General features: G+C 43.3%; 1 protein-coding gene and 1 long non-coding RNA gene across 3 annotated transcripts; both read left to right on the top strand.

The window, feature by feature from the left end:
• The first annotated feature begins 13,480 nt into the window (after window positions 1–13,480).
• LOC121539923 lies at window positions 13,481–15,383 on the top strand. Its single transcript, XR_005995424.2, has 3 exons — window positions 13,481–13,676; window positions 14,625–14,708; window positions 15,024–15,383. It is a non-coding gene; the product is annotated as an uncharacterized LOC121539923 (long non-coding RNA).
• Window positions 15,384–24,960: 9,577 nt separating this feature from the next.
• LOC121540400 (Hermansky-Pudlak syndrome 3 protein) lies at window positions 24,961–44,854 on the top strand. 2 transcript variants are annotated; one of them, XM_041849246.2, is made up of 19 exons: window positions 24,961–25,731; window positions 26,830–27,185; window positions 27,373–27,547; window positions 30,767–30,944; window positions 31,077–31,159; window positions 32,959–33,148; window positions 33,299–33,380; window positions 34,242–34,396; window positions 38,144–38,245; window positions 40,183–40,291; window positions 40,456–40,733; window positions 40,996–41,173; window positions 41,303–41,536; window positions 42,055–42,240; window positions 42,401–42,595; window positions 42,903–43,010; window positions 43,167–43,373; window positions 43,558–43,648; window positions 44,112–44,854. In XM_041849246.2, exons 1-19 carry the CDS (start codon window positions 25,515–25,517, stop codon window positions 44,237–44,239), a joined length of 3,252 nt encoding a protein of 1,083 aa, XP_041705180.2. In that variant the 5' UTR covers window positions 24,961–25,514; the 3' UTR covers window positions 44,240–44,854. The 2 variants fall into 2 exon arrangements, with proteins under 2 accessions (XP_041705180.2, XP_041705181.2); XM_041849247.2 differs by lacking the exon at window positions 38,144–38,245 and having other exon boundaries at window positions 24,963–25,731.
• Window positions 44,855–72,089: the final 27,235 nt, after the last annotated feature.

The following is a 72,089-nucleotide window of genomic DNA, read 5'->3' as shown; positions in this document are numbered from 1 at the left end:
CGGGGATCATCCATTCACCCACACCGCGTCTCACAAAGACACGGCGGTTGGAACCAAAAATCTCAAATTTGGACTCCAGACCAAAGGACACATTTCCACTGGTCTAATGTCCATTGCTCGTGTTTCTTGGCCCAAGCAGGTCTCTTCTTCTTATTGGTGTCCTTTAGTAGTGGTTTATTTGCAGCAATTTGATCATGAAGGCCTGATTCACACAGTCCCCTCTGAACAGTTGATGGTGAGATGTGTCTGTTACTTTTATTTATTTGGGCTGAGTCTGGTAACTCTAATGAACTTATCCTCTGCAGCAGAGGTAACTCTGGGTCTTCCATTCCTGTGGCGGTCCTCATGAGAGCCAGTTTCATCATAGCGCTTGATGGTTTTTGCGACTGCACTTGAAGAAACATTCAATGTTCTGGAAATTTCCGGATTGACTGACCTTCATGTCTTAAAGTAATGATGGACTGTCGTTTCTCTTTGCTTATTTGAGCTGTTCTTGTCATAATATGGACTTGGTCTTTTACCAAATATGGCTATGTTCTGTATACCTTGTCACAACATAACTGATTGGCTCAAACGCATTAAGAAGGAAATAAATTCCACAAATTAACTTTTAAGAAGGCACACTTGTTATTTGAAATGCATTCCAGGTGGCTACCTCATGAAGCTGGTTGAGAGAATACCAAGAGTGTGCAAAGCTGTCATCAAGGCAAAGGGTGGCTATTTGAAGAATCTCAAATCTCAAATATATTGTGATTTATTTTAACACTTTTTTGGTTACTACATGATTCCATATGTGTTATTTCATAGTTTTGATGTCTTCACTATTATTCTAAAATGTATAACATAGTAAAAATAAAGAAAAACCCTTGAATGAGTAGGTGTGTCCAAACTTTTGACTGGCAGTGTATGTTCAAGATCTGTTCCATGTGGATATTAATCACAACCATAACCCCAGTGATATTTGTAACAATATCCAGCTGACGCTGAGCAAACTTCAGATATTAAGGGTTTTAATATGGGAGTTCTAGGTCTCCTGCGAGAAACACATGGTTAATGCTAGAATTACAGCAATGTTCTGAGAATTTCAATGTACCCTTATTAAGGTTAAAATTATAATTGTCCCAGGGTCTGTGTGTAATTTTCCAGGTGGAGGGGAAAGAGTTGGATGATCTCTCCAAATAAAAGTGGAGAGGAAGTGATGAAGAGAAAGTAAACAGCGCTGACTCCTGGCATGCCTTCTCCCAAAGGGAAGCAGAAAGGCTTTTAACCCGATGTGGGTCACGAGACATATGGGTTCAGAGAGATTTGCACAAAATATTTAATCACTTGTTGAACTTATTGGGTTACAGAAATGAGGGTGCATTAAAAATGGTGATCTCAGAGAGAGGGAGAGAGGAGAGAGAGAGAGAGAGAGAGAGAGAGAGAGAGAGACCATATCTATTGGGTGAAATACCACAGTGTGCCATCACAGCAGCAAGATTTGTGACCTGTTGCCACAAGAAAAGGGCAACCAGTGAAGAACAAACACCATACAAACCATGTTTATTTATTTCCCCTTTTGTACTTGAACTATTTGCACATAATTATTATTTTGGAACTTTGGTGAGTGTCATGTTTACTGTCAATTTGTATTGTTTATTTCACTTTTGTTTACTATCTACTTCACTTGCTATGGCAATGTTAACATATGTTTCCCATGCCAATAAAGCCCTTAAATTGAATTGAAATTTAATTGAAATAGCACACAGGCCTGACTTATTTGAGTCGTAGCCTTGCTTTGGCAATGTTAACATATGTTTCCCATGCCAATAAAGCCCTTAAATTGAATTGAAATTGAATTTAAATAGCACACAGGCCTGAATTATTTGAGTCGTAGCCAGCTGAAAACATACCAGCACTTCCGAATTTATTCAAATCCTGTCAAAGGGCAAGGTTATATAAATAAGGCAGCTTTTATAGAATATCTCAAGGATAAGGAGAGAGAACAAGAGGGGGTTCTTGCTCAATAAGTCATTTGCAGGAAATGCCCAAGGCATTCTCTTTGCATTCTCAAAGCTCTTTGTTTTACTTATACAGTACCTAGTGAAAGTCTACACACATTCTTCACATGTTGCTGCCTAAATCTAAAAAGGGATTCAATTTGATTTTTTCCCTACCAATCTACACAACCTACTCTGCATTTTCAAAGTGAAAGAAAATTATAGAAAATGTTCCAAATTAATTCAAAATGTAATACTGAAGATTTCTTAATTGCGTATGTCTTCATACTCCAGAGTTAATACTTGGTGAAAGCACCTTTTTTTGAATAAGATTCTACCAAATTTGCACAACTCTCTTTAGTACTATGTTCTATGAGTGATGGTAAAGGCAAGGGCTTTTGAGGTGATGCAAGACCCACAGGCACACACATTTAGTTGGCCATCACAGTGACCACCAGACAGAATAGTTTCATGTTTTCAAGAAACACCCTGCTCAAATTTCAGAATAAACCATTAGTAAAACAAAAAGTTCACCATCACAAGCACACACAGACAACCATATCAGAAACACCTACTGTCTGTCCTGTACTCTGATTAAAACCAAATGTTCCTGATCTGGCAGCATCTGAGGACAGTGGAAGCTAGTTGAGTTAGAGTTGGAACTTACCCTGACATTTCTGGCAGAGCCAAAATTGACAAGTTAAAAGCCATATTTTTAAGCTCTTTACCTCAGTTGAAGGAACAATCTTTAGAATTGTATTTGCAATTGGAATTTTTTGTCAGTATATCATAGCTAGGCATTTCTGACAGGAAGATGTGAACGCCAAGGCTAAACTAGGATGGCCAGCTTCAGATGTGGTCCCTTTCTATTCCTGCTATTCATACATTTATCCCAGTAGCTTGAACAATTCACATCTAATTTGCTGGGGATACAGTGCATTCGGAAAGTATTCAGACCCCTTCCCCTTTTCCACATTTTGTTACTTTACAGCCTTATTCTCAAATGTATTAAATAAATCAAAATCTCATCAATCTACACACAATACCCCAAGTTGATAGGCTCCACTTTTGCTCCTTTATGTGGGTCATTTTGAGGAACGTTTTGTTAACAGTGAAAATGAAAATACATTTTTGAATAAAATCCTGAAGTGGTATCGATATATTGACAAAATTTTTTGCATATGGGGAGGAACGGGAGAAGAGCTGTCAGACTTTATGGCATTACTCAATTACATTGACCCCAATCTCAAATTCACTATTGAATGTGACACTAAACGTTTTCATTACCTCTATGTGGATTGAGAAATCAAATGGGGGACACTATTACAGGGGGACAGCTTCCACCCTGAGCCACTAAAAAGAGGACTTCCAAGAAGCCCGTTTTTCAGACTGCGCCGTATATGCCAGAGGACTATCCAGAAAAAGCAGCGGAGATCCGCAATAGGTTTCTAAGAAGAGGCTACTCTCCACAATGTGTGGCTGAAGCTCTTAATTTGGCGTTAGAGAAAACACGAGATGAACTGCTACAGAAAAGACCCACTAGAGCTAAAGAACACTGTAATGTTCACCACCACATGTACTTTGAACTCGCGCAAAGTGGAAGATGCTGTCAAGAAACACTGGCATGTTTTATCATCGGACCCAGCTTTGCCAGCTGAATTTAAGAACCCACCACTTATAGGAAAGGTCGCGCAATTTAAGCGACAAATTGGTCCATGCCAACTGCCAGCCAGAAAATAAAATGAGCCAGGCTCTTTTAAGCCCTCTTCCGAATGGTAGTTATAAATGCAGAGGTTGCGCACAGTGCAACAACATGATGAAGAGTGAATATTTCTGCCACCCACATACAGGAAAACGGTTCCACATAAATGACATTATTAAGTGCTCCACCACTCATGTTATCTACATGATTAAATGTCCATGTGGGCTGTGCTATGTAGGTAAAACCTCTCATTCTCTCAAACAGAGAATTAGTGAACATAAAAGTTCAATCAGGAGAAACGACAGGGATTATCCAGTCGCAGTACATTTTAATGACCAAAAACATGACTTTTCTACCTTTAGATTTTGTGGCATAGAGAAAGTGAAGATATCAGACAGGGGAGGTGATAAAATTAATACTCTGAGCAAAAGAGAAGGTTTTTGGATTTTCACCCTCCAGACTTTATTCCCAAAAGGTCTTAATGATGAAATGCCCGTGCATGTTATGTTGTAAATGTGAACATAAATTAATGCCGCCAATTCAGACTACTCTGACGTATTTTTCTTGCACCGTACCCAATGATTCATAAAAACGTACTTGATAGGTCGATGTCCTCATTGTGGGTTTACAGTATTGTTTGATACGTTTTATGTACACACTTTATTCGAATACTTATGAAATGCACATTGTTATATTTGGTAACACTTGCTTATTTTCCCTCGATTCCAACCCCATTCGATGCATTGAACGGATCTGGGTGGAGCTATGTCTACATAGGGCTGCAGGTTGTGAACACTCACAAAAGCTCTGACGAAGGCCTTGAGGCCGATACGTAAAGCTTAATAAAGAGCAGTGATACTAGCAAGAGCAGTGTGTGGGGTTCTTCTTGTTTCTCATCGTATTCAACTGTTACCAGGCACCTGCAACAAAGATAGCTCAGATGTGCGAGTGCCTTTTGAATCACAGTTTTTCACTCTGCACTCTGAAATCTTGCAAGTAAACACGAAAAGTAGACAATCGATCACTACGAGAGATCAACTCACTTACCATGCACTATGCGAGTACCATCTCATTCACACAAGAAGACGCCAATAAGATCTTCTTCCCTAGCTCCAACATGGACAACCTAGCTCCACACTCTACTGGTTAACTTAAAATCTAACTCCAGAGACTCAGAGAAAAATAAACTTGATTGTTCTTGCATGGCACTACTCTTAGTGAGTATTGGCGCAACAAGCGCATTACAAGAGGACTGAGAATACAGAAAGAGCCTACAATAGGGAAAAACAACAAAAATGTTCTTTAGATGTAATGCTACTAATCGTTGAACATGTGTCGAAGGAAGTAAAATAAGTTGAAGTTAAGATCAGTGAACATGAGGTTATAATGAAGGAGATTCTAGGCCCAGACTTCACAGCCATAGACGACTCAATCAACCAGTCCATTGGGAAATACAGAGACTTCCTACAAGCAACAAAGATCAGGAAATATCAGCGAGACACAGAGGACTACCAGCTCAACCAGGTCTACGCATGGGAAGGCCCAAGGACGTGAGCACCGAGAGGCCGATGTACGGACGACCACTGACCGGGGGACGGAGATACGCAGCAGCTGGGGGACACGGAAACGCAGACACGGAGGCATGTAGCAGCAGCATAAAAAAAGGGAGGGGGGGGTCAATGCAATTAGTCCGGGTAGCCATTTGATTCGCTGTTCAGCAGTATTATGGCTTGAGGGTAGAAGCCTTTTGGACCTAGACTTGGCGCTCCGGTACTGCTTGCCATGTGGTAGCAGAGAGAACAGTCTATGACTAGGGAGGCTGGAGTCTTTGGCAATTATTAGGGCCTTCCTCTGACACCGCCTGGTATAAAGGTCCTGGATGGCAGGAAGCTTGGCCCAGTGATGCACTGGGCCGTACGCATTACCCTCTGTAGCGCCTTGCTGTCGGAGGCCGAGCAGTTGCCATACCAGGCGGTGATGCAACCAGTCAGGATGCTCTCGATGGTGCAGTTGTATAACTTTTTGAGGATCTGATGACCCATGCCAAATCTTTTCTCCGCTACAGCCACGTCGATGAGAATGGGGGAGTGCTCGGCCCTCCTTTTCCTGTAGTCCACGATCATCTCCTTTGTCTTGATCACGTTGAGGGAGAGGTTGTTGTCCTGGCACCACACTTCCAGGTCTCTGACCTCCTCCCTATAGGCTGTCTCATCGTTGTCGGTGATCAGGCCTACCACCGTTGTGTCGTCGGCAAACTTAATGATGGTGTTGGAGTCGTGCTTGGCCACGCAGCTAAAGGAAATACATATTTATATGTCCGTATTTACATATTTACATATTTTGTATTCTGTTATAAAAAGGCATGTTCCCCCTTCAAATTCCAATCTTGTTTCATTCAAGCGCTCCATGGCACTCCAGGAAATAGTTGGGACACACTTTTCTCTTTTTTAGCCTGGTGGGCGTGGGTTTTAGCCCGGTGGGCGTGGGTTTTAAATGCAAGGACTGTGCGATGCGTGTCCACTTTCAGAACCCACTGAGAACCCAACGCCTGGGACCTCATTCATAAATTAAGCTATGGTGGGTTTATACTTTATAGTTTACAATTGAACTTACGATAGCTAGCTACCAAGTGGCTGGACCAGTTTTCCCAAAAGTGAACGACGTGTCAATGTTTGCTTCCTAGCAAACCAACAACGTCAATGCCGCTATCAAGCAAACCTGACTCATCACATACGCTGCTGCTACTGTTTATTATCTGTCACTTATTCCTAATTATATGTACATATCTACTTCAATTACCTCGTACCCATGCACATCGATTCGGTACTGGTACCCTGTGTATATAGCCAAGTTATAGTTACTCATTGTGTATTTATTATTGCTTTTATTTTTACGTGTTTTACTTTTTCTATTATTTTCTCTCTGCATTGTTGGGAAGGGCCCGTAAGTAAGCATTTCACTGCTAGTCTACACCTGTTGTTTGATTTGATTTGATCTAATAAGTTTACCTGAATGAAATATATGAAACTAGATGTCTAGATTTAATCTAATTTCACTGCGATTGGATAGTCAACATTCAATAATACCTGTATACTGTCAATCACTGAGATTCATTATTTGCGTTGGCGTTGCTGGCTTCATTAAAAACTGTTAATCTGATGGATTTTGGATGTCCTTGGTCTTATTTATTTTATTTGAGGGCTTATACATGAAGCCAACTTTACCATATTATCCTGAAGCAATACTTACACAACCAGTCTCATTACTTTATGTGAATGGTACTGTATTTCTTAACTTTAAACAATGCACATGTTGAATAAAAAATCATTTGTTTAGATTCATTTGATTCTGTGGCTGCATGAAATAGCAAACAATTCTGATATTACAGTGGGGGAAAAAAGTATTTAGTCAGCCACCAATTGTGCAAGTTCTCCCACTTAAAAAGATGAGAGAGGCCTGTAATTTTCATCATAGGTACACGTCAACTATGACAGACAAAATTAGAAAAAAAAATCCAGAAAATCACATTGTAGGATTTTTAATGAATTTATTTGCAAATTATGGTGGAAAATAAGTATTTGGTCAATAACAAAAGTTTCTCAATACTTTGTTATATACCCTTTGTTGGCAATGACACAGGTCAAACGTTTTCTGTAAGTCTTCACAAGGTTTTCACACACTGTTGCTGGTATTTTGGCCCATTCCTCCATGCAGATCTCCTATAGAGCAGTGATGTTTTGGGGCTGTCGCTGGGCAACACGGACTTTCAACTCCCTCCAAAGATTTTCTATGGGGTTGAGATCTGGAGACTGGCTAGGCCACTCCAGGACCTTGAAATGCTTCTTACGAAGCCACTCCTTCGTTGCCCAGGCGGTGTGTTTGGGATCATTGTCATGCTGAAAGACCCAGCCACGTTTCATCTTCAATGCCCTTGCTGATGGAAGGAGGTTTTCACTCAAAATCTCACGATACATGGCCCCATTCATTCTTTCCTTTACACTGATCAGTCGTCCTGGTCCCTTTGCAGAAAAACAGCCCCAAAGCATGATGTTTCCACCCCCATGCTTCACAGTAGGTATGGTGTTCTTTGGATGCAACTCAGCATTCTTTGTCCTCCAAACACGACGAGTTGAGTTTTTACCAAAAAGTTCTATTTTGGTTTCATCTGACCATATGACATTCTCCCAATCCTCTTCTGGATCATCCAAATGCACTCAAGCCAACTTCAGACGGGCCTGGACATGTACTGGCTTAAGCAGGGGGACACGTCTGGCACTGCAGTATTTGAGTCCCTGGCGGCGTAGTGTGTTAATGATGGTAGGCTTTGTTACTTTGGTCCCAGCTCTCTGCAGGTCATTCACTAGTTCCCCCCGTGTGATTCTGGGATTTTTGCTCACCGTTCTTGTGATCATTTTGACCCCACGGGGTGAGATCTTGCGTGGAGCACCAGATCGAGGGAGATTATCAGTGGTCTTGTATGTCTTCCATTTCCTAATAATTGCTCCCACAGTTGATTTCTTCAAACCAAGCTGCTTACCTATTGCAGATTCAGTCTTCCCAGCCTGGTGCAGGTCTACAATTTTGTTTCTGGTGTCCTTTGACAGCTCTTTGGTCTTGGCCATAGTGGAGTTTGGAGTGTGACTGTTTGAGGTTGTGGACAGTTGTCTTTTATACTGATAACAAGTTCAAACAGGTGCCATTAATACAGGTAACGAGTGGAGGACAGAGGAGCCTCTTAAAGAAGAAGTTACAGGTCTGTGAGAGCCAGAAATCTTGCTTGTTTGTAGTTGACCAAATACTTATTTTCCACCATAATTTGCAAATAAATTCATTAAAAATCCTACAATGTGATTTTCTGGATTTTTTTTTCTCAATTTGTCTGTCATAGTTGACGTGTACCTATGATGAAAATTACAGGCCTCTCTCATCTTTTTAAGTGGGAGAACTTGCACAATTGGTGGCTGACTAAATACTTTTTTTCCCCACTGTATGTGACAAGATGCAGGCCTGTTGTAACGCTCAAGTCAGATCAGATTCTCATGTATCAGATCTTGGGATCGTGTTCACCATCCCGCTACCCCGCCAACATGTAGAAGGCAGACAGTACAGGTGCATCAAAGCTGGGACCAAGAGACTGTTAAACAGCTTCTATCTCCAGGCCATCAGACTACTAAACAGTGATCACTAGACGGCCCCCACCCAGTATTCTGCCCTGAACCTTAGACAATGCCCTATGTACATATTCATTGAACACTGGTCACTTTAATAATGTTTACCTACAGTTTTACCCAATTGATATGTATATACTGTATTTTAGCAACTCAATATTATTTGGGGCGGCAGGTAGCTTAGTGGTTAAGAGCGTTGTGCCAGTAACCGAAAGGTCGCTGGTTCTAATCCCCGAGCCGACTAGGTGAAAAATCTGTCGATGTGCCCTTGAGCAAGGCACTTAACCCTAATTGCTCCTGTAAGTCGCTCTGGATAAGAGCGTCTGCTAAATGACTAAAATGTAAATGTAAATATTAGGAAGGTGTTCCTAATGTTTGGTATACTCAGTGTATATACAGTATATGATACTGGTCATACTGAACCAAAGTATAAAAGCAGCATGTAAAGTGTTGATCACATGTTTCTTGAGCTGAAATAAAAGATCCCAGAAATGTTCCATACGCACAAAAAGCTTATTTCTCTCAAATGTTGTTCTCAAATTTGTTTACATCCCTGTTAGTGAGCATTTCTCCTTTGCCAAGATAATCCATCCACCTGACAGGTGTGGCATATCAAGAAGCTGATTAAACAGCAAGATCATTATGGAATTTTTTTTAGATCTTTTATTTCAGCTCATGAAACATGGGACCATGTCACAAGTGTGGAGAGGAGTAGGCAGTTGCAGGTTTAGAACTAATGCATTTATTAAAGCACCGTAGCTTAAAGCGGGACGAAACCCAGAGTGCAAAATATAAAGTAGTCAGGAAATAGTAGGAGAGATTCCTCTCAGGAAAAGATCAACATATACAATGACCGACAAAGACAACTGACAGAGGGAGTATATATACAGTGATAGAGTGGGGCTTGGAACCAGGTGTGTGTAATGATGACGAGACAAGTCCGGGATTGATGAGTGAAGGGCGTTTGCCAGCAACCGGTTCGGCAGCAGCTAAAAGGCCGGCGACGCCAAACCCCTGAGCTGGACAGGAGGGGGAGCCAAAGCGAAGGCTGTTGTGACAGACCAACACTTTACATGTTGCGTTTATATTTTTGTTCAGTGTAATTATGACTAAAAACACAATATATAATGTATACCATATGTTTTTGGGTACTGTCTATCCAGATGTGATGTATGTCAAGTAACTATATTCTTGCTATGTAACTACTGTGAAGTGTGTATAATCAAATCAAATCAAATCAAATCAAATTTTATTGGTCACATGCGCCGAATACAACAGGTGCAGACATTACAGTGAAATGCTTACTTACAGCCCTTAACCAACAGTGCATTTATTTTAAACAAAAAAGTAAGAATAAAACAACAACAAAAAAGTGTTGAGAAAAAAAGAGCAGAAGTAAAAATAAAGTGACAGTAGGGAGGCTATATATACAATAGAATAAAGTGACAGTAGGGAGGCTATATATACAGGGGGGTACCGTTGCATAGTCAATGTGCGGGGGCACCGGCTAGTTGAGGTAGTTGAGGTAATATGTACATGTGGGTAGAGTTAAAGTGACTATGCATAAATACTTAACAGAGTAGCAGCAGCGTAAAAAGTATGGGGTGGGGGGCAGTGCAAATAGTCCGGGTAGCCATGATTAGCTGTTCAGGAGTCTTATGGCTTGGGGGTAGAAGCTGTTGAGAAGTCTTTTGGACCTAGACTTGGCACTCCGGTACCGCTTGCCGTGCGGTAGCAGAGAGAACAGTCTATGACTAGGGTGACTGGAGTCTTTGACAATTTTGAGGGCCTTCCTCTGACACCGCCTGGTATAGAGGTCCTGGATGGCAGGGAGCTTTGCCCCTGTGATGTACTGGGCCGTACGCACTACCCTCTGTAGTGCCTTGCGGTCAGAGGCCAAGCAGTTGCCATACCAGGCGGTGATGCAACCAGTCAGGATGCTCTCGATGGTGCAGCTGTAGAATTTTTTGAGGATCTGAGGACCCATGCCAAATCTTTTTAGTCTCCTGAGGGGGAATAGGCTTTGTCGTGCCCTCTTCACGACTGTCTTGGTGTGTTTGGACCATGATAGTTCGTTGGTGATGTGGACACCAAGGAACTTGAAGCTCCTCAACCTGTTCCACTACAGCCCGTCGATGAGAATGGGGGCGTGCTCAGTCCTCTTTTTTTTCCTGTAGTCCACAATCATCTCCTTTGTCTTGGTCACGTTGAGGGAGAGGTTGTTGTCCTGGCACCACACGGCCAGATCTCTGACCTCCTCCCCTATAGGCTGTCTCATCGTTGTCGGTGATCAGGCCTACCACTGTTGTGTCGTCGGCAAACTTAATGATGGTGTTGGAGTCGTGCCTGGCCATGCAGTCATGGGTGAACAGAGAGTACAGGAGGGGACTGAGCACGCACCCTGAGGGGCCCCCCGTGTTGAGGATCAGTGTGGCAGATGTGTTGTTACCTACCCTTACCACCTGGGGCGGCCCGTCAGGAAGTCCAGGATCCAGTTGCAGAGGGAGGTGTTTAGTCCCAGGATCCTTAGCTTAGTGATGAGCTTTGAGGGCACTATGGTGTTGAATGCTGAGCTGTAGTCAATGAATAGCATTCTCACGTAGGTGTTCCTCTTGTCCAGGTGGGAAAGGGCAGTGTGGAGTGCGATAGAGATTGCATCATCTGTGGATCTGTTGGGGCGGTATGCAAATTGGAGTGGGTCTAGGGTTTCTGGGATTATGCTGTTGATGTGAGCCATGACCAGTCTTTCAAAGCACTTCATGGCTACAGACGTCAGTGCCACGGGTCGGTAGTCATTTAGGCAGGTTATCTTAGAGTTCTTGGGCACGGGGACTATGGTGGTCTGCTTGAAACATGTTGGTATTACAGACTCAGTCAGGGACATGTTGAAAATGTCAGTGAAGACACTTGCCAGTTGGTCAGCACATGCTCGGAGTACACGTCCTGGTAATCCGTCTGGCCCTGCGGCCTTGTGAATGTTGACCTGCTTAAAAAGTCTTACTCACATCGGCTACGGAGAGCGTGATCACATAGTCGTCCGGAACAGCTGGTGCTCTCATGCATGCTTCAGTGTTGCTTGCCTCGAGCGAGCATAGAAGTGGTTTAGCTCGTCTGGTAGGCTTGTGTCACTGGGCAGCTCGCGGCTGTGCTTCCCTTTGTAGTCTGTAATAGTTTTCAAGCCCTGCCACATCCGACGAGCGTCAGAGCCAGTGTAGTATGATTCAATCTTAGACCTGTATTGACTCTTTGCCTGTTTGATGGTTCGTCGGAGGTCATAGCGGGATTTCTTATAAGCGTCCGGGTTAGAGTCCCGTTCCTTGAAAGCGGCAGCTCTACCCTTTAGCTCAGTGCGGATGTTTCCTGTAATCCATGGCTTCTGGTTGGGGTATGTACGTACGGTCACTGTGGGGACGACATCATCGATGCACTTATTGATGAAGCCAGTGACTGATGTGGTGTACTCCTCAATGCTGTCTGAAGAATCCCGGAACATGTTCCAGTCTGTGCTAGCAAAACAGTCCTGTAGCTTAGCATCTGCGTCATCTGACCACTTTTTTATTAGCCGAATCACTGGTGCTTCCTGCTTCAGTTTTTGCTTATAAGCAGGAATCAGGAGGATAGAGTTATGGTCAGATTTGCCAAATGGAGGGCGAGGGAGAGCTTTGTATGCGTCTCTGTGTGTGGAGTAAAGGTGGTCTAGAGTTTTTTCCCCTCTGGTTGCACATTTAACATGCTGGTAGAAATTAGGTAGAACGGATTTAAGTTTCCCTGCATTAAAGTCCCCTGCTACTAGGAGCGCTGCATCTGGATGAGCGTTTTCCTGTTGATTAATGGCCTTGTACAACTCATTCAGTGCAATCTTAATGCCAGCATTGGTTTGTGGTGGTAAATAGACAGCTATGAAAAATATAGATGAAAACTCTCTTGGTAAATAGTGTGGTCTACAGCTTATCATAAGATACTCTACCTCAGGCGAGCAAAACCTTGAGACTTCCTTAGTATTTGATTTTGTGCACCAGCTGTTGTTTACAAATATACAGAGACCGCCACCCCTCGTCTTACCCGAGTCTGCCGTTCTGTCCTGCCGATGTAGCGTATAGCCTGCTAGCTGAATGATATCATTGTCGCTCGTTCAGCCACGACTCCGTGAAACATAAGATATTACAGTTTTTAATGTCCCGTTGGTAGGATAACCGTAATCTTAAATCGTCCATTTTATTCTCCAAAGCTTGAACGTTGGCTAATAGGATTGATGGGAGAGGCAGTTTACTCGGTCGCCGTCGTATCCTTACAAGGCACCCGGATCTGCGCCCACGATATCTCCGTCTCTTCCTCACGCGAATGACGGGGATCTGGGCCTTGTCGGGAGTCTGTAGAATATCCTTCGCGAACGCCTCGTTGAAGAAAAAGTGTTCGTCCAACGCGAGGTGAGTAATCGCTGTCCTGATATCCAGAAGCTCTCTTTGGTTATAAGAGACGATGGCAGAAACATTATGTACAAAATAAATTACAAATAACGCGGAAAAACACACATAATAGTACAATTGGTTAGAGGGCTGTAAAACGGCAGCCATCTTCTTCCGGCGCTGATACAGGCATGTACATACAAGTATATTTTTGTCCTCCGAAGATTGGGGTGGTGGATGGGCCAATAAAAGATAAATAAAAAAGAAACACACAGCAATATTTACAAACACCAAAGGATTAAAAACAATAAGGGGAAAAAAGAAGAAGAAAAACCTCCATTCTGAATTAAGGCAAATCTAACGTTAGTCGTTTAATATTTTCAGCCCGGCCAAGAGAGGAAAAACACTGGCTCATGTTGTTGTGAGTGATGTTTTCCTCCATCTTAAAGGTCCAATGCAGCTGTTTTGATTTGAATATACAATTATTTCCCACATGCGATGGTAGGTTTACTTTAGCTGGTCTATTGATAATATCTAAACGGCGCTCTGCCATAGCTACACATAGTCGGCTGGCGTAAGGTTCTGCTGTTTTGGGGGATTGGTATAGCTTGCCGCGCTCACTGCCTGTAGGCTATTTTATATTGATGCTTTGCTTGGTCAGTGAGCTACCCTGAAGGAGCAGAGCCTATATCGCCAAGACTTGCATTATTCATTGCTTAATAAATGGGTAAACATATTTCTACGTGGCGTTTTCTTGCTGAACTTATTTCATCTGTAGCCTAATAAACGGCATGGTTTCCCGAGTCGTAGTGGAAGGACCACACACCATGCCATCGCGACTCCAAGTTTACTTCAATATGATAGTTGTTATATCAATATTTGGCATAAAGGCGTTTCCACCGCCATTTCTCGCATATACATTTTACCGACACAAAAAGATCCCACCATGTCGAATGAAAACATGATCTGTCGGTATTTATAAAATTGTACCAAAACGTACTGTTTCCATCACAGCTGTCATAAAAAAAATTATACGGTAATGCTTCTGGAGCTCACTGTATGTATGAAAATACCCTCAAATAAAAGGTGACATTCTGTGCTGTCGCCTCAAATAAAACATTTGATCTCAAATCCAAAATGCTGGAGTACAGAGCCAAATTAAACATTTTACCTTCGCTGTCCAAATAAATAAGTAGGGGAGTATATGTGCCAGAAGCCATGGCAACATCTTATATCACAGTGCCTGGCCAAAAATAGAAGGTATGGAATAGTATGTACCACTACAAAACATTCTGTTGTATTCCTTCAGTCTATAAAAGCTAAACCCAGTTGCCCCCCACACACTGAGTTACAACCTTTTCCATTGCAGCCAGCTGGGTTCTGTAAGGGGGCAGTGCACGGAGATATTGGCCAGCCAGACGTGGATGTGTCTTGTGAAATATTCCACCCAAAGGTATTGTCAATACGCCTACCATATTGTGACATAAATGTGACAGAGTACCAGGTATAGGTACAAGAGCTGTAAACAACAGCAGACAACTCAATAAGACAAGAACCAAATGGTGTCCAAGCCTAGATTGCAATACATCTTAGCTCAATTTGAGTTTGACTGGACCCACAAATCCTATATTATATGTTCCTATGTGCTTTTGTATGCTTTCTACAATTCCCCCTGATGGGAGTAATGTTGTTTTGTGTTTCACCAAGTTTCATTGTACTGTGTTGTATTGTTTTATTGTGTTGTATTGTATTTTACCTTCTTCTCTAGGGCATTGATGTTGTCTAGGACATGCCCCCCCTCGACCCATAAAGAGCCCTGAAGTCCACATCTCTGTTCCAGAAGTTCCCATCATCATCATCCCCTACTGCCCCACAGCACCCCTCCTGTTCTGGAGGAAACCCAACCACAACCGTTTGACCCCAGTGTCCTGGTCGACCCTATCCCCACCCAACCCCATCTCCGTTACATTTTCATCCTCCAGCATGTCTCAGGAGACTCCAGTCTTTAAAGTCTCTCCAGACTCTCCAGGAGTTCCAGACTCGTCCTCAGAGGAGCTTGGCGACGCTGTAGCTCGGCCGCCCATCAACTTCCTCAGTGGCCACATGGGTGGAATGTTATTAATATTTTTCATAATTAATGAACATATACAGTGGGGAGAACAAGTATTTGATACACTGCTGATTTTGCAGGTTTTCATACTTACAAAGCATGTAGAGGTCTGTCATTTTTATCATAGGTACACTTCAACTGTGAGAGAAGGAATCTAAAACAACAATCCAGAAAATCACATTGTATGATTTTAAAGTAATTAATTTGCATTTTATTGCATGACATAAGTATTTGATCACCTACCAACCAGTAAGAATTCCGGCTCTCACAGACCTGTTAGTTTTTCTTTAAGAAGCCCTCCTGTTCTCCACTCATTAACTGTATTAGCTGCACCTGTTTGAACTCGTTACCTGTATAAAAGACACCTGTCCACACACTCAATCAAACAGACTCCAACCTCTCCACAATGGCCAAGACCAGAGAGCTGTGTAAGGACATCAGGGATAAAATTATAGACCTGCACAAGGCTGGGATGAGCTACAGGACAATAGGCAAGCAGCTTGGTGAGAAGGCAACAACTGTTGGCGCAATTATTAGAAAATGGAAGTTTAAGATGACGGTCAATCACCCTTGGTCTGGGGTCCATGCAAGATCTCACCTCGTGGGGCATGAATGATCATGAGGAAGGTGAGGGATCAGCCCAGAACTACACGGCAGGACCTGGTCAATGACCTGAAGAGAGCTGGGACCACAGTCTCAAAGAAAACCATTAGTAACACACTACGCCATCATGGATTAAAACCTGCAGCGCACGCAAGGTCCCCCTGCTCAAGCCAGCACATGTCCAGGCCCGTCTGAAGTTTGCCATTGACCATCTGGATGATCCAGAGGAGGAATGGGAGAAGGTCATGTGGTCTGATGAGACAAAAATAGAGCTTTTTGGTCTAAACTCCACTCGCCGTGTTTGGAGGAAGAAGAAGGATGAGTACAACCCCAAGAACACCATCACAACCGTGAAGCATGGAGGTGGAAACATCATTCTTTGGGGATGCTTTTCTGCAAAGGGGACAGGACGACTGCACCGTATTGAGGGGAGGATGGATGGGGCCGTGTATCACGAGATCTTGGCCAACAACCTCCTTCCCTCAGTAAGAGCATTGAAGATGGGTCGTGGCTGGGTCTTCCAGCATGACAACGACCCGAAACACACAGCCAGGGCAACTAAGGAGTGGCTCCGTAAGAAGCATCTCAAGGTCCTGGAGTGGCCTAGCCAGTCTCTAGACCTGAACCCAATAGAAAATCTTTGGAGGGAGCTGAAAGTCCGTATTGCCCAGCGACAGCCCCGAAACCTGAAGGATCTGGAGAAGGTCTGTATGGAGGAGTGGGCCAAAATCCCTGCTGCAGTGTGTGCAAACCTGGTCAAGACCTACAGGAAACATATGATCTCTGTAATTGCAAACAAAGATTTCTGTACCAAATATTAAGTTCTGCTTTTCTGATGTATCAAATACTTATGTCATGCAATAAAATGCAAATTAATTACTTAAAAATCATACAATGTGATCCGTCTCTCACAGTTGAAGTGTACCTATGATAAAAATTACAGACCTCTACATGCTTTGTAAGTAGGAAAACCTGCAAAATCGGCAGTGTATCAAATACTTGTTCTCCCCACTGTATGCACGCACCACTTTTCTGTTATTTATTTGTTCGAATATTTTTAAACAGACTATTTTGTGAATGTTCATTACATGAAATCCAAATAAAAATAAATTTAAATTACAGGTTGTAATGCAACAAAATAGGAAAATCGCCAAGAGGGATGAATACTTTTGCAAGGCACTGTACCTTCCCACAACATTCTGGTAATGGTGCAGGATAGTTGCTTGTATTCTCTTGGTATGTTATTACTTTAACAGAAAGTTTCCTAAAAGTTAAACATTGTTACATTTCATTTCAATTTTGGTAATGTTCTAGGAACGTTCTCCAACTGGTTTTAAATTGGGAATGCTCTCAAATAGTTCATAGAACATTAAGAAACAACATTCTTCTGTGAGAATTACAGTACTTCAGCATAACGGTTCCTACAGGTTTCCTCATGGTTCTATTTAAAGTCCTGTTCTCAAACTGTTCCGAGAACGTTAAGAAAACTTTAGTAACATTCAGAAAACAGTCTCAGAATGGTCTTTAAAAATATATACAGTGCCTTCAGATAGTATTCACAACCTTTGACTTTTCCACATTTAGTATTTTCCACATTTGTTATTGATGAAATGTGGATGTTTTGGTCACTGGCCTACACAATACCCCCATAATGTCAAAGTGGAATTATGTTTTTCAATTATTTTACAAATGTATTAAAAATGAAAAGCTGAAATGTTTTGAGTCAATAAGTATTCCACCTCTCTGTTATGCCTAAATAAGTTGAGGAGTAAAAAATGTGCTTAACAAATCTCATAATAAGTTGCATGGATTCACTCTGTGTGCAATAATAGTGTTAAACATGAATGACTACCTCATCTTTGTACCCCACACATACAATTATCTGTAAGGTCCCTCAGTCAACCAGTGAATTTCAACCACAGATTCAACCACAAAGACCAGGGAGGTTTTCCAAGGCCTCGCAAAGAAGGGCACCTATTGGTAGATGGGTAAAAAAAAAAAAAGTTGACATTGAATATCCCTTTGAGCATGGTGAAGTTATGAATTACACTTTTAATGGTGTATCAATACTCCCAGTCACTACAAAGATACAGGCGTCCTTCCTAATTCAGTTGCCGGAAAGGAAGGAAACCGTTCAGGGATTTCACCATGAGGCCAATGGTGACTTTAAAACAGTTACAGAGTTTAATGGCTGTGATAGGAGAAAACTGATGATGGATCAACAACATTGTAGTTACTCCACAATACTAACCTAATTGACCGAGGGAAAAGAAGGAAGCCTGTACAGAATATAACTATTCCAAAGCATGCATCATTTTTGCAACAAGGCACTAAAGTAATACTGCAAAAAATTTGGCAAGCAATTAACTTTTTGTCCTGAATACAAACTGTTATTTTTGGGGACAATAAAATACAATACATTACTGAGTTCCACTCTCCATATTTTCAAGCATAGTGGTGGCTGCATCATGTTATGGGGTATGCTTGTAATCGTTAAGGATTAGGGAGTTTTTCAGGATAGAAAATAAACGGAATGGAGCTAAGCACAGGCAAAACCTGGTTCAGTCTGCTTTCCACCAGACACTGGGAGATGAAATAACCTTTCAGCAGGACAATAACCTAAAACACAAGGCCACATCTACACTGGAGTTGCTTGCCAAGAAGACAGTGAATGTTCCTGAGTTGCCGAGATACAGTTTTGACTAAAATCTACTTGAAAATCTATGGCAATTCCTGAAAATGGTTGTCTAGCAATGATCAACAACCAATTTGACAGAGCTTTAAGAATTTTGAAAAGATTAATGGCCAAATGCTGCACAATCCAGGTGTGGAAAGCTCTTCAAGACTTACCCAGAAAGACTCACAGCTCTAATCGCTGCCAAAGATGCTTCTACAAAGTCATGACTCAGGGCAAAGATTTCACTTTGTCATTAGGGGGTACTATTGTGTGTAGATGGGTGAGAAACAAATCTATTTAATCCATTTTGAATTCAGGCTGTAACACAACAAAATGTGGAATAAGTCAAGGGGTATGAATACTTTCTGAAGGCACTGTAGGATAGTACTGCTTTTATTGCCTAGAATAAGGCAAAACATTACCAAGGCTACAGTATCTAGAATTGGGTTGGGGTGGTGCAAGCGAGTGCAGGTTGATTATTATTTTAAAAAATGGTATGACCTCAAATCAAATCAAATCAAATTTTATTTGCCACATGCGCCGAATACAACAGGTGTAGACATTACCGTGAAATGCTTACTTACCCTTAACCAACAATGCATTTATTTTTTAATAAAAAAGTAAAATAAAACAACAACAAAAAAAGTGTTGAGAAAAAAAGAGCAGAAGTAAAATAAAATAACAGTAGGGAGGCTATATACAGGGAGGTACCGGTGCAGAGTATCAAGATACACATTTCTCACAATGCTGGGAAAACGCTGCATCAGCTACTGCATGTGTATCTCTATAGACGCTATACTATAGTCCAATTGTCTTCACCATGGCACCACAGATACTAGGAGGATTGGAGATTAGAGACAGATCTAGAGTCATCACCACAACACCTACCCTGATTACATCACAGCTGTATAGATGTACACAAAAGGAGAGACGTCTGTGTGTGAGAGCAGACGATGGTGAACGGTAAACAACACACTCAATAGCATCATTGTTGGAGACATAAAGGCCCATTCAGGGTTTGAGAGAGTGTTGTTGAGGTGAGTTTGAGTGGTTTTGTAAGAGGGAAAGAATGGGAGTGATGAAGAGAGTATATATGATGGATGTGCCCAATGCCAATCCACTTCACAAACCTTTGCTATGGATGGGATGCAACCTTGTTATTCAGAAAACTTTGATGGAACTGCACAGAGCAGAGCAATTATAGTATACAAACCACTAACCTTGGGTGTCCTTGGCCACTAGGCCTTTTCTGCATTTAACTGCCAGTATACTCAAGCGAAATCACTGCATGGCATTGTTTGGCAATACAATGACATGTTCACTATTTAAACAAAAAAAGACTGGCACCCAGACTACATGTTTTCACCTTCATTACTTGCAACCACATTTTTACATTTTACATTCCATGCTGGAAAACAAACAAGTACAGTACCTGATAAGCAATGTACACAAACAGTTACAGCACATCCTGTGATCCTGATCCATACAATACTTGATTTATTGGTCCATTTGCATGGATATTCTTTATTTTTTGCTATCACTGTAACCAACCTGCAACACACACATCACAGGCTGGGGTAGCACAGGGACTGCTGCCAATCAGCACCCCTGGAGCACTTATGGGTAAAGTTCCTTTGCTTGCGGTCATAACATAAGTATCCCTGCAATTTTTCTCTCAGGCAGCTCAGGGATTCAAACCAGCAACCCTGTGGTTACCTCTCTAGCCTCGAAGATACCGCCACCCCCATTGAGTGAGGGCAAATATTTTTCTCTATTTCCACAGGGCCCATTGAATCACTATCACCACAGAGACCCCCCTCACTCAATGTTTAAATGTCCAAAATGTCACTTGTCAACAGCAGATAAAGCTTTATTTAGATGTCCTCTGGGGGAAGAGGGGAAAGTTCACTAGCTGCCTCCCAGGAGGGGCCTTTGACTACCTCTCTTCCTACCCCTCTGTCTGCATACAGTACGCCCCCAGCCCAGGGCTCTTTAGCCTTCTTTCTTTATTAGCATTAGTGACCAGGCTAACACAGGGTTCTGTGTACAGTAAGGATGTGGGTCTGTGTGTGGCTGGTGGCCCTGTTTGTGAGTGTGTGTGTTGGCAGAGGGGCAGCCCCTAGCCGGATGCCCTTGTGGTGGGGTGCCAGGGCCCGGAGCTCCTGAGGGTGGCAGACAAAGGACCAGAGCAACGCTGACCTCACTGAAGGATTCATCCTCAGTCTCAACAGAGTCTATGTCGTCAGCCAGCAGACAGGGGTGAGGCTAATCAACTACTGTACATCTCTTCCTGTTTTAAGGTTGCAGTTTTTTTCTAGTTATTTGGGTTCTTCGCTCTCATGCATGCTTCAGTGTTGCTTGCCTCGAAGTGCGCATAGAAGTAATTTAGCTCGTCTGGTAGGCTCGTGTCACTGGGCAGCTCACGGCTGGGCTTCCGTTTGTAGTCCGTAATAGTTTGCAAGCCCTGCCACATCCGACGAGCGTCGGAGCCGGTGTAGTAGGATTCAATCTTAGTCCTGTATTTACGCTTTGCCTGTTTGATGGTTAGTCTGAGGGCATAGCAGGATTCCTTATAAGCATCCAGGTTATTGTCCCGCTCCTTGAAAGTGGCAGCTCTACCCTTTAGCTCAGTGTGGATGTTGCCTGTAATCCATAGCTTCTGGTTGGGGTATGTACGTAGGGTCACTGTGGGGATGACGTCATCGATGCACTTATTGATGAAGCCGGTGCCTGATATGGTATACTTCTCAATGCCATCGGATGAATCCCGAAACATATTCCAGTCTGTTCTAGCAAAACAGTCCTGTAGCTTAGCATCTGGTCATCTGATCACATCTGTACTGAGCGAGTCACTGGTTTTGCTTGTAAGCAGGAATCAGCAGGATAGAATTATGGTCAGATTTTCCAAATGGAGGGCGAAGGAGAGCTTTGTACGCATCTCTGTGTGTGGAGTAAAGGTGGTCTAGAGTTTTTTTCCCTCTGGTTGCACATGTAACATCCTGGTAGAAATTAGGTAAAATGGCTTTACGTTTTCCTGCATTAAAGTCCCCGGCCACTAGGCGCGCCGCCTCTGGATGAGCATTTTCTTGTTTGCTTATGGCCTTATACAGGTCTTAGTGCCAGCATCGGTTTGTGGTGGTAAATAGTCAGCTACGTAAAATATAGATGAAAACTCTCTTGGTAAACAGTGTGGTCTACAGCTTGTCATGAGATACTCTACCTCAGGCGAGCCAAACCTTGAGACTTCCTTAAAATTAGATTTTGCGCACCAGCTGTTATTGACAAATAGACCCAGACCGCCACCCCTTGTCTTAACGGATGCAGCTCTTCTGTCTTACCGATGCACGGAAAAACCAGCCAACTGTATATTATCCATGTCGTCATTCAGCCACAACTCGGTGAAACATAAGATATTATAGTTTTTAATGTCCCGCTGGTAGGATAGTCTTGAATGGAGCTCATCCAGTTTATTCTCCATTGATTGAACGTTGGCCAATAGGACGGATGGTAGAGGCGGGTTACCCACTCACCAACGACTTCTCACAAGGCACCCAGACCTGCGTCCCCTGTATCGGCGTCTCTTCTTCATGCGAATGATGTGGATTTGGGCCTGGTCTGGTGTCAGCAGTAAATCCTTCGCGTCCGACTCGTTAAAAAAAAATCTTTGTCCAGTTCGAGGTGAGTAATCGCTGTTCTGATATTCAGAAGTTATTTTTGGTCATAAGAGACGGTGGCAGAAACATTATGTACCAAATAAGTTACAATGCGAAAAAACACACAAAATAGCACAATTGGTTAGGAGCCTGTAAAATGCCAGCCATCTCCTCCGGCGCATATGTTATCTTTGGTATGATTAGATAAGAGAGGTTACTTAAGGTAAAAAAAACAAAAGGAGGGTGGTTGGTTGGGCAGGCGAACCTCTAGCAACCCATAGGTTGCGTGTTGGAATCTCATCATGGACAACTTTAGCATTTTAGCTAATTAGCAACGTTGCAACAACTTACTACTTAGCATGTTAGCTAACCCTTCCCCTAACCCTTTAACCTAACTCCTAACCCTAACCCTATCCTTGACCCTAACCTTAAGCCTAACCCCCGCTAACTTTAGCCACCTAGCTAACGTTAGCGACCTATCTAATGTTAGCCACAGCAAATGTAATTCGTAACATATCATTCAAATTGTAATTCGTAACATATCATACAAAATGGTTGACGGACATCCACAAGGTAATAAATACCATACCAAATGTAACATATTTGAGTGTCCCGGATTTTCGTTTACTATGGTACGTCTACCCCTGAGTCCAGGTTGGCTTACAGGGTGTGGGGAGTATTATTTTTGAATGAAACTCTCTTACCACTAAACAGGTGTATGGGCAGTGTCTGGCATCTATCTACGTTGGAATAAGTGTGGAACTCCGCAGCTATAAATGTACCATCCAACAAGGTAGAGTCTGGTTAGTAGGGTTTTGAGTTTTTCCTGGTCAGGTCAATAGGTCAGGGAAAATATACAGTATGTACTGTAACCACAAAACCCCTTCAGTTGAATGACCTACTGTGTATTGTTGCTTTAGTTTGACTAACCTGTAGTAATGACCTATAGTAGTGAGCCCTTACCTTGTGTCCAGTGCCTGCCATGGTCATCGTCAACACGTGTCCAGACTGTCCAACAGTAGAGCACCTGGATGACCCCATCATAGCGGAGACGGCCAATCTGTCCCTCCAGACATAGAACAGAAAGAGTCGCCTCCCCAACTACTTCACCCTCATCAACCTAACAGGAGCTAGCATGCAGTTCATTCTATGTTGTATGGCAGATATGCCAATTTTGCTATTGAAATAAAATGTAACTTTGCTGTTGTCTTGGAGAGGAGTAGAAGGCACTCAACCAACATGAGATGAGGTGCAACCAAAAATCATAAAAGCATTTGAAGGGAATAGATGTGACTCTCGCTCACAATTAAAAACTTGATGTTGTAACAACTATTTCAAGTTAAAATCACTTTGCTGTCATCTTCACAGTGGGTTGACCATTCAAGAGAAGGTCTCTGCTAAGGACAATCCTGACGTTGATCTGACCCAATGTAAAATGATGGACTGTGAATTTTTAATGGAGTACAACACTACAGCAACACACTGTCTATCACATTCTGAAATAGGTAAAAAGGGAAAACCAACTGGTCAAAATTATGATTTGTATGTGGCAAGCTGGCAGCTATTCAGTGGAGGAAAGTAGCCTACTGTAGACCCACATCAGCCTCACACCATTCTCAGTGATTTCACTATGTCATCATATCCAGTTTCTCTGTTTGACCAATCATATTCCGTGTTCTGTCCCCTAGCACAAGGGCTCTGCACAGGCTTTCACACCACTCTGGATGATGGCACATTTGAGACCAAACTTCCCATCGAGGTCAAGTGTGAAATCTTTGAACCAGAGGTAGGAACCTTCCACAACAGTGCCATCACTGCCATGCCATGATGAAACCTCAGTAACATAGAGACAGCACAGTAGTAACCTCAGAAATAGGGCAGATAAGACCCCCCACAATGCAGGCTTTTGTTCCATTCCTGATCTGACTAAATTGTGATGTAAATTCAAGACCAAGACTAGGTCTAGGTCTAGGGGTAGGGGAAAGGGGTTGATCTCGGAGTGGGCATAATGTTCTGATTGTCCCATTTCATAAGCACTTTACAAATAAAGTTATTATCATTACTATGTCCATCTCCAAGGCTGCAAAGGCAGAGGAAGCCCATGCTAGAGAAGACAGTGGGCATCAAAGTGATGATGAGAACCATAAACATGCACACACACACTGCTTGCTGTGGGGTCGTGGTGGCCTTACCTCCCCCTCATGTGCCACCACCTCAAAGAGCCTCACCAGCAGCAAGCAACTGTCCAGGCAAGAGAAAAACCAACCTGGGACTGGACAGGTTTAAAATCTGATTGATAAACATCTTACGTTACTGCAATAACAGCTTATTAACACTTTTCTGAGATACAAAGCTATTTGGTCATGAGGGCACTATGACTCCAATACTTCCCCTCTTTTGGTCTGCTAAATGGCATATTATTATATTATTTTGCCCTGGCTGGATGTTTTTTTTGCTATCTTGGATCACAGATGTAAAGAATTCCACAACATTGTACTGTATGACAATATGAACTATGATGTGTGTGTATCAGAGCAATAAATGAATAGTTTACAATGGATATATTTTCAGTGGTCATAATTTATTGTGCAATTGTAGCCAATTCATATGGAGCCCTGGAGGTGACATTGACATATGTTTTTATACATTTAAACATGTTCTCATCTGATGTGAAGAGCAAAAGTGTGTGTTTCAAAACCATGATTAATGTCAAACAAATGACTCTCACAAATATTTATGTCACTGTAGTTTTACAGTAGATGGGGTTGTGGTGCAGGGGTATGCGTCAACATTTACAATAGCAAATGAAAGCCACAGCGCCTTACTGACAGGGAAATCAACCAATCAACGCTGGATATGGAGTTGTTGTTTCTAGTTGTCACTTTCACACATAGCACCGCATGAACTCATCAAACTCTTTCAAACTGTGTTCCTTTTTAGATATACTTAGCTTATACTTATGATTTCTGTGTAGAAAAGCGCAAGTGGAGTAAACTTACCAGGGACTGGGTAAAAAACTACTTTTCGAGTTCAACAAATTCTGCCTGCTCATCACAAGAAGGTGGGGGCATGTGATATCATGATCAAGTTATCTGGCTACTGGCTAACCTCGATAGAGACCGTGAAAACAAGCCCTGCATTGTCCGGACAGAAGCGATGTAGCTATCTTGTTGTACAAATCGTGTTTCTCGACGCAATTAACGGAAAAAAGTGAAGATGGTTCACGTATACAACTGCCACCCCTTCGCTTCCCAGCAAATCGTGCCAGCCGAACAGGAGCCGGGGTTGGTGTGTTGTGGCGGGGGTGCCTTGTTTGTGGTGTCCGCGGGAGGATGCAAGATCGAGGCATTTCAACTAGAAGAGGAGGGGTGTCCTCTTATCTGCCGCTTCGCCACCATGGGAACTGTGCAGAGCATCCTGCACAGCGAGATAGGTGTGCGACTTTCTTAATCACACTTCACCTTTCCGTCTTTGCGCAGTTGTTTACTCACATAGTTTATAAACCGAGGTACAGCATCGCGAGACTTCCGGGAACGCTTGCCAAACAGACCAGGCCAGGGTTAGAGGTTTGAAAAGTCAATGAGTGAAACATTCTTCCTTAGCTGTTAATTTTCTCGAAATCTAAAGGCACAACCTCGATTCGAGCCAATGGCTTAAGTAGTTGAACATGTTATTACTCCAACCCTTGTGAAAGTGACAAACTAACACGTTTTCATTTTCATAAAAAACTACTTTATATCAAAGGAGTGCCTTTGATTTGATGGCCTGCCCATACGAAAAAAGATTGCAGTCAGAATAGAGTGCAGCAGGGGCGCAACTTTGGTTTTAGAAGTGGGGGTGACATTATTATTATTTGTTTTTGTTTTTATCAAGTCGGATAAACACTGTAAAAAGCATATCTCGTTTTGTAAACTGGGGGGGACAGAAATGCCATTTCAGAATGTGGGGGGGACATGTCCTCTCTGCCCCCAGTGAAAGTAACTCTAGTTAGAGTGCAGTATAACTGCAGTATGCTGCAATTACTGCGTCCAAAATACCACAGTCGGCTGCAGTTACTGCACTTTTACTGCAGTTTCAAAACTGCAATCGTTTTTTTGTATGTGTGCAAATGCGCCGTTCAGATCAAGGCGACCGTTAGACCCGATGACGTTTCTATGCATGAGCTTTGCTAGCCACCGTCGCCATGACATCAGCTAAAAGTGTGATCGGGGATTTCTATTGCAGAAGCAGTTTTAGCTTCATACTGTACTGTCTTTGGTTTACTGCTGAGTGAGTGACGTGCATCAGCATGTGTGTATAGCTAGAGTTTGTGAATGCAGTCAAAGGAAAAAAAACAATAGTCTAATTTGGATCCCTCGTAAAAAGTGTCTTACATTGAAAATTAATTCATCCAGCCTAATTTCCCACAGAATATACACAGAATATAAATGAATGAATATGGAATATAATAATTTAATAACTCTCCACTCATGACAATCTCCTCATCCGTGTTCTCACCTCCTCTCCCCTCTGTCCTCCCCTGTCACCCCAGGGGACTACCTGGTGACCATCGAGGAGAAGAACAATGCCACCTACCTCCGCGCCTACACCAACTGGCGCTACCAGGCAGCCGAGAAGACCCGTGTGGGTGTGCGTCTGCTGGGCCACTTCCTGCGTGGCTCATCCCTGTGTGGAGCTCCCAAGGAGCAGATGGAGATCATTGAGATCCCGCTGTTTCAGCATCCACTGTGTGTAGCGTGTTGTGGGGTGACAGGGGACCTGCTGGTGGGGTGTCCTAAGAGCCTGGTGCTGTTTAGTCTCAAGAGACAGGCCCTCAACGACAAGCTCTCCATCCTGGACTTTGAGCGTTGTCTGATCCTCCACCTCCCAGGACTGTCAGCCCAACAGGTAGGGGTTGGGATTTCGGTAATCTTGTTTTACCAGCCAGTTCTTTCTGTGGAACTTGTTATATTTGGTAGTATTTAGCCTGGGGAGGATAAGGTTAGGGTTTGGGAAGTTTATTCCGTAATGCAAACTTTGCATACAAAATATTATTTAATAGAGTATTTATTAACGTTGCTTTCCCTGCCTGCAGGTGGCGATCTGTGCGGGGTACATTGCCCTGCAGGCAGAGCTGGAAGTACTGGTGGTTAAGCTGGAGAGACTTCCTGGCGCCGCCCCTACCCAGAAGCCAGCTGACAAGGAGTTCCAGGACCACTCTCTGGTCCCGAAGGATATGATCACTGGAGCAGAACACGACAATGAGATAGGTAACACGACAAGCGCCACACAGTATGTTTCATGATTAACTACTCATGGTGTGATTGTGGTAATGTACAGGAACTCACCCGACCTAGAATATCTCACAATCAAATACCGACCGCATGACCTCCCAAGAGAATTATCTTCGGTCATCGTCACAGCCGTGTAAATTCCCCATCAAGCCGATACCACGATGGCTCTCAAGGAACTACACTGGACTTTGTGCAAACTGGAAACATCCTGAGGCCGCATTTATTGTAGCTGGGGACTTTAATAAAGCAAATCTGAAGAAAACGTTACCGGAGTTCTATCAACACATTTCCTGCGCCACTTGCACTTCATAAACTCTCGACCATTGCTACTCTCCCTTCCGGGACGGCTACAAGGCCCACCCCCACCCTCCCTTCAGCAAATCAGATCATGCCTCCATCCTGTCCTCCCTTTCTATAGGCAGGAACTCAAACAGGAAGTGCCCGTGGTAGGGACTGTTCAACGCTGGTCTGACCAATCGGAATCCATGCTTCAAGATTGTTTTGATCACGCGGACTGGGATATGATGGGTTGCCTCTGAGAATAACATTGACGCATACACTGACACGGTGACTGAGTTCATCAGGAAGTGTATAGGGGATGTTGTTCCCACTGTGACTATTAAAACCTATCCAAATCAAAAACGTGGATAGATGGCAGCATTGGCGCGAAAACTGAAAGCGCGAACCCCCGCATTTAACCACGGCAAGGTGACTGGGAATATGGTTGAATACAAACAGTCCAGTTATGCCCTTTGTAAGGCACTGTAACAGGCAAAACGTCAGTACAGAGACAAAGTGGAGTCACAAGTTAACGGCTCAGACACGAGACGTACAGTGCCTTTGGAAAGTATTCAGACCCCTTGACTTTTTCTTTTTTTTACTTAAATATTACATATACATGTGTATTCAGACCCTTTACTCAGTAATTGGCAGCGATTACAGCCTCGAGTCTTCTTGTGTATGACGCTACAAGCTTGGCACACCTGTATTTGGGGAGTTTCTCCCATTATTCTCTGCAGATCCTCTCAAGCTCTGTCAGGTTGGATGGGGAGCATTGCTGCACAGCTATTTTCAGGTCTCTCCAGAGATGTTCGATCAGGTTCAAGCCCGGGTCCTGGCTGGGCCACTCAAGGACATTCAGAGACATGTCCCGAAGCCACTCCTGCGTTGTCTTGGCTGTGTGCTTAGGGTTGTTGTCCTGTTGGAAGGTGAACCTTCACCCCAGTCTGAGCTCCTGAGTGCTCTGGAGCAGGTTGTTATCAAGGATCTCTCTGTACTTTGCTCCATTCATCTTTGCCTTGATCCTGACTAGTCTCCCAGTCCCTGCCGCTGAAAAACATCCCCACAGCATGATGGTGCCACAACCATGCTTCACCGTAGGGATGGTGCCAGATTTCCTCCAGAAGTGACCATTGGCATTCAGGCCAAAGAGTTCAATCTTAGTTTCATCAGACCAGAGAATCTTGTTTCTAATGGTCTGAGAGTCTTTAGGTGCCTTTTGGCAAACTCCAAGCGGGCTGTCATGTGCCTTTTACTGAGGAGTGGCTTCCGTCTGGCCACTCTACCATAAAGGCCTGATTGGTGGAGTGCTGCAGAGATGGTTGTCCTTCAGGAAGGTTCTCCCATCTCCACAGAGGCACTCTGGAGCTCTATCAGAGTGACCATCGGGTTCTTGGTTACCTCCCTGACCAAAGCCCTTCTCCCCCGATTGCTTAGTTTGGCCGGGCGGCCAGCTCTAGGAAGTGTCTCTTGGTGGTTCCAAACCTCTTCCATTTAAGAATGATGGAGGCCACTGTGTTCTTGGGAACCTTCAATGCTGAAGACAATTTTTTGGCACCCTTCCCCAGATCTGTGCCTCGACACAATCCTGTCTCGGTGCTCTACAGACAATTCCTTCATCCTCGTGGCTTGGTGTTTGCTCTGACATGCACTGTCAACTGTGGGACCTTATATAGACAGGTGTGTGCCTTTCCAAATCATGTCCAATCAATTGAATTTACCATAGGTGGACTCCAATCAAGTTGTAGAAACATATCAAGGATGATCAATGGAAACAGGATGCACCTGAGCTCAATTTCAAGGCTCATAGCAAAATGTCTGAATACTTATGCAAATAAGGTTTTTCTGTTTATTTTTTATACATTTGCAAAAATTCTAAAAACGTGTTTTTTTTTTTTTTTACTGCGGGTTTCTATTTATTTAATCTATTTTAGAATAAGGCTGTAACGTAACAAAATGTGGAAAAATTGAAGGGGTCAGAATACTTTTTGAAGGCACTGTATGTGGCAGGAACTCCAGACAATCACGGATTATAAAGGGAAAAGCAGCCACATCGCAAACACCGACGTCTTGCTCCCGGACAAGCTAAACACCTTCTTCGCCTGCTTCGAGGGAAACACAGTGCTGCCGATGCGGGCCACCACACAGTCCTCGTGGGCGGTGGGGGCCCACATCGGTGGCTTTTCCTCAAAGCGGGCGAAGAAGGTGTTTAACTTGTCCGGGAGCGAGGCTTTTCCTTTATAATCCGTAGTTGTCTGGAGTCGTTGAATTGTGACTGTGCTGTCAATTTGCCTCTTTGATTGCCGGAGTTCATAGCTGTTCTGTTTATACACATCCATGTTCCCAGTCACCTTGCCGTGGTTAAATGCGGTGGTTGGTGCTTTCAGCTTTGCGCAAATGCTGCCATCTGTCCATGGTTTTTGATTTGGATAAATTCGAATCGTCACAGTAGGAACAGCATCCTCTATGCACTTCCTGATGGACCCAGTCATGGAGTCAGTGTATACGTTGATACTATTCCCAGAGGCGATCCGCAACATTTCCCGTCCACGTGATCAAAACAGTCTTGATGCATAGATTCCGATTGTTTAGACCAACGTTGAACAGTCCTTACCACGGGTTCTTCCTGCTTAAGTTTCTGGCTATAGGCGGGGAGGAGCAGGATGGAGGTGTGATCTGATTTCCCAAAGGGAGGGCTGGGGTGGGCCTTGTAGCCTTCCCGGAAGGGAGAGTAACAATGGTCAAGCGTGTTCTCTCCGCGTGTAGCACAGTTGTTCTCAGATTTCCTTTATTAAAGTCCCCAGCTACAATAAATGCGGCCACAGATGCTGCAGATACTACAAACTTCACCAAAAATGGTATGGTTGTATATTCTGTCTGATTGGGTTGTGTTTACATTGTCTTTGTATTCCCCAGAGGTGAGGAAAGAGGGTCTAGCCGGTCACCTTGATCAGGATGACTTCTTCATATTCCCTAAGCACCAGGAGCTGCTGGGGGACAGGGCCAAGGACTGTGGGGTCAAGGTCTCTCTGGAGTGGACAAGCATGGAGAGTGAGGCCAGGGGCATCCTCGCTATCACCTATATCTTATACAGGTGTGGATGTACATGTGGGAGCTGTTGTCGTGTAGTATGTGTCTGTGTGTGTGTCTCTAAGTGTCTGTGTTTGCGTGCTACGTGCGTGTGTACTAGGGGTTGGTCTCATTCTATTGGGTCTCCCCTCTCAAGGCGTTTTGCTCCAGACTTCTTCCAAGGCTGCAGTGTAGAGGAGACCCGCCTGCACTCCCTGCAGTTCCACCCTGTGTTCACCAGTGAGTCATAACTTATTTACACTGTTCCTGCTTATTGAAGTAACATGTACTGTAAATACATAGGTAGGTAGGAGGCACACATACAGTATCTCACAAAAGTGAGTACACACCTCACATTTATGTAAATATTTGAGTATATCTTTGCACTGAATAAATGACACTTTGCTACAATGTAAAGTAGTGAGTGTACAGCTTGTATAACAGTGTAAATTTGCTGTCCCCTCAAAATAACACAACACACAGCCATTAATGTCTACACCGCTGGCAACAAAAGTGAGTACAACCCTAAGTGAAAATGTCCAAATTGGGCCCAAAGTGTCAATATTTTGTTTGGCCACCATCATTTCCCAGCACTGCCTTAACCCTCTTGGGCATGGAGTTCACCAGAGCTTCACAGGTTGCCACTGGAGTCCTCTTCCACTCCTCCATGACGACATCACGGAGCTGGTGGATGTTAGAGACCTTGCACTCCTCCACCTTCCGTTTGAGGATGCCCCACAGATGCTCAATAGGGTTTAGGTCTGGAGACATGCTTGGCCAGTCCATCACCTTTACCCTCAGCTTCTTTAGCAAGGCAGTGGTCGTCTTGGAGGTGTGTTTGGGGTTGTTATCATGTTGGAATACTGCCCTGCGGCCCAGTCTCCGAAGGGAGGGGATCATGCTCTGCATCAGTATGTCACAGTACATGTTGGCATTCATGGTTCCCTCAATGAACTGTAGCTCCCCAGTGCCGGCAGCACTCATGCAGCCCCAGACCATGACACTCCCACCACCATGCTTGACTGTAGGCAAGACACACTTGTCTTTGTACTCCTCACCTGGTTGCCGCCACAAACGCTTGACACCATCTGAACCAAATAAGTTTATCTTGGTCTCATCAGACCACAACATGGTTCCAGTAATCCATTTCCTTAGTCTGCTTGTCTTCAGCAAACTGTTTGCGGGCTTTCTTGTGCATCATCTTAAGAAGAGGCTTCCTTCTGGGACGACAGCCATGCAGACCAATTTGATGCAGTGTGCGGCGTATGGTCTGAGCACTGACAGGCTGACCCCCCACCCCTTCAACCTCTGCAGCAATGCTGGCAGCACCCATACGTCTATTTCCCAAAGACAACCTTTGGATATGACGCTGAGCACGTGCACTCAACTTCTTTGGTCGACCATGGCGAGGCCTGTTCTGAGTGGAACCTGTCCTATTAAACCGCTGTATGGTCTTGGCCACCGTGCTGCAGCTCAGTTTCAGGGTCTTGGCAATCTTCTTATAGCCCAGGCCATCTTTATGTAGAGCAACAATTCTTTTTTTCAGATCCTCAGAGAGTTCTTTGCCATGAGGTGCCATGTTGAACTTCCAGTGACCAGTATGAGGGAGTGTGAGAGCGATGAAACCAAATGTAACACACCTGCTCCTCATTCACACCTGAGACCTTGTAACACTAACGAGTCACATGACACCGGGGAGGGAAAATGGCTAATTGGGCCCAATTTGGACATTTTCACTTAGGGGTGTACTCACTTTTGTTGCCAGCGGTTTAGACATTAATGGCTGTGTGTTGAGTTATTTTGAGGGGACAGCAAATGTACAGTGTTATACAAGCTGTACACTCACTACTTTACATTGTAGCAAAGTGTCATTTCTTCAGTGTTGTCACATGAAAAGATATACTCAAATATTTTCAAAAATGTGAGGTGTGTACTCACTTTTGTGAGATACTGTATTGTAAAGTAGGACCTATTTCTACATTCCCTCCTTCACTCCTCATCCCTCTATGTTCTATTGGTCTTCTCTCCCTGACAACCAGGTAACCAGGAAGTGTGTGTGGAGGGGGGTAGAGGGGTGGAGCCGACGTGTGTGTTCTGTTTCTTCTCGCTGCCCAACACGGGCTACGTGTACAGCGTGAGGGGCGGGGTGGAGATGGTCTCAGTCTATCAGTATCCGGAGAAAGCCCAGCAGGCCGTCCTCACTGACCTCTTCCTCCACATCATCACCAAGTAAGGACAGGACTGGACTGGGCCTCTCGAGAAAGAATACAAAGTCCATGAGACTGATATTACTGATTGATTAATTGATTGATTGATTGATTGTTTGAGTCTGGTCTTATCTACCTCTTCTAAATGTAATAGTACCTGTGTGTTTGTCAGGAATGCTCTCCAGTGTTTCTCAGTGAGGTGTGCTGCAGTGGCAGCCAGAGCTGAGGACCCTTACATCGATACCACCATGAAGGTGAGGATCACTCCACTGCCCTTAGCTAATGGAGACAGATCAACCCCGCTAACACCTACTGCTTACACCTACATCTATGCCTTAGACCTCCTCCTTATTGATCTGAAGGATGCTTTGACTGTGGCTTCCCTTCTTGTGTGTGATTGGCTGTGCTCTGATTGGCACTGCTACACAATGAGACAGGAAGCCATTAAAGTGGATCAGAGCTTCTGCAGATCTACAGATGGCTGGCTGCTTGGCTCAGATCAGTGTGTTACATTCACAAAGATGGAGGAGCTGGAAAGGGCTCAAATTGACAACCACTTACACAGTTGCATCTGGTCACAAGAATCTCATTGTTTTATGCAGTGTGTGTTTGTGTCTATGCATGTGCAAAATAATTGCTGCTATAGCTATTTTCAAAGTATTTCTGACGTTTTGTTTCATAGCGGGTAGCTAATCACACAAAGAACTACAAAGAGTCCCATATTTCCCAGAGTCTCGCGCAGCAACAGTGCCAGGGGTGCTGTGCCCACCGTGTGTGAAGTGCTGAAAGATTCATTTTTAGAAGTGCATAGAAGTTGATCGAATTTACCCGAAAGGCTACTAAAGTGTGACTTTGTCTTCGTGTTTCTTGGCTATTTACACTGCCCTGTGAGCCATATAAAAAAAAAAAAAATGTAAGCCTACCTTCAGTTTCTAGTTTCCTAGTGTAAGACCATAACATCTGCAAGAAACGGTTGGCATGTAACAGCGTTAATGTGATTACGTTAATGAATCCCAAAGATACACAAGTGTAATTACAATTTCACCAACTAAACATAAACAATCACCAGGTAATAAAAGTAGCTGAAGTGTAACTGGCTGTTGTGTTGTGTGCAGGCCTGTCCCCCCATCACCATGGAGGTGAGTGCTTTGCGTATCCAGCTGTTCATTGGTCTAAAGGCTCTGTGTCACGATCGCCACCACATCGTCCTGCTGACCGCTGCAGACGTGGAGACCAGGGAGGTCACAGAGAGGGCTGCACGCAGGAGCCTGTAGGTCACACACACACAGTCAGAGACTGTAGCTAGAGCTACACTTGATTAGAAAGGAAATATACCTGTGCAGTTGACTCAAATCAAACTAAATACTGCTTCAAAATCTGACCAATTCAAATTACGAGAATGCTATAGATCTATGGTAAGATATCTGATCTAGGGCTGGCCGATATATCATATTTTAAGGTATACCGGTATCGATCCACATACCGGTATTAATTTTTTCAATACCATCTATAATGGTATTTTGATACAGTGCTAAATTCATGAAAAGTTACTACACTGTCAGTTTTGTCCTAGTTAGGTTGAGTATAAAACAATCAGAATGGAAAAGCCCATTAAAACCACTTAGAATTCATTTGTTGCCATCCTAGGGGTTGTGCACTGCTCATAAAACACATTTAGAACTTATATTATTCAGAAACATAAAATACTGTCAAAAATGTAAAAATATTGTGATACGATATTTTGGCATATCACCCAGCCCAAATCTGATCCTACCCATAGAACAACTTGCTGTGTAGCACAATTAAAAAAACATTCAGTCACTACACACATCCATCATTTAGCACTGAAACTGCACTTTATTTCTTCACATTTGTGTTCAAAAGATTGCATTCGGAAAGTATTCAGACCCCTTGACTTTTTCCATATTTTGTTACAGCTTTATTTTTAAATTGATTAGATTGTTTTTTCCCCCTCAATCTACACACAATATCCCATAATGACAAAGCAAAAACAGGTTTTTAGAAATGTTTGCAAATGTATTAAAAATAAAAAACGGAAATATTACATTTACATACAGTGGTGTGAAAAAGTGTTTGCCCCCTTCCTGATTTCTTATTTGTTTGCATGTTTGTCACACTTAAATGTTTCAGATCATCAAACAAATTTAAATATTAGTCAAAGATAACACAAGTAAACACAAAATGCAGTTTTGAAATGAAGGTTGTTATTATTAAGGGAAAACAAATTCAAACCCACATGGCCCTATGTGAAAAAGTGATTGCCCCCTACAACCTAATAACTGGTTGGGCCACCCTTATCAGCAACAACTGCAATCAAGCGTTTGCGATAACTTGCAATTAGTCTTTTACAGCGCTGTGGAGGAATTTTAGCCCGCTCATCTTTGCAGAATTGTTGTAATTCAGCCACATTGGAGGGTTTTCGAGCATGAACTGCCTTTTTAAGGTCATGCCACAGCATCTCAATAGGATTCAGGTCAGGACTTTGACTAGGCCACTCCAAAGTCTTCATTTTGTTTTTCTTCAGCCATTCAGAGGTGGACTTGCTGGTGTGTTTTGGATCATTGTCCTGCTGCAGAACCCAAGTTCGCTTCAGCTTGAGGTCACGAACAGATGGCCGGACATTCTCCTTCAGGAGTTTTTGGTAGACAGCAGAATTCATGGTTCCATTTATCACAGCAAGTCTTCCAGGTCCTGAAGCAGCAAAACAGGCCCAGACCACACTACCACCACCATATTTTACTGTTGGTATGATGTTATTTTTCTGAAATGCGGTGTTATTTTACGCCAGATGTAATGGGGGACACACCTTCCAAAAAGTTCAACTTTTGTCTCGTCAGTCCACAGAGTATTTTACCAAAGGTCTTGGGGTCATCAAGATGTTATCTGGCAAAAATGAGACGAGCCATAATGTTATTTTTGCTCAGCAGTGGTTTTCGTCTTGGAACTCTGCCATGCAGGCCATTTTTGCCCAGTCATGAACACTGACCTTAACTGAGGCAAGTGAGGCCTGCAGCTCTTTGGATCTTGTTGTGGGGTCTTTTGTGACCTCTTGGAAGAGTCGTCACTGCGCTCTTGGGGTAATTTTGGTCGGCCGGCCACTCCTGGGAAGGTTCACCACTGTTCCATGTTTTCGCCATTTGTGGATAATGGCTCTCACTGTGGTTCGCTGGAGTCCCAAAGCTTTAGAAATGGCTTTATAACTTTTCCATACTGATGGATCTCAATTACTTTCTTTCTCATTTGTTCCTGAATTTCTTTGGATCTCGGCATGATGTCTAGCTTTTGATGATCTTTTGGTCTACTTCACTTTGTCAGGCAGGTCCTATTTAAGTGATTCCTTGATTGAGAACAGGTGTGGCAGTAATCAGGCCTGTGTGTGGCTAGAGGAATTGAACTCAGGTGTGATAAACCACAGTTGAGTTGTGTTATAACAGGGGGGGCAAACACTTTTTCACACAGGGCCATGTAGGTTTGGATTTTGTTTTCCCTTAATAATAACAACCTTCATTTCAAAACTGAATTTTGTATTTAATTGTGTTATCTTTGACTAATATTTAAATTTGTTTGATGATCTGAAACATTTAAGTGTGACAAACATGCAAACAAATAACAAAATCAGGAAGGGGGCAAACACTTTTTCACACCACTGTAAGTATTCAGACCCTTTACTCAGTACTTTGTTGAAGCACCTTTTGCAGCGATTACTGCCTCTAGTCTTCTTGGGTATGACACTACAAGCTTGGCACACCTGTATTTGGGGAGTTTCTCCCATTCTTCTCTGCAGATCGTCTCAAGCTCTGTCAGGTTGGATGGGGAGCGTCGCTGCAAAGCTATTTTCAGGTCTCTCCAGAGATGTTCGATGGGGTTCAAGTCCAGGCTCTTGCTGGGCCACTCAAGGACATTCAGAGACTTGTCCCGAAGCCACTCCTGCATTATCTTGGCTGTGTGCTTAGGGTCGTTGTCCTGTTGGAAGGTGAACCTTCGCCCCAGTCTGAGGTCCTGAGCCCTCTGGAGCAGGTTTTCATCAAGGATCTCTCTGTACTTTGCTCCGTTCATCTGACTAGATCCTGACTAGTCTCCCAGTCCCTGCCGCTGAAAAACATCCCCACAGCATGATGCTGCCACCACCATGCTTCACCGTAGGGATGGTGCCAGGTTTCCTCCAGACGTGACGCTTGGCATTTAGGCCAAAGAGTTCAATTTTGGTTTCATCAGACCAGATAATCTTGTTTCTCATGGTCTGAGAGTCCTTTAGGTGCCTTTTGGCAAACTCCAAGCGGGCTGTCATGTTCCTTTTACTGAGGAGTGGCTTCTGTCCGGCCACTCTACCATAAAGGCCTGATTGGTGGAGTGCTGCAGAGATGGTTGTCCTTCAACTCTAGGAAGAGTCTTGGTGGTTCCAAACTTCTTCCATTTAAGAATGATGGAGGCCACTGTGTTCTTGGGGACCTTCAATGCTGCAGAACTTTTTTGGTACCCTTCCTCAGATCTGTGCCTCGACACTATCCTGTCTCAGAGCTCTACGGACAATTCCTTCGACCTCATGGCTTGGTTTTTGCTCTGACATGCACTGTCAACTGTGGGACCTTTATATAGACAGGTGTGTGCCTTTCCAAATCATGTCCAATCAATTGAATTTACCACAGCTGGACTCCAATCAAGTTGTAGAAACATCTCATGGATGATCAATGGAAACAGGATGCACCTGAGCTAAATTTTGAGTCTCATAGCAAAGGGTCTGAATACTTATGTAAATAAGGTATTTCTGTTTAAAAAAAAATATAAATTAGCAAACATTTCTAAAAACCTGTTTTCGCTTTGTCATTATGGGGTATTGTGTGTAGATTGATGAAGAAAATGTTTTATTTAATCCATTTTAGAATAAGGCTGTAAACGTAACAACATTTTGAAAAAGTAAAGGGGTCTGAATACTTTCCCGAATGCACTGTTTCTCCCTTCCTGTGCTTTACAATTGTGCCTGTAACCCTTATTGTAGCGAATGCAAAGATCACCAAACCCTTACAGGGATTTTCCTAGCGATAGGTATAGAGCCCTCCAACACAACCGGTCTGGAGAGCTTCCTGGCTCGCTCCTTCTTGTAAGTCTCCTGGCCCCTTGATGGTGTATCCCCCTGTAGTCCACCTAAAATGTCCCTCAAACCCCAACCCCACTAAAACAACCCTAACATCTCCCTGTGTGGCTAGTCACTAACAGTGTATGGACTAAACATAGGACATCAGTGTTATGATATCACCTACAGTGCTTTCAGAAAGTTTTCAAACCCCTTGAACTATTCCACATTTTGTTGAGTTAGGGGGCTGTGTAGAAATATACCCACCAGTTGAAGCTCATTTACTGTACTCCTACACAATTTTAAAACTCTAAAATGCTATTTGGAGAACAGCAAAAACACAGTATCACCGCAATGTTAGGTTTATAGGTCTATGGAATGGCGTGTACAATGTACTAGTCAACCTCATCATACATAGGCTACATTGACTCATTTAGCCTACTTTTGGAACAGTGCAACGTGAAATAGATGCATAATACACAATATCAAGGCCGACTTCAAATATCAACATTAATGTGAAAATAACCGGAGCATTAAACAGCTGACTGTAAATGCAAACTATGCCAGATAAATCCTACACATGCATTGAAATAAAAGGCATATGTCAAAGGAATTACTTAGGCCTACAATCGGCAAGGATGCATCAAGATAAACAAACTCGACCAAGGAATAAAGAAAAATGTACACATTAGGCCACGCCCGTGATTTAGCACCGCTGAGTGGACAGTGCCTCGGTACAGGTAGGCATAGTGGCAGCATCTCTGTCTAGTAGCCAGCTAGAATTAGGCTATTCAGTTTGTGGGCAGTTCGACATTTTCTGGGCAGAGTTAAGTAGACTACAATTTTTATATTGAAATCATAACTGGCAGGCAGATCTTTAGAAATTGTAGGATCAATTGTAAATGGTCACTCATATGAAAAAGGTTGCAGACCCCCTGCTATAGGTTATATAAAGTCATTTGGTATTTGCATGTCTGCATTATTCGCCAGGGAAGGGAAACATTCTGAGAATATTCAAACATTGTATCAATGAACGAGGCAGCATTTTGTATCAACAAGACTGCTCCGAGAATATTAATATTGCAACATAGTAGCCAACTCGAAGGCGGCCCACAACATTTTCCCCCCGGGCCAGCTTGTCTCTGTCTGATATTATTGTGTTTGGTGCTCATTATATAGAATATACAGGCACCACATGACCACTAGAAGTAAGAAGTGAGGCCAGGCATTCACAGAAGCAAAGTAGGGCAACGTGTAGGAAATTCCGATCCTCCAACAAGCTGACCCTTTCTCCAAATCACACACACTGTTACACACAGGGGGCTTTCATATCACATGAGAGTGCTTGGCACTGCAGCCATGAGCTACTTAGGAAGGACAAGGAGAGGGAGTGTTTAACTGGCTAATAACGTCATGTCCGTTATTAGCTGGAGCAGCTAGAGGCTATACAGGACATAATAATAATAATAATATGCCATTTAGCAGACGCTTTTACACACACACACAATGGGTTCATTACATGGGTCTGTAGGCCTTGTGTGTTAACATGTGGAGTTATGAAGAAAAACATGCAACATGTTTGATTAACATTAACTCCAGAAACCCTGCCCTCAATAACTTCCACTGGTGATTGTTTTGGATTTGTAGGTAGTCATGCTAGCTAGTTCCTCAAACTAACCTCTAAGGAAAAGTTCAACTGGAACTGAAACGACATGTTTGGTGGTCTTTTACCTCATAGGTTTGTGCCACTCGTGAACTCAAATTGGGCAAGACAGTTAGCATTTTGCATGGTCCACACCAGGGTCTACTGTAACCTCTTGTGTTTAATGTTATTGGAGCTGAGCTGTAGTTTCTGACCTAGAAGCTGTAATATCTGTGGCCCAGAATGACCAGTGTTACAGAAGTGACTGGCGTTATGGAGATGAGCTGACTGTACTTCCTGCGTCTCTGACCTCTGATCCCAGGAACAGGAAGTCATCCTTCACCAAGCCCCGGGATCCCAGTGAGTTGAGTCATGGCTGGAATCTGTACGTGGTCAACACCGTCCCCCCACTCCAACTCTACAATGAGATGGTACAGCACCTCAACACCAGAACAACATGTCAACAAAAGCCTTAACATTACGAGACGTTACTCATTTTTACCATAATTTTTTATTTGGCTCTGTTGGTTGTGCTGAATGATACATTTATGCTGTTTAACTTTGCATTCAACAATTAATCTTTTCTCTGGGCTAGGTAGAGTACAGTAAGAAGTATGAGGAGACCAACCCTCTGTCTCAGAGCTGTCTGCACCTGCTCAGTGAGGCCCACCTCCTCCTGAGAGCCACGCTCCTGGACCCCCGGGTGGGAAACCCTGTAGACCAGCCTCAGAGCAGTGACCAGAACCTAGCCCAGTCCCTGGGATATACAGCAACAGACAAAATAGGCAGCACCACTGACAGAACCACAGACAGACAGGAGCTGCAGCAGGCCTTCCAGGAGAGCTGTGCCCATTTAGGAGACTGCTTCAGTAGGTCAGTTGGTTCAAGATTGATTGATTGATTGATTGATATGTTTATTTATTTATGGATACAGTATGTTAGTTGATTGATATGCTAGTTGATTGATTGATATGCTAGTTGATTGATTGATATGTTAGTTGATTGATAGATTGATCTGTTAGTTGATTTGTTGACTGGTTTGCCCATTTGTCAACAACTATTTTTCAAATGTGTTACTGGTGTAGTTACTGTACACTTAATGTAAAGTGTGACCGTCTCTTTCACTGATGTGTAGGTTTGATAAGCGTGACTGCCACCTGGCCCTGCCCTACTATAATATGTCAGGCCTGTCTGTGACGGAGGTGATCTCCAGGAACAGGTGTCTGTCCAGCAGCCCCTGTGGCTACGGGAAGGGGTTCCTCTTCTTCCTCAAACACTCACTCTATGAGGAGACCATGGAGGAGCTCACTGAGGTAGCTACACCAGTCCTTGGAGACCTCCAGCCATTCCACATATTTGTTACATTCCACCACTAGCACATCTGATTCAGTAGTGTTGAATGTTGATAGTCAAGGGTTCGTGCCTGTGTGTGTGTGTTGTAGGAGACAGCCAACGAGGTGCTGGATATCTTCGGTGTGGCCGAGCCGTCCCAGCTCCCCCATGTCATAGCCAGCCCCTCCATGGTTAGAGCTAGCCCTGACAGTGGCCTGGCCCACCTAGAGCGCCTGGAGGCCATCGGAGCTCCCTCTGTACCCCTCACTCTCTCCAAGGCTGCCCTGGCCCTCCGCATGGGAGACCTGCAGCTCTACAGACAACACATGGATAGACATACAGAGGTTAGTGTGTATTGACTGTGTGTGTGTGTATTGAAATGTAGATTCTATTGTACTGTGATGTTTTACTGTGGATCTAAATAAAGTGGTTTGTATGTAGATGTGGTATATGTACTACTGCGTATTTCCATGATGTGTGTACATTAAAAAGGTGCATTAGGCAGAAATCGCTCCGCCATTTCCTGGTTGCTGAAATTCTAATAGTTTGCCTAATTTCATTTATGTGACAAAACAAGCAGTCATTGTGTAGAGAATCATTGTACCATCTAAACCACTGTGAAATATATTTTCCATAACCAAAAATATTGTATTTGATGCCGGTGTACAAAACCAAAAGTAAAAGATGCAAAAAAAACGGGAAGCATAGAAATAGCGTACATAGAACAGATCTACCACTTCTTAAACCTGCTTTCAATGAGAAGGACAGATCTATAACTCAAATTTCTATGTACATTTGGTCGTGTCGCCTACAAAGTTACATATTGCAGCTTTAACTGTCTATGTACTATATACCTACCCAGATGCTGCAGGTATATGGGTTCATCGAGGAGCACAGACTGCTGCTGCATGGCAGAGGGCACGCGGTGGTGCCCACCCCCCTGGCACGCCACCTCAGGGACAGCCAGGGCGGTCTGCTGGTGGCAGCCATGGTGGCGCTACATGAGAACAACAAGGTCAAACTGGACGAGGCTGACCTCTTCTTCCAGGTTAGGGTTACAGTGTTTGTGTTGGTCATTCCTATAGGATTCCTGTAGGATTTCCTGCAGGATTCGATCCTAAGTATGATCTTTAAAATGTTAGAATATTTCATGCTTTTCATGTTTCATTGTGAATGTATTGAAATGTGTGTGTGTGTGTGTCCTGTAGGAGCTGTGTGGGAACCTGTCGGGGCCCCAGGGAGGCCCTCAGCTGCTGGTGGACTTCTGGGAAGCCCTGCTGATGGCCTCATCACAGGAAGCTGTCATCCAGGAGCTGCTGTTCCGCCTTACCTCTGTCTACATTGACCGCGTCACGCGCCGAGACAGCCACGGCATGAAACCGCTCAAGACCACAGACGACCTGGTGTGTTTCTGTCTCTGTAGTTTGTAGTGTTCTTGTCACTATGGCGTGATGTTCCCCAGGGTTAAAGCTAGGAGGTAGTGGAGAGGTAGTCCCACCGTAAGACTGTCTTTGTATCGGTTGTGTATCTGTTGTTGTGTAGATCAGGGGTTTTCAAACCCCTCCTCAGGGACCTCCAGATGTTCCATGGATTTTAACTATTTCACAGCCAGCATACCGGATTCAACTAGTCAACCAATCATCCAGCCATTTTATAGGTGAATCAGGTGAGCTAGTTCAGGGCTACAACAAAATGGTTTCTGTGTTGTAGATCAACTCATGTTCTCACTATGGCGTGCCGTATCCCTGGGTCAGCATCCTGACTCCAGCTCACTTCAACATCGTTCAAGATGACCAGGAGGACCTCCAGAAACTACAGGTCAGTCGCTCTACATCGTCAATCAATTCATCAATCAACCAACCAATCAACTTGTAAAATAAAGCTTTGTTAAGCCTTACTTGTAAATATGTAGGATATGTAAATGTCCCACTATGATGAACAAACAATAAACCATCAATGTCCCCTCCTCCCCAGTCCCTGCTGTGCGGTCCCACTCTGGACGTGTCGTCCATCCTGCCCCTGTTGGAGCAGCTGCCAGACGGGGACAACGCGGGGCTCAGTGTGCACGTGCTCTGTGCCACCAAGCTGGGCCGCCACGAGAGCTCCATTGAGAGGCTTCTGGACCGCTGTCCTCAGGCCATCATCCCCTACGCTAACCACGAGCTGCAGAATAACCAAATGGTGGGTACTGCTGTGCACTGGAACTCTCATCCTGCTGTGAAACGCACTGCCCCAACGCCTCTGACCCAACTCCTCTGACCCTACTGCGGAACTCATAGTACTTGCACAACCTTAAATCCTCATAACCCCTTACCTCAATCCTAAGGTCTGAACTCTAACATTTGTATAACGTGATTTTGTTCAGGCTCTGTGGTGGCAGAAGCTGTTTCCTGAGCTGTGTGAGAGAACCAGAGCATCAGGGGGAGAGAACACCATCTTACTGTCTGCACTCAAAGGTACACTTAGACTAGCCTGTGATTCAAGCATAGGGTTTAACTGTAGTAAAAATGGGAAATCTGCAGTTCAAACAAAAACAAAGAAGGCGCCCCACCACTGTTTTGGTAAACAGCTGAGGGATGGGGCTGGAGAAATGTAACCAGTCCCAAATTAAGACAGCGCTATGGATGCAAGGACTGACCATCCATGTTATCGATATTATAGTTTTAACCATCTTTTGAGGCGATACAGTTTTTGTTTACAATTACATCGTTTACACACAATGGACTAAAACAAGCGTATATTTTTGGTTCTGATGGGGTACGACAGTTGAACTAAGATCATAAGGCATGTATAAGTTATATTCCTCAATAATCAATGGGTATATCATGGATTTAAAAAAAATGTATGCAGTACTCGCAGATTTCCCCTTTAATATTCAGAGCGTTTGGGCCTTAACATCTCTATTTTCCCTGACAACAGAAACGCTGGTGGTGGTTGCCATGGAGCTGAACCCACTGGAGTTCCTGGACCTGTTGCCTGATGACGGGACGGCACACTTTTTCCTGCCTCACCTGCTGAAGTGCAGCCAGAGAAATCTCATGACGTAAGAACCGCGTAGAACAGATATACAGTAGCTCTAAAAAAAAACATTTATTTCATGGTACACCCAAATTCTAGGACAGTTTAGGAAAATGCTACATTTTTGAATAAGTAGAACAAGTGTCCGTTAATCAAACAAATCATTCAAATGGTACGCTGGTTTGAATGGGAATTTCCCTTCTACCGATTCTAATTCAATAGAGGGTCCTAAACCTGGACCGTACAGGACAATCAACCACCTCGAGTGTGGAGTGAGCCTCTCAAACGCTGTAGTAATTAGTTAGAGATTATTTCCTGATTTTACGACCTCACTTTTTGTACTTCTGTTCTAAAGTATTGATGCCACGTTCCTAGTCATACCCTGCAGTGGCACTAGTCCTCTATGTAGACTCCCCGATACACTGCGAGACCTTTTCTTTACTACGGAGTATTATGAACTGGATGTTAAAAGTTACACACTGGACTGTTCTAGCTTTTCTTCTGTTTATTGGGTGAAGAGATAAGAAAAGGTGGTTGAATAACATGGAATGAAGGAAGCTTCTCTGAAAGCTATGACCTCACTGTATAACCTATTCCGATATGTTTTGCTTTGGTTCACTGCATTAATAAATGCTCTAAAAAGATTTCATGTGCATTCATCTCCTTTCACCAAGTATATATGCCAATGTTGGACAAACAAAATGATGATTTTATATTTTCTTTATTCAAAACTGATTTTACAGTATTGACATTAGACAAGAGCATCAACATTAGTAATTTAGCAGACGCTCTTATCCAGAACAGAGTGCTCGGGTTGGGGTGTAGGGTTTGAGCATAGCCTGAAGGTAGGGAGGGGCTGCTCCATAGGCAAGCACCATGGTCTTGTAGTGGACGTGAGCTGCGACTGCTGTCCAGAGTCATGCCAAGGTTCTTCGCACTCTGGGAGGGTGATACTGGAGTTGTCAACTGTGATGGAGAGGTCTTTGAGCAGGCAGGCCTTCTCTGGGAGGAAGAGCAGCTCAGTCTTGTCGAGCTTGAGGTGGTGGGCCGACATCCAAACCGAGTTATCTGCCAGGCTTGCGTGTCGCCACCTGGGTCTCAGAAGTGGGGGGGGGGGGTAGTAGTAGTTGAGTGTCATCCGCATAGTAATGATAGGAGAGACCATGTGAGGATATGATGGAGCCGAGTGACTTGGTGTATAGAAATGAAGAGGGCCTAGAACTGAGCCCTGGGGGACACCAGTAGTGAGAGTACGTGGTGCAGACACAGATCCTCTCCACGTCAACTGGTAGGAGTGGCCTGCCAGGTAGGACGCAATCCAAGAGTGTGCAGAGCCTGAGACACCCAGCCCTGAGAGGGTGGAGAGGAGGATCTGATGGTTCAGTGTCCAAGGGAGCGGATAGATCTAGGAGGATGAGAACAGAGGGTCCGCTTTGGCAGTGCGGAGAGCCTCTGTGACATAGAGAAGAGCAGACTCAGTTGAGTGACCCGTCTTGAAGCCTGACTGGTTAAGGTCAAGAAGATCGTTCTGAGAGAGATAACGAGAGAGTTGATCAGAGACAGCACGCTCAAATGTTTTGGAAATAAAAGAAAGGGATACAGGTCTATAGTTGGTGTCAGATGAGTAGTGTGTTGGTTTCTTGAGGAGGGGAGCGACTTGTGCCATTTTGAAGTCAGAGGATAAGTTGATGAGGGAAGTGAGAAGGTCTCCAGAGATGGTCTGGAGAAGGGAGGAGGGGATGGGGTCGAGTGGGCAGGTTGTCGGGCGGCCAGACCTCACTAGTCGCAGGATTTCATCCGGAGAGAGAGGGGAGAAAGAGGTCAGGGCATAGGGTAGTTCTGTGTGAGTGGGACCAGTGGACTCAATTGAATGAGTGAATGAGGAGCAGATGTCGTCAACCTTCTTTTCAAAGTGGTTGACAAAGTCGTCCGTAGATAGAGGGGAGGATTAAGGAGGGAGGAGAAGGTAGAAAATAGTTTCCTAGGGTTAGAAGCAGACGCTTGAAATTAAGAGTGATAGAAAGTAGCTTTAGCAGCGGATACGGAGGAAGAGAAGGTAGAGAGGGAGTGAAAGGATGATAGATCCTCCGGAAGTTTAGTTTTCCTCAATTTTCACTCAGCTGCCCGCAGCCCTGTTCTGCAAGCTCATGAGTCACTCAGCCACGGAGCAGCAGGGTAGGTCCGAGCCGGCCTGGATGAAAGGGGACAGTGCGAGTCATAGGATGCAGAAAGGGAGGAGAGTAGGGTCAAATCAGAAAACAAAGTAGTGATCAGAGACCTGGAGGGGGGTTGCAGTGAGATAAGTAGGCAAACAGCCTCTAGTAAAGATGAGGTCAAGCGTATTGCTTGCCTTGTGAGTTGGAGGGGATTGGGAAAGGTTGAGGTCAAAAGAGGCAAGGAGGGGAAATAAATTAATCGAAGGCAGACGTCGGGAGGTTGAAGTAGCCAAGTACAAAGAGCGGTGAGCCATCGTCAGGAAATGAGCCTATCAAGGTGTCAAGCTCATTGAGGAACTCTCCAAGGGCACCTGGTGTTACACTTGAGTGGAAAAGTGACAGCATGGAATTCAAATAAGGAGATGGACAGGTGAGTGAGGGAGAAAATATCCAGTTAGGAGAAATTAGTAGCCCTGTACCGCGATGACCAGATGCTCTTGGACTATGAGAGAAAATGTAGTCAGATGAGAGAACAGCTGGAGTAGCAGTGTTCTCTGGGTTGATCAATGTCTCTGTCAGGGCCAAAAGGTCAAGGGACTGAAGGGCAGCATAGGCTGAGATGAACTCTGCGTTCTCGGCCGCAGATCGGCAGTTCCAAACGCTGCCAGAGACCCGGAATTTCACATGGGTTGTACGTGCAGAGTACACTAAATTAGAACGGTTGCAGTCAAGGGTTGGGGAGCGTCTGTATAGCCCACTGGGAGAGGAGCGAACAGATATAGAAAACACACAGTGACAAAGCTACAAAAGAGCAAAATGAGAATCTGAAAATAACTAGGTAAGATACTCAAGTGAGAGAGTGGTGTGGAGTCTTCCGCTCTTTCCTTCCTCAAACAACTCGGCAGAACCATCTTTGTTTGGGCGATGGTTTTAGTTTTGCCGACAAGAAACCAGGGGAGACTGAAGTACTAAAACAAATTGCTAATTGCCTAGTAGAGGTGAAGAGCACACCTCCCTGTATTAATTGCTGATTGCCTAGGAGAGGAAAGACCACTCCCCCTCCAATACAGCCACTGATTATCAAAACAAGTCACAAATTGCCCTGCCCCTTAATCCTGGGGCCTGTTGCACAAAAGTAGAATTAAGACATCCGGGATAAATGACTCAGCTGAGCTCAATGAAGCCAAAACATGTGCGTCCAGGCTTAATTGGTTGCACAAAGACCAAGCCAGGATGAGCAGACACGGATTCATTAAGCCAGGTGAAACCAATCCTGGATAGGTGCGCGCTCACGGCTCACTCAAATAGACCCCGCCACAGATCACAGATTAACTGATTTACCATGGCAACTAGAGCCGCGTACTTTCCCCCGTCGAAGCACAAATCCTCATGGAGGCATACGAGGAGGTAAAAGATATAATTAAGAAGAAAGGCAACACCGCCACAGTGATAAAGCAAAGAGAAAAGCGTGGCAAAGTATTGCAGACCGCCTGAATGCGTAAGTAGTGCACAATTACACACTCACCGCTCCGCTGAAACATCACAATTACAATTCAAATATTTAATTCACATCTCCAAAAATGCAGTTGTACTGTAATTATGAAACGGTTAAATTTTTAATTGAAATGCACTGCAGATATGAGTGAAATTGTGTAAAGTAACTCCATCACACTGTATAAAGCTATGATAAATTTTTTGATATTTTTACTGAAAACAAGACAAAAATACCAAGTAATTTTTTGCAGTGTGACTCCATTAAATGTGTGTGTGTGTGTGTGTGTGTGTGTGTGTGTGTGTGTAGATTAAACATGAACGGGCCAAAACAGACATGGCAGCAGGTCAAAATCAAATACAAGAACATTCTGCAGAATGGTATGGTCCCTGACTAATATTTAACAAAGCACAAGCATATATTGTACCCAGAAGGTGCCTGCTCACACATTGTCTGTACTGTTTAGCACACAGGACGGTGGCATCTTTCTAAGGTTTTTTTATTTTCCCAGCAATCAGTACAACCAAGTCATATAAGGCGAGACTCGCCCTCTTTTTGCCCACCCCCCAGCACCAGGTGTGGCCACTAGCCTATATGAAGGCCCAAAATTGTGTGTTCCTTTCTGCTCTGACAATGGCATGCCCATTCGTCGAGATGTGGTGGATGAAGAAGCACTTGTGCTGAGGAGAGCCTTCAGGCGAGAAAGGGTCTTCAGGGACCGGTTGGACCGCACTGGCCTTCCTGATGACCATCTATATGAAAGATACAGGTTTTCTGCAGATGGCATCGGGTATCTATGCAGACTACTGGGTCCCAGGATTAAGCACCGCATTCTGTACGGAGCCATGCACTGAGTGTGGAGCAAATGGTTTGTGTGGCCTGCGCTTTTGCTAGGTGGAGCCTTCACTGTACTCAGTGGGGGATGCAGAACAGCTGAACAAGGCCACACATTTGCCGCACAATAAGGATTGTGTGCTGGCTATCAAAGCATTAACAGATGTCTTCATCCTTCCCTGGCCACAGAAGACTCTGTGACATCAAAGAGGAGTTCTATAGGATTGCAGGTAAGAGGATCTACAAATTACAGGACAACTGTTAACACATAGTAGGATACTCATTACTTTGTGTGACAGGTTTCCCCAATGTCATTGGTGCAGTGGACTGCACACACATAAGGATAAAAGCCCCTCAGGTGCCCATGAGGCCGATTTTGTGAATAGGAAATCCTTTCACAGCATTAATGTTCAGGTGAACATAACTTTTTGATATTGTCCATTGACGAACACTCTGCATTGCCAGTGATGTGCATTGATTGGTGTAATATTCCTCATCTTATGATTTCAGATGGTCTGCAATGCTGACTGTGTGATCAGCAATGTTGTGGCAAAATGGCCTGGCTCAGTCCATGACTCCAGAATCTTTCGGCCTCTGAAATCTATCAGTGCCTATCACAAGGTAAGCCACACAACCCTATTTATAACCATCATGGCTGTGTCAAGAATATCACTGTGTTTATGAGGTAGTAATGATGAGATTTTGTGTTGACAGGTGAATTCTCTGGTGTGTTGCTGGGAGACGGGGGGTATGGCTGCCAGCCTTTTCTCCTGACACCTTTCACAGACCCCCAGGAAGCACAGCAGGCCTACAACCATGCCCATGCCAGGACCAGGGCCAGAGTTGAAATGACCTTTGGCCTCCTGGAAGGCACGCTTTCACTGCCTTCACAAATTAGGGGTCAGCCCTGTTAGGGCATGTGATATTACTGTGGCTTGTGCTGTCCTCCACAATGTGGCCTGCCTGAGGAAGGAGAGGGCCCCCAGAGTGCCACCAGCCATGGACTGGGACAATCCGGCAATCTTCCTGATGACGACAGTGGTCGGCTGCTGAGGGACCAATATGTGTTGAATTATTTTAGTTAGTATGTGTGCTTTCAATTTTGGTTAAATACACTCTGCGGTGGCAGAGGAATTTGGGTTTTTTTTGGGTTCGTTTTTTTACGAATTTGGCCTCTTATGATGTTTGTGCGGTATACTGTGTGTAATACAAGGCTGCAGGGGAGGCTACTGCATCCATTCATTTGTCTGTTCAGTTGATGTGTATGGATTTGTCCTGCATTTATTTTAGTGTGCAGACATGCAGGGTGTGTTATATACAGACCTTTGAATGTGTATGTATCATTTTGTATAATATGCTTGGATTCTGTGCTTTCCATCTTGTAGAGTCACTGTGACTTCAGTTTCGAAAGGAGCTGATGGTTTACCTGCTTTGTTTTGTCCTTGTTCAATAAAGGAACATAATGTTACACATTGTGTTTTTATATTCATATGGAATGTGTATTTGTTTATATGACAGAGTACTAGGGCCACACTGAAGAAAAAGGATAAAGTCATAAATTTATGAGGCTGGTTCTTTCTGCAGAAAAGCTACATATTGTTTTTACAGTTTTGATACTTATGACAATGTGATACTTAATATTCTGGCACATCAGCATGTCTTTGTTTATGAAACCATACTGAAGTACAATTTCACTGAAATGCCCCACATCTGTCATTTTAACAACTGTCCTCCTTTAAAAACAACTGGTTACAATATTATGACTTGTGTTTTTTTCCCTCTGTGGCCCTAATATTCTATCATTTTATATATAGCCTTATAGTCTATGGGAAACTGTAAATTATCTAATGATAGTAACATCATCTAAAAATCATTTTTTATCCAAAATCATTGAAATTAATGATCACAAACGTTTAAATAATGACAGTGGGTCTAGTTATATGTGATAACAATGTATAGTGAGCAGTGAAATAACTATTGGTTTCCATTTGTGGTGACTGCTGACTGACATTAGGGATGAGATTAAATAGATCCTGGAATTTAGCCTGGTCTGGAGCAGGCTAGCTCCACAGAATAAATTTCCATGGTAATTTATACCATAACATATCCTCCTGCCCCCTATCCATCTTTAGTGCAACCGGATTACGGATCAATTGAGCCAGGATCACCAAGATATCCTGGCTTAATCCCTTATCCTAGTTTTGTGCAACAGGCCCCTGGTTGATGTGTCAACAATCATCAGCAATTTATGTGCAGTCAGCAGATCACACACCATGTAGGCTACTGGGAAGACAGGCAGTACTTAAAGTAGATGGCCCTAGCTAGCAAAAAGGCAGTACTGGACAACAGATAAAGACACACATTTTACTTATCACTCCTGGAGATATCAGGAGTCCTCTAGCTATAGAATGAACCACACTAAGATGGAGCCTGAGAAGCTGGTTAAATACACTCAGAAAAGCGGTAAAACCACTCCCCCTCCACTGATTACCAAAACAAGTAAAAAATTGCCCTGCCCCTTATGCCGCATTCAAAACAACTGGGAACTCTGAAAAATACGAGTTCAAATCATGACGTCAGTGATCTTCAGTTCGGAAAGTTGGAGTTCTAGAAAGAGGCCAGAGTTCCCGAGTTGGAATTTCAAGTTGGATGACAGTTTAAATATATTTTTCCCAGTCGGAGCTCGTTTTTTTCAGAGTTCCCAGTTGTTTTGAACGCGGCATTAATCCTGGTTGATGTGTCAACAATCATCTGCAAGTTATGAGCAGGCAGCAGTTCACACACCAATTAGGCTACAAGGAAGACAGGCAGCACTTAAGTTGAGCTGACAGCCATTTTGCACTGTTTCGCTATGGCTTTAGTCATCAATCTAGCAAGAGGGCAATATTTTATACATGTATTAGTGTTTCCCCACCACCCACCTAGAAAGCTATGACCTTTGGCTTTCACCTGGAATTGTTTATTAATGTCTGAGAAAAAAAGACTTTTCAACCTATATGATCTAGTACACAATAACATTTACGTCATTTAGCAGACGCTCTTATCCAGAGCGACTTACAGTGAGTGAGTGCATTTTTCATACTGGCCCCCCATGGGAATCGAACCCACAAACCTGGCGTTGAAAGCGCCATGCTCTACCAACTGAGCTATATACAGTGAGGGGGAAAAAAGCATTTGATCCCCTGCTGATTTTGTATGTTTGCCCACTGACAAAGACATGATCAGTCTATAATTTTAATGGTAGGTTTATTTGAACAGTGAGAGACAGAATAACAACAAAAAAATCCAGAAAAACGCATGTCAAAATGTTATAAATTGATTTGCATTTTAATGAGGGAAATAAGTATTTGACCCCCTCTCAATCAGACAGATTTCTGGCTCCCAGGTGTCTTTTACACAGGTAACGAGCTGAGATTAGGAGCACACTCTTAAAGGGAGTGGTCCTAAGCTCAGCTTGTTACCTGTATAAAAGACACCCGTCCACAGAAGCAATCAATCAATCAGATTCCAAACTCTCCACCATGGCCAAGACCAAAGAGCACTCCAAGGATGTCAGGGACAAGGCTGGAATGGGCTACAAGACCATCGCCAAGCAGCTTGGTGAGAAGGTGACAACAGTTGGTGCGATTATTCGCAAATGGAAGAAACACAAAAGACCTGTCAATCTAGATTTTCTATTGTGTTATTGACTGTACGTTTTTGTTTATCCCATATGTAATTCTGTGTTGTTGTTTTTATTGCACTGCTTTGCTTTATCTTGGCCAGATCGCAGTTATAAATGAGAATTTGTTCTCAACTGGCTTACCTGGTTAAATAAAGGTTAAATAAAGGTTAAATAAAAAAAATAAGAGCAATGTTGTTCTGCTTTTTCTTTCTGTTTCTGTTTTTTTGTCTCCAGTTGAGGGGAGGGGGGTATTCTCAATGTATTGTTTGCTGTCATTATCTGTCTGTTTGTTTATAAAAAAAATAAAAATTTAACAAGCATTCGGTTTTGCAATGCATACATTATTTGGGATTTGTGTGTCCATGAAAACTGTTTTCACCCAGTAACATGAGACACAAAATGTTACCTAGTTACACTGCATTTCTGAGATCTCTATACAAAAAACTGTCCGACAGCTAGATCCAGGATTCTTACAGGTTTCAAGTTCAATGTCTAATTTAACTGATTAATGCTTAATATATGATATAACGTCAACTTACACTGCCATAAATGCACGGGCAGAAAAGTAATGTTTTATGTCACACAATTTTGGACAAATCCATCAAGACACCAACCATGATAAAGGGTTAAACATAGCTTTCAAATCAACTCGTGAATTTTATTGTATATAGCTATGATCCTTCCTTATATCTTAATTTAATGACATGGGGAAAAAATGCTGATGATTATCAATGACTTATCAACAGCTGTAACAAGTTGTCCAGTGTAGGTAATCCTCACTGGTACCCTAGTTTGTAGAAAGACCCACTTACAATAACCCTACTCTTTAAGGAGTCTTCATTAATTACAGACAAGACGCAGGTGCATTTCTATGAATAATAACTGATAAAACCAGGCATATCAATTAATATAAGGATAGGAATATAGAATAAAATGTATATTTTTTACAATTTGAAAACTAGTGTGTAACAGTTACCCAATTTTTGCCTCAATCTCCCCAAGTCCTGGAGCATCAGAGTAGATCAGGGGGCACAGATCCTCCTGACATTTTCTGTTGGCCGTTTTAGCTCAGGGTCCTACTCCACCCTTTGATGCTTGGAGCTCTTTAACTAGCTATTAACCCATAGCTGGGGCAGTGGTTGGGCGTGTCCACTGCACATTACACTTCTGTTGCCCACTGCTGCTGCAAGATTGCAAGCAGTTTAGCCTGAGTCGTAAGTTAGCCAGTTACCATGTGTTGCCATGAGGAGTCACTGCAAGGGTCTTGGTAGTGGAGAGGCTACTGGCAGGGGAGGCTTACTACATCTAGTTTCAAGCTGTGGCCCTTGGCTACTGCACTTGACGCACCACTTACTCTGTGGTAGAACCACCAACAAAGTACGGATACTAAACTTTTGTACAGTGGAGTGACATTTATTTAGGAAATGATACAAACTTTTGCAGCACAAGACATGATATTAATAGGATTGACTATGGATAGCAGGAGGAGGAAAAGTAGTATTATGAAATTGGATGTAGGGGTGCTGACCATGTCCTACAATGGACAAAGAACATTTGTCCATATACTGTATCTCCTAAACTTGCTGACTTAAAAAGGTTATCTTAACATTGCTTATTTTTTGGTGTTCCATGTTTGGTGCACTGCAGGCAAAGGAATACCCAATCACTTGGCAGAGGATGGATATCCAAAAAAGATTGGGGACGAGCTGGTGCCTTGCGCCACAGTAGCGGCAGACGTATAGGGAATATGTGGGATCCACATTGACCAGGGTATCAATCTTTGGGACTGATCCCTTCTCATCTGAAGAGGAAAGAGCAAGTGCAGAGTAACACTTTGCTCAGCAGTATCCTGACATATCAGTACTATTTGATAATGCGCAATCAGAGTTTACCCACCAATTTTTTTTTAACACTACATTACTGGGTGTAGATGATTAAAAGATGCATTGTGGTCTGATTGTGATCCGATCTTCCTGACCACCTTCGGAGGTAGTCAGCCAATAATTGTGTCTGGATATCTTACAAGTGTAGACGGGTCTGGACAGAGAAATAATTTAAATCACCATTATCCCACCTTCTAAAATCATTGACAGGTGGCACCATTGACTTATGGCATCAATGTGTCTTAAAATAAGGAAATACATATTATTTTGAAAGAATAGCTGTCAAATCATTTGCATACAGGGAGGGACTAGGAAATGTGGTCACAATGAGGACACGGATAAGAGACACATTTTAATACCATGTGTAGTCATATTTCTGAAAATGTGGGTACAATTAGAATGTGGACAAGATCAGGACAAAGGGAGCATTTTAGCGGCAGGTATAAACAAGGCTATGGGGAGGGAGATGGGGGATACTGTGGCCCAGGGACAGAGACATGGTGGAAGCAACTTGTTGAAAATAGGCTTCTAGTAACTGTCTAAGCATAGAATCTCACAAAGTGCTTTAGCACACACACACACAGCTCTTTGCTGTAACCCTGCAATGACACAGGAATTGGAAGTGTTGGTTGGCTGCACTGCGCCCTGTTAAATGTGTTGCTGTTGTTATATGTTGTTTATATGTTATATGTTACAATAAAAACATTTAATTATTAGTAAAGGCATTGCGTTCTCTAAATGTATGACTCATTGAACATCTTTGCCAGCTATCCAATTTTATTAATTGATATGTGTTGGGAGTATACATGACAATATCCCAAGGAAATCAGAGCAGCAAAGGTATCCAAATAATAGCATTGTTTTCATTTATAACTTTATTCTTACAAATGTATGGGGTGATCACATCAGAGCCAAAGCAAAGTAGCAGTTAGTCAAATAATCAGACTCCAGTATAAAGTTCTTAACATAAATAATAATAATAATATATAAGACATTAAATAATATATGTTATTTTATTCACACCGACTGACATGATAGGGTGTAGGGAAAGAATAATATGTCACCTTTCTGTCCAGGAACTTGGAGTGCATCTCATGTCCTCGCACACCAGAGGCCTCCTCTAAAACACTGGCTTATCATCCCTCACCTCTGACACAAAACACACATACACACAAACGTAAATTCGAACATTCCAAATAGTGTGTGTGTGTGTGTGTGTGTGTGTGTGTGTGTGTGTGTGTGTGTGTGTGTGTGTGTGTGTGTGTGTGTGTGTGTGTGTGTGTGTGTGTGTGTGTGTGTGTGTGTGTGTGTGTGTGTGTGTGTGTGTGTGTACCTGTGTGTATTTGGGGCGGGAGCATCAGGAGCCTCATGTTGACGGGTGGAGCCCACCGGCTGGTCAGGTGCCTAAACAGGAACAGGATTTTACTTCACACAGGGAGAAAGAGAAGGCAGGAGCAGTGGTGCCCTGTATGCCCCATGTTTCTCTGCTGTAGGCCAGGTTACTGTAGTAGGAAGTAGCAGTGCCAACACTGCCAAGTGGCTGGGATGTCCTCCACTGAGTCCACTGTCCTCTCCTCCCCAAAAACCTCCACCACCTCCACTCCCACCGTCTGCACCCCGGCTCCCTCAAACCACAGATAGATCACACATTCTGCTAAACAGCACCCCCTTTACGTTACTACAGCCGCTGCAGCCTCACTCTACCAGTGATATCAAAGTAATTTTTGATAAGGTGAGAAAATGAAATAAACTAAATAAACTATTTGGTATAATTTTGATTATATAAGATTGAATAAGTGTGCTTCAAACATTTTGCTTGGAATGATTTGTAGCTATCGTCTCTATCAGAAAACTCACAATATGTGACTAGTTTCAGGAAACTAGGCGCATGTCGCGCGTCACTACTTCACAGGAGAAATATTTGAACATACTTTTTAAAAAATCAAAATGCGTTTTTTGGCAGAAATGCCTTCTGGAACATGTGAACTTTCATGTGCCTTAATAACAAACTTGTATGCCATCTGTAAATATGAATAAAATTGTTAAATTACAAGCCTAGTTGGTTTAGCCACAGAAAAAGACAGCAACCTTCCCGCTAGCCATGATTGGCTGAGATAATGAGTGGGTTGGACATGCCGAGAGATTAGTTCAGATTGGTCTGCCATGTAGCACGCTTCTGTCTATTTGAGCTGGTCAGTATGTGTAGGTAATCCTGTCTAACGCAGCTTTAAAAATATATATATATATCTCGTAGTAAAACTGCATAAGTGTTGCTCTCCACTTTCTGGAGGACCGAGTTCTGAAATCTGTGGAATTAGAGTATGATAGCTAAGGAGATGGAGAAAACACCTGTCTCCGGATTACATTTTCAAACTAAGGGAAACCATGGCATCCGTGACAGAGAGGGAGAAGCATCCATCCATATATACGGGTAAAATATTCTAGCTACAGTGAAGGAAAAAAGTATTTGATCCCCTGCTGATTTTGTACGTTTTCCCACTGACAAAGAAATGATCAGTCTATAATTTTAATGGTAGGTTTATTTGAACAGTGAGAGACAGAATAACAACAAAAATATCCAGAAAAACGCATGTCAAAAATGTTATAAATTGATTTGCATTTTAATGAGGGAAATAAGTATTTGACCCCCTCTCAATCAGAAAGATTTCTCGCTCCCAGGTGTCTTTTATACAGGTAATGAGCTGAGATTAGGAGCACACTCTTAAAGGGAGTGCTCCTAATCTCAGCTTGTTACCTGTATAAAAGACACCTGTCCACAGAAGCAATCAATCAATCAGATTCCAAACTCTCCACCATGGCCAAGACCAAAGAGCTCTCCAAGGATGTCAGGGACAAGATTGTAGACCTACACAAGGCTGGAATGGGCTACAAGACCATCGCCAAGCAGCTTGGTGAGAAGGTGACAACAGTTGGTGCGATTATTCGCAAATGGAAGAAACACAAAAGAACTGTCAATCTCCCTCGGCCTGGGGCTCCATGCAAGATCTCACCTCGTGGAGTTGCAATGATCATGAGAACGGTAAGGAATCCGCCCAGAACTACACGGGAGGATCTTGTCAATGATCTCAAGGCAGCTGGGACCATAGTCACCAAGAAAACAATTGGTAACACACTACGCCGTGAAGGACTGAAATCCTGCAGCGCCCGCAAGGTCCCCCTGCTCAAGAAAGCACATATGCAGGCCCGTCTGAAGTTTGCCAGTGAACATCTAAATGATTCAGAGGAGAACTGGGTGAAAGTGTTGTGGTCAGATGAGACCAAAATGGAGCTCTTTGGCATCAACTCAACTCGCCGTGTTTGGAGGAGGAGGAATGCTGCCTATGACCCCAAGAACACCATCCCCACCGTCAAACATGGAGGTGGAAACATTATGCTTTGGGGGTGTTTTTCTGCTAAGGGGACAGGACAACTTCACCGCATCAAAGGGACGATGGACGGGGCCATGTACCGTCAAATCTTGGGTGAGAACCTCCTTCCCTCAGCCAGGGCATTGAAAATGGGTCGTGGATGGGTATTCCAGCATGACAATGACCCAAAACACACGGCCAAGGCAACAAAGGAGTGGCTCAAGAAGAAGCACATTAAGGTCCTGGAGTGGCCTAGCCAGTCTCCAGACCTTAATCCCATAGAACATATGTGGAGGGAGCTGAAGTTTCGAGTTGCCAAATGTCAGCCTCAAAACCTTAATGACTTGGAGAAGATCTGCAAAGAGGAGTGGGACAAAATCCCTCCTGAGATGTGTGTAAACCTGGTGGCCAACTACAAGAAACGTCTGACCTCTGTGATTGCCAACAAGGGTTTTGCTACCAAGTACTAAGTCATGTTTTGCAGAGGGGTCAAATACTTATTTCCCTCATTAAAATGCAAATCAATTTATAACATTTCTGACATGCGTTTTTCTGGATTTTTTAGTTGTTCTTCTGTCTCTCACTGTTCAAATAAACCTACCATAAAAATTATAGACTGAGCATTTCTTTGTCAGTGGGCAAACGTACAAAATCAGCAGGGGATCAAATACTTTTTTCCCTCACTGTAACTAACCTGGCGAAAGCTAGCTAGCTGGCGCGATGGCAGTGTTGCCATGTTCGCGGTCTTCCCTGCCAAATTGGGCTACTTTGAAAACAATGTCGCGGGTGAAAATGTATTGCTCGCGGGTTGGGGGTTTTGGGCTATTTCTAAGTTGCACCGCGGCCGCCATGGCGTTTCTCTTAAAAAATATATTTCACTGTGACCTGCTGCTGACTGTCAGGCAGTGAGCAGGCTGTTGCTGAGTGAGTGAGTGGCGGGGACAGGGTTGCCAGGTCAAGTTAAGGCCTGAAAACAAGTCCCCAAAAAAATTTCACAGTAAGAGAGGAGTTGCCATATCTATACAATAAACCCTTTTTTCATAACATTATCGAGCAAATTAAGAAGGAATATCATAGTAACTTGTAATGATGTTAGAAGCTAAATTTGGGTTTCCTCAAAATACTAATTATTGCAAGCTATGACATGACGTAATAAAGGAATTTGAATATGTTGCAAGAGAAAATATAATTTGCCCTGATTAAACTCGCCAGATCATTTTCCAATGGATGTCGATTTAACTCGTTTGACTGTTATGATTAAGCAATAAGGCACAAGGGTGTATGGTATTTTGCCAGTGATATTACGTATTGTATACAGGATTAGTTCATGTTAGATATTATGAGGTATGCGGGCCAAGGAGGTCTAGGGGACCCACTTGTGTTAATCTTAGAATGAGTACGTGATGGAATATCCTTATTAGGGTGTGAGCTGACTGGGTTGCAAGATTATACTATTGTTGTTGGGAGTGACACTCAATAATGGTTGGCAACTGTTGGATGGAATTAGCTTGCAAAGCCGTATATAAACTGAGAGATTTTGTATGCCTATCATTCAGATAACGAGGGGCAACTTACATTCGTTATGTTGAATCCGGTACTGTAATATTAAATACTTGGTAACAACTCTCCATCTAAGTGTTTAACTATTCTTTTGCATCCTGAATTACTTGATACCGGAGAAAATCATCATAACAGTCAGTATACCATTGCTAAGGGCTGTTCTAAGCATCATGCAACGCAGAGTGCCTGGATACAACTGTTAGCCGTGGTATATTGGCCATATACCACAAACCCCCGGGGTGCCTTATTGCTATTATAAACTGGTTACCAATGTAATTAGAACAATAAAAAGTAATGTTTTGTCATACCCGTGGTATATGGTCTGACATACCACATACCATATATGGTCAGCCAATCAGCATTCAAGGCTTGAACCCGGTTTATAATTGTAAATAAATTCCCTTTGCACATGTGCATAACTATAGTAAATCCGACAGGAGAGTTTGAGTGATGAAAGTTAGACAGAGGATCTCAATCTCTAAGCAAGAAACACTTGGATGAACAAAAAAAGCTAATGATAGGCTATTTTCTGGCAATTGTGCTGTTATTATGTGCCAGATGTTCAGACTACAAACCATTATAAATAGCCCATTTGCGAGATTGTCTTGTCATTTCAATAAGCATAGGCTACAGAATAAAATCTGGGTTTATGATTGTAATTAAATTTTTGCCATGGTTTGCTTACCTAAAGGCAGGAAGTCTATAGCCCCTGATAGGCCTACATCTAATTTCAGATAGTCTACAGTAGCCTAGACAAGATGTAGGCTAGATTTAAACTGAACGATTTAGCAGCTTGCTCAGTTCAAATTAACAAACTAATTTATTCAACATGGATGGGGTCATAATTTCAATCACTGAATTAAATATTAATAATATGTATATGACCTGAATACGCTTGTCAACAACAACAAGTGTTATTTTTTTGAATTTGTTTTACCTGTAGCCTAATCTGCAGTGGTGGGAAAAAGTACCCAATTGTCATACTTGAGTAAAAGTAAAGATACATTAATAGAAAATGACTCAAGTAAAAGTGAATGTCACCCAGTAAAATACTACTTGAGTAAAAGTCTGAAAGTATTCGGTTTTAAATATACTTAACTATCAAAAGTAGCTGTAATTGCTAAAATATACTGAAGTATCAAAGGTAAAAGTATAAATCATTTCAAATTACTTCTATTACGTAATCCAAACGCCACAATTTTCTTATTTTCTTTTTATTTATGGATAGTCAAGGGCACATTCCAACACTCAGACATAATTTACAAATGAAGCATTTGTGTTTAGTGAGTCTGCCAGATCTTGATAAGTGTGTGAATTGGACCATCTTCCTGTCCTGTTAAGCATTCAAAATATAACGAGTACTTTTGGGTGTCAGGGAAAATGTATGGAGTAAAAAGTACATTATTTTCTTTAGGAATATAGTGGAGTAAAAGTAAAAGTAGTCAAAAATATAAATAGTAAAGTACAGATACCCAAAAAACTACTTAAGTAGTACTTTAAAGTATTTTAAACCACTGCTAATCTGACTACAGTTCCCGTCAATCTAATGCGTGCTAACAACTGCTCGGCAATTGCGATAGAGCTTTGATCATTTCCAATTTAATTAACTAAAAATGTCCATTAATAATTGCATAATAACACAAGGCTACAACAACAATAAACTGAAGTTATAGGCTATTTATTAAATTGGTTTGCCAGCTCCACAAGTGGCACAAATGTATTTGTAATGACTCCAGTGATATCGTCATTTCAACATATTTATTGTATCAAATGGTAGCCTAAAATGGCATATACATTAATAGGCTACTTGATGGCCAACAGAGGCAAATGTATCATTCTCCACATTTAATGTCAGTTTCATTGAGGACATTTCCCCATAAAAAGAACCACAGGAGGGATTCCCATAACTTCCATTTCAAATTTCCACTTGGGCAGCCCCCGAGACCAAAGAACTGAGCATGCATAAAGCACTTCGCTTGATACCGTTTTTTTTTTAAAGCAGTCAACATTAGAATGCAGTTTAAACCAACTCTCAGCGAATGTATGTAATGCGCTCTAGTGCGCCCAAAGTCGTTTTCCAGTGTTTTGTCTCCATTATTTATTGATGTGAATATTAATATGTTTTATGGAAAAAGGTTTGGAAACAGGTGTCTCCATAATGGCAATCTAAATAGCCTACCTGCAACTGGTAAAGAGTTGACAAGACGTGCGCGCGTGCTGCTCACGTGACTCAGCCAATAACTGTCGCGCTCTCTCAATGCACGCACACACACACACACACACACAACCGTCTGGCCCTCCCTACCACTCACTCACTCAGCAACAACCTGCATCACTGCCTGACAGTCAGCAGCAGGCCAGAGGGAAATGTACACTGCTCAAAAAAATAAAGGGAACACTTAAACAACACAATGTAACTCCAAGTCAATCACACTTCTGTGAAATCAAACTGTCCACTTAGGAAGCAACACTGATTGACAATACATTTCACATGCTGTTGTGCAAATGGAATAGACAACAGGTGGAAATTATAGGCAATTAGCAAGACACCCCCAATAAAGGACTGGTTTTGCAGGTGGTGACCACAGACCACTTCTCAGTTCCTATGCTTCCTGGCTGATGTTTTGGTCACTTTTGAATGCTGGCGGTGCTTTCACTCTAGTGGTAGCATGAGACGGAGTCTACAACCCACACAAGTGGCTCAGGTAGTGCAGCTCATCCAGGATGGCACATCAATGCGAGCTGTGGCAACAAGGTTTGCTGTGTCTGTCAGCGTAGTGTCCAGAGCATGAAGGCGCTACCAGGAGACAGGCCAGTACATCAGGAGACGTGGAGGAGGCCGTAGGAGGGCAACAACCCAGCAGCAGGACTGCTACCTCCGCCTTTGTGCAAGGAGGAGCAGGAGGAGCACTGCCAGAGCCCTGCAAAATGACCTCCAGCAGGCCACAAATGTGCATGTGTCTGCTCAAACGGTCAGAAACAGACTCCATGAGGGTGATATGAGGGCCCGACGTCCACAGGTGGGGGTTGTGCTTACAGCCCAACACCGTGCAGGACGTTTGGCATTTGCCAGAGAACACCAAGATTGGCAAATTCGCCACTGGCGCCCTGTGCTCTTCACAGATGAAAGCAAGTTCACACTGAGCACATGTGACAGACGTGACAGATTCTGGAGATGCCGTGGAGAACGTTCTGCTGCCTGCAACATTCTCCAGCATGACCTGTTTGGCGGTGGGTCAGTCATGGTGTGGGGTGGCATTTCTTTGGGGGGCCGCACAGCCCTCCATGTGCTCGCCAGAGGTAGCCTGACTGCCATTAGGTACCGAGATGAGATCCTCAGACCCCTTGTGAGACCATATGCTGGTGCGGTTGGCCCTGGGTTCCTCCTAATGCAAGACAATGCTAGACCTCATGTGGCTGGAGTGTGTCAGCAGTTCCTGCAAGAGGAAGGCATTGATGCTATGGACTGGCCCGCCCGTTCCCCAGACCTGAATCCAATTGAGCACATCTGGGACATCATGTCTCGCTCCATCCACCAACGCCGCATTGCACGACAGACTGTCCAGGAGTTGGCGGATGCTTTAGTCCAGGTCTGGGAGGAGATCCTTCAGGAGACCATCCGCCACCTCATCAGGAGCATGCCCAGGCGTTGTAGGGAGGTCATACAGGCACGTGGAGGCCACACACACTACTGAGCCTCATTTTGACTTGTTTTAAGGACATTACATCAAAGTTGGATCAGCCTGTAGTGTGGTTTTCCACTTTAATTTTGAGGGTGACTCCAAATCCAGACCTCCATGGGTTGATACATTTGATTTCCATTGATAATTTTTGTGTGATTTTGTTGTCAGCACATTCAACTAGGATCTAGGATGTGTTATTTTAGTGTTCCCTTTATTTTTTTGAGGAACCCGCGATCAATACATTTTCACCCGCGACATCGTTTTCAAAGTAGCCCAATTTGTCGGGAAAACCGCGAACATGGCCAAACTGGGTGGGGAGGCCGGAGGGGGGTGTGTCTGTGTCGAGAGAGCACTACAGTTATTATGGGGGGTGATAAGAGACATAATTAAGCCTAGGCAACCCTACTAACATATCGTCATACCAACGCCTCATTCGAATAGAGGAGTTCATAGGCTTTCCCAGCGGGTACGTGCTAATTGGGATCCTTGGGATGTCCCTACCTCTATCAAGTATAAATGTAAAATGGTTAAATTTAGTGTTTGTTTAGGCGGATGGAAGTGACCGTTCATCGAGTGAGAGACTGGCACGGTATATGAGAGCTCGGCGGCGACATCTTTAACTTTTTTATTTTTTTCCAACCGGCAGAAGCGATTTTCGAGTGTCTGCCCCAGATAGTATCCTTAGAGACGATGAAAAGAATTACCAAGATGTCCTTGATCCAATTGAGGAGTAAGTAGGCTATATTTAAGTAGGATTATCGTTAGGAAATATTTAGGCCTACTGTGTTGATAAGGCAAATTTGGTTTATTTGAAAATAATTACTTTTTGTTGATAATGAGTTGATAAGGTATTGTCGAAAGCACGTAGGCAATATTATTTATTGTGTCGATAGGGGAGTAGGCTAGTGTACAATAACGTAATTTGATGTGCTAGTATGATTTATTTAATGGATTAATTAAATTGTAAATGAAAATATACACACGTGGTGCTATAGGATATATACATATTTTACATTGTAATACACTACCCCTACATGCCATAGTGTGCTGGAGCTATGGATTTATTTTTCCACTGTCACTTGGCCTACACATTTACACTCGAACTTAATGGGGGATGCATAAGTACTTTTATCTGAAGAAGGGAAACGAGGTACAACATGCATAAATGAAATTGTAAATGTGGATGGGTACGCTACTTCATTCAATGATTATGGTTTTGTACAAGGTAGATACAGGAGTAGCCTATAGTCTACAATAATAATGTAATTGAATGTGCTATAGTGTAATTTATTTCATTGATGAATGAAATTGTAAATGGGGATGGGTAGGCTAATTCATTCAGTGAATACTGAATGTCTTGCCATCTCTGGGAGTATGTTAATGAAGGCTTTTCAGCTGTTGAACTATGGCAATGTCTAACTCATTTCTAAATCTATCTTTCTTTTAGTCAAGAAGTGATGAGCCAGAGAAACCAATCAGCGTCACTGCAGCTGTTCTACCCACCACCCCCACTGCTCTCCCTCCACAAGCAACCACATCCTCTTCTCCTGTTCAACTCATTTGCCGCCACACTGAAAAGGACTGTACATATGTACCCCTGTGCCCATCTCATTGCAACATGATCCATCCAAGGCCTCAGCTGGATGCCTAAAATATGAGAAATGTAAACAAGATGCTACAGTTGTGTGTGTGTGTGTGTGTGTGTGTGTGTGTGTGTGTGTGTGTGTGTGTGTGTGTGTGTGTGGATGGAGTTCCAAGAAAATAAATGAGAAGATGACAAAGGAGATAGTGATGAGAGTGAGAGCATACAGTATGAAAATAAAGACCCCTTGGGATCTAAAATGAGTGTGGGGTGCCCTCGTCTCCTTTTTGTCTCTTTTGAGGATACTACAATCACCCCTGGTGGAGGTTCTTGGAACACTGCTATTTAAATCTCAGCAGAGGTTGATGAAAACCTTCAAAGGTGGTGGTGCAATGTTGAGTGTTATCTTGAATACAAGGCAGATGTTTGAGTACAGAATGAAATTGTGTAAACTTAACAGGCTAAACTTGTTGAGTACACTCTTCGGAAAAAGGGGTTCCAACAGGGTTATTTTGCTGTCACCAAAGGAGAACACTTTTTGGTTCCAGGTAGAAGTATTTTTGGTTCCATGTAGAACCCTCTGTGGAATGGAGCCCAAAATGGTTCTACCTAGACACAGAAGGGGTTCTACCTGGAACCGAAAAGGGTTCTCCTATGGGGACACCTGATGTCCTCCATTACCAACCACCCTCCAACTTTTCATTACATCATCTACAGCTACTGTTATTGTCATGTTGTCATTATCTGCTAAGAATGTTTTCTTGCTCTATCATACTGGACACATAATATGACATACACAGATTAACTAAAAACACGAGCACTGCAAACACTCAGAACAAAGGGAGCAGCAGTGCCTGGACTTCGCAGTCTCCCTCTTTGAGACCCCATTCCGAGACTGATTGCCTGTTGATAACAAGTGACAGGCAGAACCTCCCACCCACACAGCAACCACCTCCTCTATATTCCACACACCAGAATTCAGTATTTCAGGCTATGTGAGTGCACAGAAAATCTGTGAAAGTAAATTGACACACCTGTACCAAAAAAATATCAAAGTTTATATATTTAAATCTGAAATATTGCCAGGTTGGTTTTCACAGCTGTTTCACAAGGTGTTCATTATTGTAAATTGTAAGGTATCCCTTGATGGTATTTGTTAGTTCAACATTATTCATTGTTGTATCCTAGGACCTACAATAGATATATTCAACCACAAGGGTGTACTAATGAGCTATACATTTTTTTTTATCATAATAGAGGACTACTGAAATAATATTATTTCAGTGTAGATAAGGGAAGGAAGGCCTGCTTAAAATGAAAACATGCCAGCCAGACAAGCCAGTGGATGGGCGGCAGGTAGCCTAGTGGTTAAGAGTGTTGGGCCAGTAACCGAAAGGTTGCTGGTTTGGATCCCCGAGCCGACTAGGTGAAAAATCTGTAGATGTGCCCTTGAGCAAGGCACTTAACCCCAATTGTTCTGGATAAGAGCATCTGCTAAATTACTAAAATGTGGGAATCACATTTTTGCATATGAAGGAAGTGGAAATTAGCTTACTTTGTGATCTAAGGTAAGTAACATTAGTGTGGGGGGGGCATCGAAACAATATTTTTGTTTTACCCCGATGCCTGTTTATTCATAAAAAGCAGATGATAGTAAATATCATTAATCGTAATGGTTAGCCTATGCAAATTAATAGGAAAACATTAAAAGCTTATTAATAGGACTACATTTAGCTTAATTGGGAACAAATATAATGTGGGGAAAAGTCAAAGGATCCTATTCAATCTATTGTTTTGTCAAATCCAGATTAAATGTAGGCCTTCATGTGTATCAAATCTGTAGGTGATTGTGGGCTAAATCAACGACAAATATAGCTGAAATGTTCAGGCTTTATCATGATCTGTCATCAAAACAGGTTGGGGTGTTTTCGGTTCCGTTTAGACTAAGGTTATGTGTAAGAACGCAACTGCCCTGAAATGAATGAATACAGAAGATAGCCCTATTTGGTAAAAGACCAAGTCCATATTATGGCAAGAACAGCTCAAAAATGCAAAGAGAAACGACAGTCCATCATTACTTTAAGACATGAAGGTCAGTCAATATGGAAAATGTCAAGAACTTTGAAAGTTTCTTCAAGTGCAGTCGCAAAAACCATCAAGCGCTATGATGAAACTGGCTCTCATGAGGACCGCCACAGGAAAGGAAGACCCAGAGTTATCTCTGCTGCAGAGGATAAGGTCATTAGAGTTAGCTGCACCTCAGATTGCAGCCCAAATTAATGCTTCACAGAGTTCAAGTAACAGACACATCTCAACATCAACTGTTCAGAGGAGACTGCGTGAATTGGGCCTTCATTGTCGAATTTCTGCAAAGAAACCACTACTAAAGGACACCAATAAGAAGATGAGACTTGCTTGGGCCAAGAAACATGAGCAATGGACATTAAACCGGTGGAAATCTGTCCTTTGGTCTGATGAGTCCAAATTTGAGATTTTTAATTACAACTGCCTTGTCTTTGTGAGACTCAGAATAGGTGAACGGATGATCTCCGCATGTGTGGTTCCCACCGTGAAGCATGGAGGAGGAGGTGTGATGGTGTGGGGGTGTGGGGGTGCTTTGCTGGTGACACTGTCAGTGATTTATTTAGAATTCAAGGCACACTTAACCAGCATGGCTAACACAGCATTCTGCAGTGATACGCCATCCCATCTGGTTTGCGCTTTGTGGGACTATCATTTGTTTTTCAACAGGACAATGACCCAAAACACACCTCCAGGCCGTGTAAGTGCTATTTGACCAAGGAGAGTGATGGAGTGCTGCATCAGATGACCTGGCCTCCACAATCACCCGACCTCAACCCAATTGAGATGGTTTGGGATGAGTTGGAACGCAGATTGAAGGAAAAGCAGCCAACAAGTGCTCAGTATATGTGGGAACTCCTTCAAGACTGTTGGAAAAGCATTCCTCATGAAGCTGGTTGAGAGAATGTCAAGAGTGTGCAAAGCTGTCATCAAGGTAAAGGGTGGCTACTTTGAAGAATCTGTTTAACACTTTTTTGGTTACTACATGATTCCATATGTGTTATTTCATAGTTTTGATGTCTTCACTATTATTCTACAATGTAGAAAATATTAAAAATAAATAAAAACCCTTGAATGAGTAGGTGTGCCCAAACCTTTGACTGGTACTGTATGAGACACGCCAATTATATGTATTTTAACCCCTTATATTTTAAGAGATTTGTTAAACTGTCGAATGCTACCATTAACTAATTTAGTACTAGATGCTAGCTAGCCTGCTATTTCGGCCAAACTATTTTTAGCTTCTGTTATTAGCTAGCTGTCAATGGGTTTTTGTTACATTGAATATACACATGCCTCTTCTATAATTCATTTAACTGTTAGCCTGTAACAATTGATAATTATGTAACGTTGGCTAATGTTGTAGCCTATGTAATACAAGGGTGTTATTGTATTGGTTTTGTAACGTTACACCACCATATTTTAGTGTCATGCCATCACTAATTACATTAATAGCTGAGAGCTATATCATATTGTTAAGTATTTCATTGTGGAAAATAGTTTTTAATGTATTTGTGAGAAAGAGATACATTGTTAGAGTAGGTAGTCTAATTCTCAACTGCCTTTTTCAATTCTTCATTAGATTTTCTTGCACTAATCATCTAGCTTGGGTTGATGGAAGGATGGAAGAGGGAATTAGGAATGAGTAGGTAGTTATCTAGCCTGCTGACTAAGAAATGCATAGCCTATGTTTTGCTGTCTACAATATGGATCTCTTTCTTTCTCCCTCTGTCTGCCAGATTGCTGAGGGGCAACATAGTCAATGTACTAGCTAGGCTAACTCTAACTTAGTGAAGGTCTTCTGTAGTATCTACATTAATGAACTAAATACTTCATCATGATTTGTCTCTGTCTTTACTCTTTACAGTTCCTGAAACATCATGTCAATGACCTGATGCATGGCCTCTACAGCAGTCCATGGCTTCCCACTCAGTTACCAGTGACCTATTCAGCCACATCCCAGGGAAATGAGGGAGCAGAACCACCCCTCCTTAAATCCTAAGTCATTGGCAGTAAGTTGTGTGCTTTTGTGTGTTTTTTCTCTATTAGATACTCTGATCTTCAATGTGTATTAATTCTTACGAACCAGTCTCTCACCAAGACTGGATTCCCAAAGAGACATGCTATTCAGCTGCCCATGATTGCCTGACATTAGTGTAAGTATATACAATTGAAATACCCAGCCAGGTCACCCGTGACTCAAGTCAGTATTCGACATCCATCCACGTTTGAGGACATCGGGAGATACAGTGGAAAGCGGCCACTAGGGGAAACAGTGAGTCAATGCAGTATTCTGTCCTGTAAGTCAGTAGTGTTTTGTACTGTACACAAACCTGATTGATGAAGATGGGTTCATAGCAGAGTATGTGGAGGACAACCTTTCTGTGAATGTGTATGTGTCTGTGTGGTTCTTGTTAAAAGGCACAGTAGAGTTTTACAGTAATGAAGCAGTTTTACGGTTTTAAGAATCTTAAAAATGTTTCAATGCTATTTGATACTTCTACTATATACAAAGTTGATTATTTAGTCAGCATCATTATTATACTTGCCACCATGTTTCCTTCCGAACTGAGCTAATACAGTGAGCAAACAAATCATTTGATTTGAGTTAATAACTGTAATTACTCTGGTTAGGGATTCAGTTGAGGTCAGCCTATCTAACTTGCGAAACCGTCAGTTTAGTCCGTACCCCCTCTTCCTCCTCTAGTCCCCAGCTAATCCCCCTTCCTCCCCCTGATCCTCCAACTTGGACAGGTCGTCCCTATTTCCAAGCATCATCCCTAGCAGCCCTGTCACTATTACAACTGCTTGAGAAGTGTTACTGGTGTTACTGCTGACTGTCTGTGTGTGTCTGTCTGTTTGTGGTGAGCGATTAGTGGTTTTTGAGGTCGGTTAAGTTTCGGTTTGATTATTAAAAAAGTATCACTTATTAACCATAATTTATTCACTTTACTTTAATAAAATATATCAGTTGTTGTGTATATTACATTTGTTTTATTTGATAACTTTATTATCTCATTCCAAGTCATCACCTCATCTCAGCTCTAGCAGGGCAGAAATTTGACAAACTGACTTGTTGGAAAGGTGGCATCCTTTGATGTCACTGAGCTCTTCAGTAAGGCCATTCTACTGCCAATGTTTGTCTATGGAGATTGCATGGCGGTGTGCTCGATTTTATACACCTGTCAGCAACGGGTGTGGCTAAAATAGCCGAATCCTCTAATTTGAAGGGGTGTCCACATACTTTTGTATATACAGTGCATTCGGAAAGTATTCAGACCCCTTCCCTTTTTCCACATTTTGTTACGTTACAGTCTTATTCTAAAATTGATTAAATTTTACCTCATCAATGTACACACAATACCCCATAATGACAAAGCATAGACACATTGTTCATCCTTGAGATGTTTCTACAACTTAATTGGAGTCCACCTGTGGTAAGTCAGGCTCTGATCCTACACCCAGACGAGGGCACTACGTTCATCCACCTCTGGCCTGCTAGCTCCCCTACCTCTACGGAAGCACAGTTCCCGCTCAGCCCAGTCAAAGCTATTCGCTGCTCTGGCACCCCAATGGTGGAACAAGCTCCCCCACGACGCCAGGACAGCGGTGTCACTGACCACCTTCCGGAGACACTTGAAACCCTACCTCTTTACGGAATACCTGGAATAGTATAAAGTAATCCTTCTTCCTCCCTTTCCCCCACCTGCCCATAAAAAAAAGAACAAAAAATAAGTGGTTGTCCCACTGGCTATCATAAGTTGAATGCACCAATTTGTAAGTCACTCTGGATAAGAGCATCTGCTAAATGATGTAAATGTAAATGTAAGTTCAATTGATTGGATATGATTTGGAAAGGCACACACCTGTCTATATAAGGTCCAACAGTTGACATTGAATGTCAGAGCAAAAACCAAGCCATAAGGTCAAAGGAATTGTCCATAGAGCTCCGAGACAGGATTGTGTCGAGGCACAGATCTGGGGAAGGGTACAAAAAAAAATTATGCAGCATTGAAGGTCCCCAAGAACACAGTGGCCTCCATCATTCTTAAATGGAAGAAGTTAGGAACCACCAAGACTCTTCCTAGAGCTGGCCGCCCTGCCAAACTGAGCAATTGGGGGAGAAGGGCCTTGGTCAGGGAGGTGACCAAGACTCTGAAGGTCACTCTGACAGAGCTCCAGAGTTCCTCTTCCTTCCAGAAGGACAACCATCTCTGCAGCACTCCACCAATCAGGCCTTTATGGTAGAGTGGCCAGACGGAAGCCACTCCTCAGTAAAAGGCACATGACAGCCCGCTTGGAGTTTGCCAAAAACACCTAAAGACTCTCAGACCATGAGAAACAAGATTCTCTTGTCTGATGAAACCAAGATTGAACTCTTTGGCCTGAATGCCAAGCGTCACGTCTGGAGGAAACATGGCACCATCCCTATGGTGAAGCATGGTGGTGGCAGCATAATGCTGTGGGGATGTTTTTCAGTGGCAGGGACTGGGAGACTAGTCAGGGTCAAGGGAAAGATGAACGGAGAGGTCCTTGATGACGGTTCACCTTCCAACAGGACAACAACCCTATACACACAGCCAAGACAACACAGGAGTGGCTTCGGGACAAGTCTCTGAATGTCTTTTCGTGGCCCAGCCAGAGCCCGGATTTGAACCCGATAGAACATCTCTGGATAGACCTGTAAATCTCTGGATAGACCTCTCTTCCCTCTGCTCAATCCTTCTCCCTCCAATCTCCTGATTCTGCCTCCTCAACCCTCCTCTCCTCCCTTTCTGCATCCTTTGACTCTCTATGTCCCCTATCCTCCCGGCCGGCTCGGTCCTCCCCTCCAGCTCCGTGGCTTGATGACTCATTGCGAGCTCACAGAACAGAGCTCCGGGCAGCTGCGCGGAAATGGAAGAAAACTAGACTCCCTGCAGACCTGGCATATTTTCACTCCCTCCTCTCTACATTTTCTTCATCTGTTTCTGCTGCTAAGGCCACTTTCTACCACTCTAAATTCCAAGCATCCGCCTCTAACCCTAGGAAGCTCTTTGCCACATTCTCCTCCCTGCTGAATCCCCCCCATTTTGAAAAGAAGGTTGACGACATCAGATCCTCGTTTGTTAAGTCAAATGACACTGCTGGTCCTGCTCACACTGCCCTACCCTATGCTTTGACTTCTTTCTCCCCTCTCTCTCCAGATAAAATCTTGCGACTTGTGACGGCAGGCCGCCCAACAACCTGCCCGCTTGACCCTATCCCCTCCTCTCTTCTCCAGACCATCTCCGGTGACGTTCTCCCTTACCTCACCTCGCTGATCAACTCATCCTTGACCGCTGGCTATGTCCCTTCCGTCTTCAAGAGAGCGAGAGTTGCACCCCTTCTCAAAAAACCAACACTCGATCCCTCTGATGTCAACAACTACAGACCAGTATCCCTTCTTTCTTTTCTCTCCAAAACTATTGAGCGTGCCGTCTTTAGCCAACTCTCTTGCTATCTCTCTCAGAATGACCTTCTTGATCCAAACCAGACAGGTTTCAAGACTGGTCATTCAACTGAGACTGCTCTTCTCTGTGTCACAGAGGCTCTC

This window comes from Coregonus clupeaformis, chromosome 26 (assembly GCF_020615455.1).
Source record: "Coregonus clupeaformis isolate EN_2021a chromosome 26, ASM2061545v1, whole genome shotgun sequence".
Taxonomy (NCBI): domain Eukaryota; kingdom Metazoa; phylum Chordata; class Actinopteri; order Salmoniformes; family Salmonidae; genus Coregonus; species Coregonus clupeaformis.
Note: the sequence above shows the minus strand (reverse complement) of the source record. Positions and strands in the feature narration are given on the sequence as shown.

Bases quoted from the DNA above. Each gene is read 5' to 3' on its own strand.
- LOC121540400 (XM_041849246.2), top strand. From the start codon at position 25,515: ATGGTTCACGTATACAACTGCCACCCCTTCGCTTCCCAGCAAATCGTG. The intron at 40,292-40,455 runs GTACAGCACCTC...TCTCTGGGCTAG, and splicing joins TCCAACTCTACAATGAGATG to GTAGAGTACAGTAAGAAGTA. The intron at 41,537-42,054 runs GTTAGTGTGTAT...ATACCTACCCAG, and splicing joins ACATGGATAGACATACAGAG to ATGCTGCAGGTATATGGGTT.